This window comes from Procambarus clarkii, chromosome 29 (assembly GCF_040958095.1).
Source record: "Procambarus clarkii isolate CNS0578487 chromosome 29, FALCON_Pclarkii_2.0, whole genome shotgun sequence".
In the NCBI taxonomy this organism is placed as follows: domain Eukaryota; kingdom Metazoa; phylum Arthropoda; class Malacostraca; order Decapoda; family Cambaridae; genus Procambarus; species Procambarus clarkii.
In genome coordinates, this window is record NC_091178.1 from 41,751,219 (window position 1) to 41,804,911 (window position 53,693).

Below are 53,693 nucleotides of genomic sequence, written 5' to 3' on the forward strand. Positions count from 1 at the left end.
TTCGTTTGTTCAAAATCGCTAATCTTCGAAAATTATTCACCGATTGCCTTAAAATTTTGACAGAACGTTCCCATTGCATCAGAGCGGGTTTTTATTTACATACTATATAGATGTCAGGTCGGTGACGGGAAAAAACATATATTTTTTTAAAGATTTGTTTTTCGGGCGTTTTTCATGTTAGGGAAATCTTCGAAACCTCTTTACCGATTGCTGTGAAATTTTGACACAGAATTGCATTCGAAAAGGCAAGTGTTTTCATATACCTACTATATACATGCCTCACCTATAACAGAAAAAAACATGCTGTTTTTGAAAAACAGTGCCATCTGAAAGACGGCAGATCAACACATGCTGTAATATTCATAAGTTCTTCACTGATTGCTTTGATGAACACAACGTTCGATTCGAATACTTGTGTGTTTTTATATACCTACTATTTAGATGCCAAACCTGTGACAGGTAAAAATGTGCGTTTTTTTTTAAACAGCGCCATCTGTTGCACATAAGAGCAAGACACGATATACAAAATATGTTATGTTTCCATTTCAATGTTTCCGATTGCATTGATAAATTGAATTTTCATAAATTTTTATTTATTTTCATTTAGATTTAATTATTGTGTGTGACGTTGCGTTGGAATTGAGCTGTGTTGTCTACCATACCATTCATTTCGTGGGTATAGCTTATTTGTTTCTTTTTCATTGTTTTTATTTCGTTTTTTAACTGTTCTTATTTTTCAGTGCAATTGGTAGTGAAATTGAGGGGTGAACGATTGATCTGCGTTTGAATTGAAATATTTCGTTAGTATTTTTTGTTTGTTTTTTTAACAAGAAAATGGACAACACGTTTATTTCACAGCTGCAAATGTGCAACAAACAGCTATGAATCCACCGGCTACAACGTTAACCGTTTTCTTCACGTTATATCAAAATGACACGTTTGCGAAAACACTGCTGTACTCGGAAGTGCCTACGTATTACACATGGAATGCCAGTAGAAAATCATTTGATCGACGCAAACGAGGACAACGAGTCGACGGACATCCTGGCATATTCAAATAAACTACGATAGGCAGACTGTACACCGTGCATCCCAATCAAGAAAAATGCTTCTTTCTTCGTATGCTGTTGGTAAATGTGCCCGGTCCAACATCTTTCCAGCCATTAAGATACATGCCACTTTCGGTAGCGCAAGTCAAGCTCGGAATTTATTGGAGAACGACCGACACTGGAATGTAGGCATTAATGACGCTTCCAACAAGACACATCCAAATCAAATTCGTGCATTGTTTGCAATCATACTGACCACCGACTCTCCTTCATCCCCAACAGAGTTATGGGAGAAATATAAATCGCACATGGCTGAAGATATTATCCGTCGTTGAAAAGTGTGGGGTTTAAATTAAACCTCATTAAACAGTGATTGTTGCAAATTGTGCTGGTGCTCTTAGGGTCTTGTCTGTGTGATAGGATCAGCTCTGTGTATTGCAAATCCTAACTCCTAGATTTAACATCGATCATCTGATAGCTGGAGGTGGACGCTATCCATTAATATGGGTATAGTACTGGGTCTCCTCGCTCACATGTACAGCCTATCTGCCACGCTGACCATCATCTACAGCAGCTGCTGTGTGCATGAGCGTGTCAGGGTGTGAATCTGTATGCAAGTACAATTTCCGGGTATTGTTAAAAAAGTGTGAACTCATTAATTTGGTAATTAGTAATTACCCGATCTTGGATTATCATAGTATCTCACAACAAGTTTTCTGGGGGAGTGTCCAAAGGGATCGTGGAATGTGTTAATCTGTCTGCTTGACAGCTCTTAACCTTCCTTGGCCTGTCATTAGTGATTGTAATTGTCCGCGTGAGCCAGTAACCGGGTTCTGCGTAATGTGCCTTAGAGCCTCTTCTTCTATGATCCCACCTGCAAGTCAATGGTAAGTTCTCAAGAATTGGCGGTAGCAAGTAATAGTGCAAGGAATAAAGGGGAGTAAACAAGATGCAATTACACCTTCACCAATATATCATCTATGGAAGTATAACTACACCTATGTACACAGTGTTGCGTTCACCCAGGACACTCAATATATCTGCAGTGTTCCTCAAAACCCGGTGAGTCTACTATCTTCACGTATACGTCGTCCACGCTCAGTGTTATTCACCGTCGAGTTCACCTTCCTCAGCATGAGCCAGTCCACACACCGTATCGTCACAATGTCCCAATACCCCACATTTGATCTCCAGAAACACTGGCAGAGAGCTTCAGCAACACATTGAAAGAGGTCACAAATAATCACTTCCAGGGTCTTTAACACTCTGACAGAAGTCTCTAGCAACACACTAGCAGCACTTCTCAGCAGACGCCCACTACTGTCGACTGGTAACTCCTCTTGGCCAAATTCCGGGTACGTCGGTCCACACAAACATTGCCTAATTACAAGAGCCAACTGCGTGCTTAATACCGATGGCGGCCACTTGTCCTCACAGGAAACGTCAAGAGTTCTGGACTGCCCAAGGTAAACTGATTTCCAGAGTGCAATAACCTTCTACGTCACATCTGTGAACATAAAAGTCAATAGCAAGACGGAAGACAAGGAGAACATAAGATGGAAACCTTTCACTTGGGAACGGTGAAATGTTATTGGATGCAATTTAGATGGGGTTGATATCGTAACGTCACTCACCAAAGATCATCACCAACGATCTCACCTCCTAACTGAGATATGAAACAGGAGTCTTTCACAGACGTCACACCTCCGACAACAGATGACGTAGTCTTCGTTTCACTTGATGCCTTGGAGTTGGAGTACAGGTCCATAGATGGCGCTGATATCGTCACTCCTCACTCCAGCAATGGTGTTGATACCATAACAGTGATTGACAGGTGACGTATTGTGTGTGTGTGTGTGTGAATGATTTAGGATGCTAACATCTGGTACAGGTATTGGGAAGAGATACACTACTACGGTTGTCTCAGTGGCACAAAAGTAAATAGTGGTTGTCTGTGTGGCACACTAATATTGATATCAAGTCTAAATAATATTTATATTATATATAATATAATAATTTTTTATATAAAATTTTAAAATAATATTTTAGATTTAGTGTTAACTAACAGGGAAACACAAATTAAGGACATGGAAATAGGGAGTGAGCTAGGGAATAGTGATCATAAAGAAATCAGATTTATCATAGAATGCAATAGATCTGTAGGAGATAATTCTGTTAAAGTGCCTGATTTTCGAAAAGCTGATTTCAATAGCCTAAGAATTTTTTTGGGTCAAATAGACTGGAATGTCTTGGGGATGGGGTGTGGGCGAGATGTGAACCCAGTGACAGGTGACGGAAATGGGGATTTCGATGTGGATTCAAAATATAACCTATTTAAAAATATTCTAAGCAAAGCCCAGGAACGTAGTATACCATATAAATTGAATAGATCGAATACTAATGATCCAAAGTGGATAACAAAGGATCTGAAGAACCTTATAGGTAAAAAGAGAGCGTGGTACAAAAGGATTAAGAATGGGGAAGTTAGTTTAGAAAGGGAATTCGTTCAACTGGTTAGAAATGTTAAAAAAGAGATAAGGAAAGCAAAAAGAAACTACGAAGTTCGCATAGCAGGGCAAGCGAGACAAATAATAAAGGGTTTTATCAGTTATATCGAACTAAGACTAGGGAAAGAATAGGTCCATTAAAAACTGAGACAGGTCAAATAACGGATAATAACGAGGAGATGAGTAGTATTTTTAATAAATATTTTACATCTGTATTTACTAAAGAGGAGCTTAACAATATGCCTTCAGCCGAACAAGTATATGTGGGTGGGGACGAGAACAGGTTGACTAGTTTAGCAGTTACCAGGGAGGATGTAATTTAACAAATAGTAAAACTCAAACCAAACAAATCCCCAGGGCCGGATGAAGTGTTTGCCAGGGTGCTTAAAGAATGCAAAGAGGAGATTTCCGAGCCACTGTCTACCATATTTAATAAATCAATAGTTAGGTAGAGTGCCAGAGTCATGGAAGGTATAATATGGTACCAATTTTTAAGAAAGGAGATAGATCACTTGCGTCAAACTATCAGTCAATTAGCCTAACGTTTATTGTGGGAAAGTTACTTGAATCGATAATTGCAAATACAATTTGTCGTCATCTTGAAAAACATAAATTAATAAATGAGTCGCCACATGGTTTTACTAATGGCCATTCATGTTTAACAAATTTGCTATCTTTTATTCCAGCATAGTTGAGGCAGTTGATAGTGGTAAGGATTGTATGTTGTGTACCTTGACTTTAGCAAAGCTTTTGATACAGTGCCACATGAAAGACTGATTAAAAAAATAGAGACTCATGGTATTGGGGATGGTATATTAAGTTGGATTAGGGCATGGCTATTCCAAAGGAAACAGAGAGTTAGTACAAATGGGGTTAAGTCAGAGAGGGATAATGTTGTTAGTGGAGTACCTCAGGGCTCTGTCCTGGGACTTCTGTTGTTTATAATATATATAAATGATTTAGATTCAGGTTTGAGTAGCAACATCTGCAAATTTGCAGATGATACAAAAATCGGTAGGGAAATTAACACGGAAGAAGACTCACTATCACTTCAAGTTGATCTAAATAGGATTTTTGAAATGGTCAAAAGATTGGTAGATGCAGTTTAATGCTGATAAATGTAAAGTTCTGAGGCTAGGTAATGATGATAGAGTTACAAGATACGAGCTTGTTGGTGTTGAGATTGTGAAGTCGGATTGCGAAACGGACCTGGGAGTTATGATTAGTAAGAATTTAAAACAAAAGGATCAATGCCTGAGTGTTCGTAATAAGGCAAGTAGGACACTGGGATTTATTAATCGAAGACATATAATAGTAACAAGACACCTGATGTTGTTCTTCAGTTATATCTTGCTCTGGTTAGGCCCCATTTAGATTATGCATTTCAGTTTTGGTCGCCATACTATAGAATGGATATAAATTCACTTGAACGTGTCCAGCGTAGGATGACTAAGTTAATTCCCCAAATTAGAAATCTAATCTTTCATATGAAGAAAGATTAACAAAGCTTAATTTGCATTCACTGGAAAGGCGAAGAGTTATGGGTGACATGATAGAGGTTTACACGTGGATGAATGGACATAACAAAGGGGATATAAATAGGGTATTAAAAGTATTAACACAAGACAGAACACGAAAAAATGGGTATAAATTGGATAAGTTTAGATTTAGGAAAGACTTGGGTAAATACTGGTTCGGTAACAGAGTTGCTGATTTGTGGAACCAATTACTCCGTAATGTGGTGGAGGTTGGGTGCCTCCATTGTTTCAAGCGTGGGTTAGACATGTATATGAGTGGGATTGGGTGGTTATATATAGGAGCTGCCTCGTATTGGCCAATAGGCCTTCTGCAGTTGCCTTTGTTTTTATGTTGTTATGTTCTTAAATTGTGTTTGTAATTATTGTGTGGTGTTGGATTGTCCCAGTGATATCCTTGGTAGTGATTCATTAATGTAATTAGTAAAATTATTATTGTAATTAGTAAAATTATTATTGTAATTAGTAAAGTCATTATTTTATTTGATAGCTGTCGGTTGACAGTGTATTAAGCTGTTAATTGATTGTTTCGTCTAATTGATAAACAATATATTAATGTGATTAAGTGATTGTTAATTGGCGAGGTGACAGTGATAAACGTAATTGTCTTTGATTGGACACTTGTCTGGGTGAAAGTGACGTTGATGTAACTGTTGATTTGTTGACCATCTAAGTGACCGTAATTAATATAATTGTGGTTAATTAATTAATGGTAATTAATTTAAAAATTAAATGTTAATTGTATATGTTTTGGTTGATGTTCAAGTTACATGTGTTACGTAGGTGATTGAATGTCTTGGTGACATAAGAACATAAGAACATAAGAACAAAGGTAACTGCAGAAGGCCTATTGGCCCATACGAGGCAGCTCTTATTCTATAACCACCCAATCCCACTCATATACTTGTCCAACCCGTGCTTGAAACAATCGAGGGACCCCACCTCCACAATGTTACGCGGCAATTGGTTCCACAAATCAACAACCCTGTTACTGAACCAGTATTTACCCAAGTCTTTCCTAAATCTAAACTTATCCAATTTATACCCATTGTTTCGTGTTCTGTCCTGTGTTGATACTTTTAATACCCTATTAATATCCCCCCGGTTATGTCCATTCATCCACTTGTAAACCTCTATCATGTCACCCCTAACTCTTCGCCTTTCCAGTGAATGCAACTTAAGCTTTGTTAATCTTTCTTCATATGAAAGATTTCTAATTTGGGGAATTAACTTAGTCATCCTACGCTGGACACGTTCAAGTGAATTTATATCCATTCTATAATATGGCGACCAAAACTGAACTGCATAATCTAAATGGGGCCTAACTAGAGCAAGATATAGCTTGAGAACCACACCAGGTGTCTTGTTACTAACGCTGCGATTAATAAATCCAAGTGTCCGATTTGCCTTATTACGAACATTTATGCATTGATCCTTTTGTTTTAAATTCTTACTAATCATAACTCCCAGATCCCTTTCGCAATCCGACTTCGCAATCACAACACCATCTAGCTCGTATCTTGTAACTCTATCATCATTACCTAACCTCAGAACTTTACATTTATCAGCATTAAACTGCATCTGCCAATCCTTTGACCATTTCAAAACCCTATCTAGATCAACTTGAAGTGATAGTGAGTCCTCCTCCGAATTAATTTCCCTACCGATTTTCGTATCATCGGCAAATTTGCAAATGTTGCTACTCAAACCTGAATCTAAATCATTTATATATATTATAAACAACAGAGGTCCCAGGACAGAGCCTTGAGGCACTCCACTTACAACATTTTCCCACTCTGACTTGATTCCATTTATACTAACTCTCTGTTTCCTTTGGTATAGCCATGCCCTAATCCAGCTTAATATAGCACCCCCAATACCATGAGACTCTATCTTTTTAATCAGTCTTTCATGTGGCACTGTATCAAAAGCTTTGCTAAAGTCAAGGTATACAACATCGCAATCCTTACCACTATCAACTGCCTCAACAATGCTAGAATAAAAAGATAACAAATTTGTTAAACATGAACGGCCATTTATAAAACCATGTTGCGACTCAATTATTAATTTATGTTTTTCAAGATGAAGACGAATTTTATTTGCTATTATAGATTCGAGTAACTTTCCCACAATAGACGTTAGGCTAATTGGTCGATAGTTAGACGCAAGTGATCTATCTCCTTTCTTAAAAACTGGTATCACATTAGCAACTTTCCAAAACTCTGGCACTCTGCCTGACTCTATTGATTTATTAAATATGGTTGACAGTGGGTCACAAAGCTCCTCTTTGCATTCTTTAAGCACCCTGGCAAACACTTCATCCGGCCCTGGGGATTTGTTTGGTTTGAGTTTTACTATTTGTTTAAGAACATCCTCCCTGGTAACTGCTAAACTCGTCAACCTGTCCTCGTCCCCACCCACATAGACTTGTTCGGCTGAAGGCATATTGTTAAGTTCCTCTTTAGTAAATACAGATACAAAATATTTATTAAAAATACTACTCATCTCTTCATCACTATCTGTTATTTGACCTGTCTCAGTTTTTAATGGACCTGTCCTTTCCCTAGTCTTAGTACGATATAACTGAAAAAACCCTTTAGGATTTGTCTTTGCTTGCCCTGCTATGCGAACTTCATAGTTTCTTTTTGCTTTCCTTATCTCTTTTTTAACATTTCTAACCAGTTGTACGAATTCCTGTTCTAAAGTGACCTCCCCATTTTTAATCCTTTTGTACCAAGCTCTCTTTTTACCTATAAGGTTCTTCAAATTCTTTGTTATCCACTTTGGGTCATTAGTATTCGATCTATTCAATTTGTATGGTATACTACGTTCCTGTGCTTTGTTTAGAATATTCTTAAATAAGTTATATATTGAATCCACATCGAAATCCCCATTTAAGTCACCTATCGCTGGGTTCATGTCTCGCTCCAAGACCGGCCCACACCCCATACCCAAGACTTTCCAATCAATTTGACCCAAAAAATTTCTTAGGCTATTAAAATCAGCTTTTCGAAAATCTGGCACTTTAACACATTGATTGTTAAAGCAATTGTTGGTATTGTTGTGTGTCCTAATGACACTGTTATGTATGCATTTATATATGTTGATGTATTGTGGTAGTGAAGTATTTTGATATTTGCCAAGAATGTGCACGAAGTGTTTCAGGTTAGTAAACTGTTGCTGATGACCTGTCCGGTGGGTCGAGGCCTTATGACTCTATACACCTGTCAGGTGGTGGGTCAGGAAACCTACTGCAACAGTGGGTCGAGGCCTTATGACTCTATACACCTGTCAGGTGGTGGGTCAGGAGACCTACTGCAACAGTGGGTCGAGGCCTTATGACTCTTTACACCTGTCAGGTGGTGCGTCAGGAGACCTACTGCAACAGTGGGTCGAGGCCTTATGACTCTTTACACCTGTCAGGTGGTGGGTCAGGAGACCTACTGCAACAGTGGGTCGAGGCCTTATGACTCTATACACCTGTCAGGTGGTGGGTCAGGAGACCTACTGCAACAGTTGGTCGAGGCCTTATGACTCTTTACACCTGTCAGGTGGTGGGTCAGGAGACCTACTGCAACAGTGGGTCGAGGCCTTATGACTCTATACACCTGTCAGGTGGTGGGTCAGGAGACCTACTGCAACAGTGGGTCGAGGCCTTATGACTCTTTACACCTGTCAGGTGGTGCGTCAGGAGACCTACTGCAACAGTGGGTCGAGGCCTTATGACTCTATACACCTGTCAGGTGGTGGGTCAGGAGACCTACTGCAACAGTGGGTCGAGGCCTTATGACTCTATACACCTGTCAGGTGGTGGGTCAGGAGACCTACTGCAACAGTGGGTCGAGGCCTTTTGACTCTTTACACCTGTCAGGTGGTGGGTCAGGAGACCTACTGCAACAGTGGGTCGAGGCCTTATGACTCTTTACACCTGTCAGGTGGTGGGTCAGGAGACCTACTGCAACAGTGGGTCGAGGCCTTATGACTCTATACACCTGTCAGGTGGTGGGTCAGGAGACCTACTGCAACAGTGGGTCGAGGCCTTATGACTCTATACACCTGTCAGGTGGTGGGTCAGGAGACCTACTGCAACAGTGGGTCGAGGCCTTATGACTCTATACACCTGTCAGGTGGTGGGTCAGGAGACCTACTGCAACAGTGGGTCGAGGCCTTATGACTCTATACACCTGTCAGGTGGTGGGTCAGGAGACCTACTGCAACAGTGGGTCGAGGCCTTATGACTCTATACACCTGTCAGGTGGTGGGTCAGGAGACCTACTGCAACAGTGGGTCGACGCCTTATGACTCTATACACCTGTCAGGTGGTGGGTCAGGAGACCTACTGCAACAGTGGGTCGAGGCCTTATGACTCTATACACCTGTCAGGTGGTGGGTCAGGAGACCTACTGCAACAGTGGGTCGAGGCCTTATGACTCTTTACACCTGTCAGGTGGTGGGTCAGGAGACCTACTGCAACAGTGGGTCGAGGCCTTATGACTCTATACACCTGTCAGGTGGTGGGTCAGGAGACCTACTGCAACAGTGGGTCGAGGCCTTATGACTCTTTACACCTGTCAGGTGGTGGGTCAGGAGACCTACTGCAACAGTGGGTCGAGGCCTTATGACTCTTTACACCTGTCAGGTGGTGGGTCAGGAGACCTACTGCAACAGTGGGTCGAGGCCTTATGACTCTATACACCTGTCAGGTGGTGGGTCAGGAGACCTACTGCAACAGTGGGTCGAGGCCTTATGACTCTATACACCTGTCAGGTGGTGGGTCAGGAGACCTACTGCAACAGTGGGTCGAAGCCTTATGACTCTATACACCTGTCAGGAGGTGGGTCAGGAGACCTACTGCAACAGTGGGTCGAGGCCTTATGACTCTATACACCTGTCAGGTGGTGGGTCAGGAGACCTACTGCAACAGTGGGTCGAGGCCTTATGACTCTATACACCTGTCAGGTGGTGGGTCAGGAGACCTACTGCAACAGTGGGTCGAGGCCTTATGACTCTTTACACCTGTCAGGTGGTGGGTCAGGAGACCTACTGCAACAGTGGGTCGAGGCCTTATGACTCTATACACCTGTCAGGTGGTGGGTCAGGAGACCTACTGCATCAGTGGGTCGAGGCCTTATGACTCTATACACCTGTCAGGTGATGGGTCAGGAGACCTACTGCAACAACAATATTTGCTTGCATGCAAGTTGTAGAGAGAACGACCCAGGTGATGATGGCTCTGTATTGGCTTGTGGAGGTGAATACCGTCTTGGTCTTCATCTCTACCTGACATACGGAACCCTTGGCGCAGCGGAAGCAAAACGCTCACGCTGCTCACTTTCTGGATCAGCGATTCCAATTGCGGAATTTGGAAGCCAGATTTCACAACTGGCTTCCCAGCGTGGAGGCCTGTGGGTTTGTAGTGACTCCCGAAGAGAACAACGTACATCTGGCATTTCCTATGTAGGCAACGCCTGGTTATTGAATGTACGCTCTCACAGTGTGTCTGTCTCACTCTTTTTCTGTCTCTCTCTCTCTGTCTTATAAAAAATACAATTGTCTAATGTGTGGTTGGTTGGCAGCAAAAGCAGCTAAGTGGTGTGAAATACTAAAACAAGAATAGTTACCCTTACTCTGGTATATAAGTTGTTTGAGAAATTTTTAACGGTGTGGGAGAATTGTCTTTTTAATGCTAGTACGGGCAAATTATTCACATCAGGAATTTTCTGTTAATTTTCGTAACATTAGTGAATAATGGTGCAGATTACTTTTGTATATGAAACGTATATGACAATTTTTTGTATATGAAACGTTTGGCCTCCAGCTTTGAACAGACACACAGACAGACATTATCTCCTATGGTATAATTATAAAATATATATATTGCATTTTGTCAAATGATAAGTTTGGTGTGCTGTGTGACATAAGTGTTGTATAATGTTGGGATGCATAAGTGTGACTCTTACTATTATTATCTGAAGCGTTGATGTCTGCTCCAGCGTCGAGGAGGACCTTCACAGTGTTGTCATGACCAAGTACGGCTGCAATGTGAAGGGCTGTACTGCCTGTCAACAGATACCACAATTGTTATTATGCATAATCCATGACGATTCAAGTTGTTTCTGTAATATATTGAAATAAGCTGTTCGAGATGGACATTTCTTTTTACTTTTGTGAGTGTACGGACTCCAAATATTATGCAAAATTATTTTCCACCCTAAATTTAAGAGAGGAAGATGGTGTTAATATTGTTAACAATAGATCACCATTAAAATGTCCGACATCCCACCTGTACTTATATGAGCACTTATTACTTGCCTCGAGAGCGACAGTGATGATATTGTCATGCCCGAAACTGTGAGTATTATTGGCTTGCAGCATAGTATATACTTGCCCTAATAAGAAATAAAACATTCTTCTTGTTCTCACCTAATTTTATTCACCAAATTGTGCTTGCGAGGGTTGAGCTTTGGCTCTTAGGTCCCGCCTCTCAACCGCCAACCAACTGATGTACAGATTCCTGAGCATACTGGGTTCTATCATATCTACATATGAAACTGTGTATGAAGTCAGCCTCCACCATCTCACTTCCTACTGCATTCCGTTTAACAACTTCTCTGACCCTGAAAAAGTTCTCTCTAATGTCTGTGTGGATCATTTGGGAACTCAGCTTCCACCTGTCCCCTTGTTCATGTACCACCTGTGTTAAATAATCCATCCTTGTCTATCATGTGTTATGATCTCAGCCTACAGGAGAAACGAGTCTCCCTCCTTGAGAGTTATTCGTCAAGCCTGACCTGATTAGAAGGTCTAGCAAAATTTGAGGTGATAACCCATATGTAAAATAGTTGGTTGGATATGTGTAACAGTTTGAGATTATGGGCAATGCAGAAGAAAATAGATAAATGACGGGCTAGGAGATGTGGACATTTTGCTGGAGGCGTGAGGCTCGCTTCTGGAGGACCTTGACCTCACTTGAGTGCCAGACATCGCAGGGGGAAGCCGCGCTCTGTTTGAGCTCCCGCCAGAAGGGAACCCCTAGTGATATATCTCTAAGAGAAGAGAAGTGTGCAGACGTGCCAGCTTTGGAATTGAGCTGAGAACGTTGTGGTGTCAAGTCTTGGACGGCGAGGAGAGTTTAATAAGCTGTTCAGAGGCATTTTCGTGGGCTGTGTGGAGCGCCCTGACCAGACGCCGTCAGAGGGAAAGCGCCCTCGACCAATTAATCTGTGGTAAGCACGATATACGCCAGTTCATAGTGATCACTTGTAGTTGGTCGTGTGCCCAGCGACAGTAGCAATGTGTATTTATAAGTTAGACATGTTTTAATAAGGCAGAAAGCCTGAAATAAGAGAGTGGAGAGGGAGGAACACGGAGCGAAGTCCGCCCCCTATGAGCGCTGGCGGACGACTGAGGGAGCCTGGCTCCGGATGGAGGAAGACCCTCCCAGCGAGTGAGGACCGCCGCCAGGCGAGGTGGAGTATGGACCCGCCCAAAACGGGGGAGTCCACTCTCACTGTATGTAGAGAACAGATAGAGGTTTGAGGCAAGCATATTGTGTGGTTATTTTTGTTTATGTGTTAAAGGGGAACATTTTATTGGAGTGTCGATGGGTTGCAGGTTTGTCTTTTGGGGAAGAAGTTGCTGAGAACTTCGAAGCCAGCAGATGAAGTAGCTGATGAGACTCCAAGGTAGTGGAGCAGAGGACCTCGAGCTGTGAGGAGAAGCAGCAGTGAAGAGGAGTGTCACGTGCTTCTGTAGAGGTGGGGAAGCACCATAGTTGCTCGAGGAAACTTCATGGTGTAGCAGCCAAGAGAGCTGTGGAAGACCCTAGCAGAAGGGTGAAGCACCGTAGTTGCTCAAGGAAGCTTCATGATAGCAGCCTGGAGGAGCTGCAGAGGATCCTGGTAGTGAAGCCCGGAAGAACCTAAGGATATTAGGGTAGTGAACTTCCAGAGGTGGAAGGGGAAGTTCTGGTGGATTACTTATAGGGAGTCGATAGTGTTTGGTTGTCATTAGCGTGCAAGACGCAGTGAGAGGTGAGTGACTGTTGGCATTCTTATGTCAAGGAGTTTTTTATACTGAAGTTTAGAGTTACAGTCGTAGGCTAGATTACCTACGGATGTATGCGTTCCAGGACTGACAGTGATTGATGGATCATTGTTGTGTATCAATGAACATTTATACTGATATATGTGATTGCATTCAAATGCTGATTTTCTATATATATATTATCTTGCTGATGGTGCAACAGTGTATGTAGACTTGATCAACTTGAGGAGGTTAATAGTATCAGGTGGCGAACCAGGAGATAGGATACCACTTGATAAGCTGATAATAGAGTTCTGATGGTGTTGGAGTGCAACCTGATTGTGATATTATAGAGTATAGGATTCATTATTATTATATGTGTGTATGTATCGTGTATGTGCTTTGTCCAGTAAATGTGTCACAATTTGCTGGTGTTTGCCCTTGTCCTAGTGAGGCTTCCCAGGAGGTAGTAAAGAAGGAGAGAGAAAGAACCAAGAACCACTGCTGTGGACAGGGTAGGAGGTAATACTAGTAAGTCATAGGGGATTGAGGAGATCATATCTTATCTAAGGAGAGAGTGGGGAGTCACAGCGGCTCGAGTGGGTGTGTGCACGTGACAACGAGGCTAAGTGTTGGAGCCGCATCCCCTAAACGTGTGACGTTGAGCCCCTCTCCAAGAGCCAGAAGCGCCAAGGGTGATCTCCTAGTATAAGCACTCTACCGAGTTGTGGGTTGGGTTGTCCGTAGAGAAGGATCAACGACGACAACACCAACCAACCCACAGTCTATAATAAATTGGGGGCCTGTCCGGGAGAGTGAACTGACACACCCACACCCTGTCCAAGAGTGGATTTGTACACCCCTGCTGAAATAGATAAACTGTGTGAACGCAGGTGTATATTCTCTCTTGGGAAGACTCACAGGACAAAGATGGATAAGGTGCAAGCGTTTGTGGAGTCAGGCAAGCCTGAGGATTTAGAAGGTTGCACGAGGGATCAATTGAAACAAATAGCAGAAAAATGTGGCATCAGGTTGAAAGCATCTAAAGTAGCTGGGATGAAGGATGAGATCCTGAGGCAGTTGAGAGCCAGAAGTGAAGCGGCAGAACAAGGAGCCCAGGAAGGAGCTGAAAGTAGAAAGGAGGATGATGGGCAGGATGACGTGAGATCCCAGGGATCGAGTAGGAGCAGCAAGAGTAGCCGCAGTAGCAGGAGTAGCCGGAATAGGAGCTTGGAGAGATTCCAGTTAGAGCTCCAGATGCAGCGTGAGGACAAGGAGAGACAGTTCCAGCTGGAAAAGATGAAATTAGAACTCCAGATGAAAAATGAAGCCGAGAAGGAAAAAGAGAAAACCAGGCTGGAAGTAGAAAAAGAGAAAACCAGGTTGGAAGTAGAAAAAGAGAAAACCAGAGTAAGAGAACTGGAGTTGGAACAGGAGAAAGAAAAAGAGAAAGCAAGACTAGAGGTGGAGAAAGAAAAAGAGAAAACCAGAGTAAGGGAACTGGAGTTGGAACAAGAAAAAGAAAAAGCCCAGGTCGAAAAAGAAAAAGCCCAGGTCGAAAAAGAAAAAGAGAGAACAAAACAAATGCAGATAGAAGCGAATAGAACCTTGGCTGAGCAAAGGATTGAACATGGGTTGCCAGAGAGCACCACCCAGGTATCACACCCACCAGATGTTAGGGTTAGGGAGAAGGACATTCCCTTGTTTGTTCCCGAAGAGGCAGAGAGCTTTTTCGAGCACTTTGAAAAAGTAGCCAGCATCAAGGAGTGGCCACAGGAGGAATGGGCCCAGCTGGTCCAGTTAAGATTGACCGGTGCAGCCAGGGAGGCATACACCCAATTGTCACTGGAAGAGTGCCAGGATTACGCCACAGTAAAGAGCAGCATATTGCGCTCGTTTCAGTTAACCCCAGAAGCTTATAGGAAGCGCTTCAGAGAGATGGTGAAAGTTGGAGCATGTACGTTTGCTGAGACAGCAAGAGATCTGGAAAGACGATTCCAGAAGTGGATTGAGGCTGCTGGAGTTGGATCTTACGCTGACCTAAAGCAACTGATGGTCATGGAGAAGTTCTTGGAGATGATGCATCCCGAAACAAAGTTCAAGATCCAAGAAGCAGGGATAATGGAGGTGAAAGATGCCGCAGATAGGGCAGATATGATTACTGAAGCATACAAGAGCTTGAGGGAGAACAGAGTGAGAAGTGAGGCGAGACGCAGCAATGGCAGATCCAATGGAGTCCGGGGAGGAAGAAATTATGAGAGACCCAGAAGAGTCTGGGGTGAGAAAAATTTTGATAAATGGGCAGATAAAAGTAAGTACCCTAAAACTCAGAAGAGTAGGTCGCGCACTTCGTCTGAAAGTGAGGATGGAGGAGCCAAACGAGAAACTAATCGTTATCCGGGAAATCAAGAGTCCAGTAAAGCTCCACAGAGTACGAGTAGTACGTCTGGCCCGAGGAACTCTCATGTGAGTGGGCAGAGTCAGAGCTACTCTGGTACATATAGAAGAGACTTTTACCAGATGAGATGTTACAATTGTAACGGATTGGGTCACGTGATGCGAGATTGTCGGCAGGGCAAGAGAGTTGTGACCCTGGCCATGTGCGACCCCGGAAGTAAATATACTAATGTGTTCCGAGACAAACCACAGAGAGCGAACTTAGTGAACGAGAGGTATAGGCCGTTCATGAGCAAAGGTTGGATCAGTGTAGGAAGCCAACCTGAGGTAGAAGTTGGTATCTTAAGAGATACCGGAGCTAATCAGAGCTTGATTACGAGAAGCCTGATTGGGAATGATCGACGGTTAGCTGGCAGTGGGAAGATGAAAGTATATGGGTTATTGTCTGAGAGTGACATGCCCGTATGTACTGTCCAGCTAAGGTCGGAATATGTGTCGGCAGAGGTGATGTTGGGAGTGTGCCCCGACATACCTGTTCCAGGAGTCCAAGTGATCCTGGGGAATGACTTGTGCGGGACAAAGGTGTTGCCAAGAGTCATAGCGGAGACTGTGCCAGAGGAGTGCCCAGAAGGCCACTGCACGGGTGGGACACCTGAGAGTGTGAACCTGACTGACATCCGAGGAGATGAGTCAGGAGACCGCCAAGCCATTGAAAACCCTGTCTCGGTAGTCACGAAGGCAGAGGTGGCCGACGAGGAAGACACTGGAGAAGGTGAGACAGTGTCGATTCAGCCGGTGGAAGATATCGACGTAGACATAGCGTGGCTGTTTGATGAAGGTCCAGCCCAGGAAAATGAAGTCTCGGTGAAGGCAAAAGTGAAGATGGCCCAGCCGAAGAAGAATCGTGAGAAGAGAGCGGACCTGAGTAGAGCCCAGGCTGCTGAAATTAAAGGTCGGAAGGCGAATGCAGCTGTGCTGAGTAGGAACGAGGAAAGATGTGGACAGACTGAGGACGGGAGTAAAGCGTCAAGTGGTCCACGAGCTCAGAGGCATATGGATAGTGGAGTTAAGTTGTTTGAGATGTCAAGAGTTGACACGTTTCGCAGACAACGTGGAGGAGAGATAGTGAAGAAGAGTAATAGCCGAGAAAATGAAAGGAGAAGAGACAGTATGTGTGGAGAGATGCTTACGAGCACTTTGGGAGAGGCAAAGCGACATGTATGGTCGAGTGCTGTTGGATGTAGTGCAGTGCTCGAAGAAACTTTTAGGGAACGAAGAAGAGTTGAAGGAGAAGAAATGGAGATGTATAGAGGTGAGAAGTGTGGGAAGAGGATGATGATGCAAGCATGGAGGAATAGAAGAAAGCCGAGGACTCGATGGAGGTCAAACAGGATGAGCTCTCGGATAAACGAGGAGACGGAAGGGAGGATAGTCGGTGAAGACGAGGGAGTGAAGTATGATGACAGGAGACGAAAGTATAATGGCAGTAGATGGAAGTGTGAAGACGACAGAGGAGGTACAGACAGCAGATGTCTGACTCTGGACGGGAAGATAAGAAGACGAGGAAACGGAGGGTGGAGACAGTAAGTAGAGTGGACCGATGGAGTGCAGGCGTCCAAGGAGGACAGCCTAGCCAAAAGGTGTCAGAGAGGTCAAATCGTTTATGAGAAGATCATGTTTCTGGAGAGAGGTGTGCCAGATGTTGCAAGGTGCAACGAATTAATTGTAGACTCCTAAGAGAGTATATGGGGTGAAGAACGAGACAGTGTGGTGGCGGATGTATTATCCCGAGCTTTGCCACTAGAATAACTCTCAAAAATAAGGGGAGGGGAGTGTTATGATCTCAGCCTACAGGAGAAACGAGTCTCCCTCCTTGAGAGTTATTCGTCAAGCCTGACCTGATTAGAAGGTCTAGCAAAATTTGAGGTGATAACCCATATGTAAAATAGTTGGTTGGATATGTGTAACAGTTTGAGATTATGGGCAATGCAGAAGAAAATAGATAAATGACGGGCTAGGAGATGTGGACATTTTGCTGGAGGCGTGAGGCTCGCTTCTGGAGGACCTTGACCTCACTTGAGTGCCAGACATCGCAGGGGGAAGCCGCGCTCTGTTTGAGCTCCCGCCAGAAGGGAACCCCTAGTGATATATCTCTAAGAGAAGAGAAGTGTGCAGACGTGCCAGCTTTGGAATTGAGCTGAGAACGTTGTGGTGTCAAGTCTTGGACGGCGAGGAGAGTTTAATAAGCTGTTCAGAGGCATTTTCGTGGGCTGTGTGGAGCGCCCTGACCAGACGCCGTCAGAGGGAAAGCGCCCTCGACCAATTAATCTGTGGTAAGCACGATATACGCCAGTTCATAGTGATCACTTGTAGTTGGTCGTGTGCCCAGCGACAGTAGCAATGTGTATTTATAAGTTAGACATGTTTTAATAAGGCAGAAAGCCTGAAATAAGAGAGTGGAGAGGGAGGAACACGGAGCGACGTCCGCCCCCTCTGAGCGCTGGCGGACGACTGAGGGAGCCTGGCTCCGGATGGAGGAAGACCCTCCCAGCGAGTGAGGACCGCCGCCAGGCGAGGTGGAGTATGGACCCGCCCAAAACGGGGGAGTCCACTCTCACTGTATGTAGAGAACAGATAGAGGTTTGAGGCAAGCATATTGTGTGGTTATTTTTGTTTATGTGTTAAAGGGGAACATTTTATTGGAGTGTCGATGGGTTGCAGGTTTGTCTTTTGGGGAAGAAGTTGCTGAGAACTTCGAAGCCAGCAGATGAAGTAGCTGATGAGACTCCAAGGTAGTGGAGCAGAGGACCTCGAGCTGTGAGGAGAAGCAGCAGTGAAGAGGAGTGTCACGTGCTTCTGTAGAGGTGGAGAAGCACCATAGTTGCTCGAGGAAACTTCATGGTGTAGCAGCCAAGAGAGCTGTGGAAGACCCTAGCAGAAGGGTGAAGCACCGTAGTTGCTCAAGGAAGCTTCATGATAGCAGCCTGGAGGAGCTGCAGAGGATCCTGGTAGTGAAGCCCGGAAGAACCTAAGGATATTAGGGTAGTGAACTTCCAGAGGTGGAAGGGGAAGTTCTGGTGAATTACTTATAGGGAGTCGATAGTGTTTGGTTGTCATTAGCGTGCAAGACGCAGTGAGAGGTGAGTGACTGTTGGCATTCTTATGTCAAGGAGTTTTTTATACTGAAGTTTAGAGTTACAGTCGTAGGCTGGATTACCTACGGATGTATGCGTTCCAGGACTGACAGTGATTGATGGATCATTGTTGTGTATCAATGAACATTTATACTGATATATGTGATTGCATTCAAATGCTGATTTTCTATATATATATTATCTTGCTGATGGTGCAACAGTGTATGTAGACTTGATCAACTTGAGGAGGTTAATAGTATCAGGTGGCGAACCAGGAGATAGGATACCACTTGATAAGCTGATAATAGAGTTCTGATGGTGTTGGAGTGCAACCTGATTGTGATATTATAGAGTATAGGATTCATTATTATTATATGTGTGTATGTATCGTGTATGTGCTTTGTCCAGTAAATGTGTCACAATTTGCTGGTGTTTGCCCTTGTCCTAGTGAGGCTTCCCAGGAGGTAGTAAAGAAGGAGAGAGAAAGAACCAAGAACCACTGCTGTGGACAGGGTAGGAGGTAATACTAGTAAGTCATAGGGGATTGAGGAGATCATATCTTATCTAAGGAGAGAGTGGGGAGTCACAGCGGCTCGAGTGGGTGTGTGCACGTGACAACGAGGCTAAGTGTTGGAGCCGCATCCCCTAAACGTGTGACGTTGAGCCCCTCTCCAAGAGCCAGAAGCGCCAAGGGTGATCTCCTAGTATAAGCACTCTACCGAGTTGTGGGTTGGGTTGTCCGTAGAGAAGGATCAACGACGACAACACCAACCAACCCACAGTCTATAATAAATGTCAATTCCCCTGAGAATTTTGTATGTGGTGATCATGTCTCCACGAGCTCTTCTGTCTTCCAGCGACATGAGGTGCAGTTCCCGCAGCCGTTTCTCATAATTCATAACTTTTTCTCTTAGTTCCGGGACTAGCCTAGTGGCATACCTCTGAACTTTTTCCAGCTTCGTCTTGTGCTTGACTAGGTATGGGCTCCATGCTGGGGCTGCATACTCCAGGATTAGCCTTACATATGTTGTATACAAGGTTCTGAAGGATCCCTTACACAGGTTTCTGAAAGAAGTTCTGATGTTATCCTGCCTCACAAAGGCCACTGATGTTATTCTTTTTATGTGGGCTTCCGGAGACTTCTCCTTACACAGAAGTGAAAACCTCCTGGAATATCGTATTGAGTTCCTCACACACTTCCTTGTTGTTTGTGGTGAATCTTTCTGCCCATATCATCAGTTTCATTACTTGTTCCTTCACTATTGTTTTCCTCCTGATGTGGTTATGCAGCAGTTTGGGTTGAGTCTTTGCCTTGCTCGCTATGTCATTTTCATATTGCCTCTCTACCTCTTTTCTCACCCAGATGTATTCATTCCCGGCATTCTGGTATCTTTCTCAGCGCTCTAGTGTTCTGTTGTTTCTATAGTTTCTCCACAAGCCTTTACTTAGTGGATTTGCTAGCTTACATCCTTGATTAAACCACGGGTTTCTCATTTGCATTTCATTTCCGCTTGTATTGGGACGAACTTGTCTGCTGCCTCCTTGCACTTCTGTATGATGTAGGCCATCATGTCTTGAGCCGTCTTTCCTCTAATATTCAAGATAACAGTATGACCAGATACTCAAACAACAGTACACTGTGTGTGAGGGGATGGTTCACCAGCTCACTTACAATGGTGCTCTTATTCCTGTGGAGGCCAGTACACTTGTTTAGTGCACTTGTTAAGTGCGCGGACTTAAGTTTGGTAACCAACAACCGAAACATCTAGTGTTTAGGCTCATGTGAGTGCCCCCGTCATCAGCATTCCAGAAATTTTACCCTGGCCGGGGAAGCACGTCTGTGGACAGAGATATGCCTATAGCATCATTCTATTGTATGGCTTGAAGCGAGACTCAAGTTTGCGCGGAAACAGCTAGGCCGCATGGTGGGTGAGCTGTGGGCCGCCCGCGCCAGCCACTTTACTCATCGTCATGGAAGAGCCATGTTGTGAGGGGGGGTTGGGGGGTTCGAGTGCTCGCCAATTGCACGTAAGATACCACGTAAGGACCGCTCTAGCCATCTCCACCACTATGAGTCAGCCACCCATAGCAGGGTGCCTGATGTATGGGAATGGTGTGTGTGTAAGGCCGGCAGTATTAATGAGTAAGTACCTGTGTGTGTATTTCTGGAGATTTCTGGTTAGTCTCTAAAGCTTGAATTCGAAGTCAGGTGTTCCGTCGCATTGTCACTAAGCACCTGTAGAGGTGAAGTGAAGTGTGGACGAGGAGATAATCACCCTTGTTCTCATCTTGTCAGTCCAGAGGGACTTACGTCTTGTATACACAGCCGTACAGTGTGTGTGTCTGTGTGTGGGTAAACACGGGAACAGAGTATACATAGATTAGCCAAGGACTGAGAGGATGTCCATGTAATATTTATATTCAATTGTGGTAATTCATTCATTTTTGATCGTCCGCGAGACAGAGTGATATTATTCCATGTGTAATCTTGCAGGTGAAACGTCAGTGATTCCTGGCCATTGATTATTGTGGAGTGATATGGAGTGATACCAGAGTGTGGTGCTAATTTCTTGAATTGTTCCCAGGGCCATGACAAATGGGATATATATATATATATATATATATATATATATATATATATATATATATATATATATATATATATATATATATATATATATATATATTGTGACGATAATCTCCTTCAAGAGATTGAGCCTGCTCTTCCCTCCAAAAATACGTCGCTACAAATCTATAAAACTACTATGGAAGAAATATCCAACAACGACAACAACATCTCCAAGGTTTGCCAGAGAGCAAAACGTATGCAGCCAGGAACACCTGCTCCACCTCAAACCGCCAAACTACCTGTCATGTCGCCGGCTCCTCGCTGATTGGCTGCGAGTCTAGCTGTAACTGCACTCCACCCACCATACTACTTGATGTCTGGGGCCGCCACGACCTCAGTCTTCAAAATATTCAGTGCTTTCATACGGTTAACACGTCTTCTTGGTAGACTAAGCTGTGATAGCTTAAAGCCAATATTCCTGCACCTCTCATTTTATTGTATATTGCACAGCTTGTTATTGCTCACTTGTCTTAACGTAACTTTTCATTTTGTCATTTGATTATTCTTATTATTTTGATTGATTTTATTATACGAATTTGTATGTCCATTTTTATTCATGTTTTGCTTTCTTTAACGTAATTAAAATTCCATTGCTAAAATTTACTTGTGTTTTGTGTGTCTTCTCCTTACCTTACCACAGACGAAGTTCCAGATTTTCTATTTTTTTTTTATTCTATGTGACGAGGCCATACCCCTAGCTTTGAACAGCCGAACACCAACGCGTTACCGTCACATATTATATATATATATATATATATATATATGTGTGTATATCACGAAAATAAACACCTTTAAGTGATTAAAGATAAACACGTGATTAAGAATGTGACAATGTCAGACCACGGAGGAAAAATGAAACAGGAATTTCCTTAAGTACTTTCGTATATTAAATACATCTTCAGAAGGTCATTTTACAGATCGAGTGATGGGTATAAATAGGCAGGAGAGAGTGGTGAAGTAAGGTGAGGTGCAATACTTGGACAACGCAGAAGGCCCATTGGCCCATCAGATGCACCCAATTGGCCCATCCGATGTAGCCCAATGGCCCATCTGATACAGCGGACATACAAGCATAATACATAGGTAATTATAACATAAAGAGGTAAATATATACAATAAATTAGTGAGACAAATGTTTTTCAATGATCCTACTTAAATCGCCCTTTAGCTGATCTATTAGAAATGGATCTAAGTTATATAGACCACTGCTATTATTCAAATTACTTTCTTTGGTGATCTGTATCAAAGCAGATTCAATTATGTTTCTGATATAGGTGCTTTTACAATTTGTTATTGAAGAAGCACTCTCCCAATCAATTTGGTGAGCTTTTTCTGACAAATGCACAAACAAAGCATTAGACAATTGGCCATGTCTTACAGAGTATTTATGTTGCGATATTCTACATTTTAAATCTTTAGATGTTTGCCCGACATAGAACTTATTACATTCCTTACAAGGTATTTTATAAATGACGCAATTATCACTACGAGGGCTGTTCCTAACTAATAGCTTACCAACAGTGTTTCGTAGCTAAACATTACATCTATATTAAAAAGTTTCAAGGCCTTGACAATATTCTCAAACCCAGAGAAATATGGTAAACATAACACATTCTTTGGGGGAATCCTTTCACTGCATACATTATTATAATATGTACAACGTGCTTTGTTACGACAAACTTCCAAAAAATTCAGTGGGTAACAAAGCTTAAGACTAATCGAATCAATATTCTTAAATTCTTCGTCTAAGAATTCTGGACTCACAACTCGAAGAGCTCTTAGATACATTGAAGAAAAAATTGACTTTTTTACATTGTATCTATGCCCTGAAAAATAATGAACATAAGATAAATTGTTCGTAGGTTTTCTGTAAACACTAAACTTTAATGAAGAGTTTTCCCTATGAATAAGCACATCTAAGAATGGCAAACATTTATCAATTTCAGTCTCCATAGTAAATTTTATGGAGGTGACTTGGTCATTAAGTTTGGCTACAAATTCGTCTGTGTTTACATCTGAAGGCCAAATACACAAGATATCATCAACATATCTAAACCAAGGAATGATGCCAGGAGTTATTTTTGAAACAAATTTCTTTTCGAAGAATTCCATGTACAGGTTTGAGAACAATGGCGATAGAGGATTCCCCATTGCCATTCCAAAAGTCTGTAAATAATACTCATTATTAAAGGTAAATTTACAGTCTTTAATGCACAACTTAACAAGACTGACAATAATATCAGCAGAAAGAGGTAAGTCATGGCTCATTAGTTCACGAGCAAGATAATCGAGAATATCATCGACCGGTACCTTTGTGAACAAGGAACAAACGTCAAAACTGATTAACTTTACATCAGGAGTGACAGGAACACTATTCAATTTGTTAACTAAATCAAGAGAATTTGTCAAATGAGAAGAGGAAATAGTTCCTAACAAAGGGGACAAGATTTTGGTAAGCCATTTGGAGAGTTTGTAAGAAATGGATCCCACAGAATCTGTTGTTGGATATTTCCAACACCGAATACAGCATTGTTGTATTCTCATTACTTATTACTAATCATACTAAATATTGTAGTGAGTAAAATTAACAACTCGTAGAATTCTCATGTACTAATAATTCATCTGTGCATTAGGCTAGAATTCTCACGTCACCTGACGCCAGTATTGCGTCAGATTTCCTTACAGTAAACACATTATATCCAATTTGTGTGAGAATTAAATACGATTCTCCATAATTAAAGCATTCTGTATGACAACTGATTGCAGACGAATTGTTCTCTAACTAAAAGCCGAATAGAGCGTTAGAATCATAGCGTCTACCTCGCGATAGAGTTAACGTCATCAATGAATGCCATGGGGAGACATTAATTCCTCTCCCTTATATATTTACTATTCTTAAATTGGTAAATAATAATAATTTGTTCCTCTAAATAATAAACCCGTCCAGTCTTTAACGTTTCAAGCGCAAATGCGAGAAATATTAATGTTCGAGACAATAATTTGTTTTATGAACGTCGACTCGGCGTGGGTTGGAGGGACGCCATCCTCCTCAGTACGCGGACACGTGCAGAACCGAAAGGAAGCAGAGCCGCGCTTACCGTACTCATAAGAATACGCCATTGCCCAGCAAATAGGGCAGGTGTTATCCATCCATAGATGAAAGCCGCCACTGTGAGGCGTGAACAACCTTGCAGATAATATCTTCAACTAGTGCTGGTGTTAAATAAGGAGCCCTTTGACTTGGTTCCTGACGACACGTGATCAGCCAGCTGAAGCGCATCACTATCCAGGATAGGTTCACCGGAGCCTGAGATGCGAAATACGGCAATCTTAATACTTATACAGTGCCCACAGCTAAGTATTCTTTTATTTGATGCATCAGGTAGAAGTGTGATAATAGCAGGGTGATTGTTCGTTAAGCAGCGTGATAACACCTAATAACAGGTGATTAAATTGGTCATCTGTAAATTCTTAATATTCTTGAATATAAATTGAGTAGTTAAATCAATTGCTACTGGAAATTATTTATCTTGCAGCACGAGAGAAGAATTCCTCATGCTGCCTTCATCCATGTTAGCCCGTTCAACTCGTTAGTGTACCGAGTCTGGAGATTAAGAGGACTTCTATGGCTTACTAAAGGAATCTTCGTCAAGCTAAGATTTATTTCTCTTTTTTCCATTCCTTTGCAATTAATTTGTGCAGAGTGCTTTGAGATTAATGTATGATTTACTGTAACTCATTATTATGCTCATATTTATATTCCTTTTTATGTGAATGATATTAGTTTCAACATTACCTTATAGGATTAGATTATTATTAATTGAATTAGTGAACGAACCACACTAATTCCTGGACGTACTTACCTCCAGTAATAACCCCCCAATGTAGGTGTTTGAGGTTTGTTTCATTTAATAATACAGCCCATTAATTATTATTATGATCATGCTTTCTAGTTATATCCATAGTCACTGGTTTCCTCTAGAAATTATCCAATGATCAGAAATTCTCAGTTTCCCTCTTTACCTTAAAAGCGGGTGGTCCTTCGTAATTTAATTTACTACATTAATTATTAATTAATCAGAATCAAGCCCAAATATCCCACATCTGTCGTCCAAAACGATATGTGAAAATGTGGTTACTGCTTTGGGTTATGGTATGTCTTTTGCCATTTCAAATCAACCTTCTGCAGTTAAAATTGCTAGTTCATTGTTACAGCTTGAAAAACATAACTCTCTGTCTTCACAAAACCTAAACCTGGTTAAAGGTATTGTTTATGGTTCAATGTTGACGCCCCAAACTAACAATTTTCCCGAAAGATTCAGACGAAGCTTACAGGAGTTAAGAGCCGATCCTTCCATTCATATAACAAAGGCTGATAAATCCAGCACTATTGTTATTTTAAACAAGGAGGAATATATTTCGAAAATGAATGATCTCCTAGATTCTTCAACGTACACTAATCTTAGGAAAAATCTTCTTGAGGACATCATCAAGTTCTTCAATAGTAGCTTGAGGAAGTTGTTAAGTAAACATAAAGATCTTTTAATCAATTTACTACTTCATCACCTTCATTACCATATCTATATGGTCTTGTCAAGACGCATAAGCCTAACAATCCCATGAGACCTATCATCAGTTCTGTGGGTTCCATTTCTTACAAACTCTCCAAATGGCTTACCAAAATCTTGTCCCCTTTGTTAGGAACTATTTCCTCTTCTCATTTGACAAATTCTCTTGATTTAGTTAACAAATTGAATAGTGTTCCTGTCACTCCTGATGTAAAGTTAATCAGTTTTGACGTTTGTTCCTTGTTCACAACGGTACCGGTCGATGATATTCTCGATTATCTTGCTCGTGAACTAATGAGCCATGACTTACCTCTTTCTGCTGATACTATTGTCAGTCTTGTTAAGTTGTGCATTAAAGACTGTAAATTTACCTTTAATAATGAGTATTATTTACAGACTTTTGGAATGGCAATGAGGAATCCTCTATCGCCATTGTTCTCAAACCTGTACATGGAATTCTTCGAAAAGAAATTTGTTTCAAAAATAACTCCTGGAATCATTCCTTGGTTTAGATATGTTGATGATATCTTGTGTATTTGGCCTTCAGATGTAAACACAGACGAATTTGTAGCCAAACTTAATGACCAAGTCACCACCATAAAATTTACTATGGAGACTGAAATTGATAAATGTTTGCCATTCTTAGATGTGCTTATTCATAGGGAAAACTCTTCATTAAAGTTTAGTGTTTACAGAAAACCTACGAACAATTTATCTTATGTTCATTATTTTTCAGGGCATAGATACAATGTAAAAAAGTCAATTTTTTCTTCAATGTATCTAAGAGCTCTTCGAGTTGTGAGTCCAGAATTCTTAGACGAAGAATTTAAGAATATTGATTCAATTGGTCTTAAGCTTTGTTACCCACTGAATTTTTTGGAAGTTTGTCGTAACAAAGCACGTCGTACATATTATAATAATGTATGCAGTGAAAGGATTCGCCCAAAGAATGTGTTATGTTTACCATATTTCTCTGGGTTTGAGAATATTGTTAAGGCCTTGAAACTTTTTAATATAGATGTAATGTTTAGCTACGAAAACACTGTTGGTAAGCTATTAGTTAGGAACAGCCCTCGTAGTGATAATTGCGTCATTTATAAAATACCTTGTAAGGAATGTAATAAGTTCTATGTCGGGCAAACATCTAAAGATTTAAAATGTAGAATATCGCAACATAAATACTCTGTAAGACATGGCCAATTGTCTAATGCTTTGTTTGTGCATTTGTCAGAAAAAGCTCACCAAATTGATTGGGAGAGTGCTTCTTCAATAACAAATTGTAAAAGCACCTATAACAGAAACATAATTGAATCTGCTTTGATACAGATCACCAAAGAAAGTAATTTGAATAATAGCAGTGGTCTATATAACTTAGATCCATTTCTAATAGATCAGCTAAAGGGCGATTTAAGTAGGATCATTGAAAAACATTTGTCTCACTAATTTATTGTATATATTTACCTCTTTATGTTATAATTACCTATGTATTATGCTTGTATGTCCGCTGTATCAGATGGGCCATTGGGCTACATCGGATGGGCCAATTGGGTGCATCTGATGGGCCAATGGGCCGAATGCGTTGTCCAAGTATTGTACCTCACCTTACTTCACCACTCTCTCCTGCCTATTTATACCCATCACTCGATCTGTAAAATGACCTTCTGAAGATGTATTTAATATACGAAAGTACTTAAGGAAATTCCTGTTTCATTTTTCCTACGTGGTCTAACATTGTCATATATATATATATATATATATGTACATATATATATATATATATATATATATATATATATATATATATATATATATATATATATATATATATATATATATATATATATATATCATATATATCATATATATATATATATATATATATCCAAAGAATATATATATATATATATATATATATATATATATATATATATATATATATATATATATATATATCCCGCAGGCCGAAAAACACTCCCGAGAATTACGTTACTCGACAGAGCGACGGCTATCACTCACCAACAGCCTCGTCACTCATCAAATTCTACCAAAATTACGCTAATACTGCAACCACAATTATATATATATATATATATATATATATAAATATATATATATATATATATATATATATATATATATATATATATATATATATATATATATATATATATATATATATATGTCGTACCTAGTAGCCAGAATGCACTTCTCAGCCTACTATGCAAGGCCCGATTTGCCTAATAAGCCAAGTTTTCCTGAATAAATATATTTTCTCTAATTTTTTTCTTATGAAATGATAAAGCAACCCATTTCATTATGTATAGGGTCAATTTTTTTTTACTCGAATTAAAATTAACGTAGATATATGACCGAACCTAACCAACCCTACCTAACCTAACCTATCCTATCTTTATAGGTTAGGTTAGGTTAGGTAGCCTAAAAAGTTAGGTTAGGTTGGGTTAGGTAGGTTAGGTAGTCGAAAAACAATTAATTCATGAAAACTTGGCTTATTAGGCAAATCGGGCCTTGAATAGTAGGCTGAGAAGTGCGTTCTGGCTACTAAGTACGACATATATATATATATATATATATATATATATATATATATATATATATATATATATATATATATATATATATATATATATATATATATATATATATATATATATATATATATATATATATATATATATATATATATTTATATATATATATATATATATATATATATATATATATATATATATATATATATATATATATATATATATATATATATATATATGTCGTACCTAGTAGCCAGAATACACTTCTCGGCCTACTATTCAAGACCCGATTTGCCTAATAAGCTAAGTTTTCCTGAATTAATATATTTTCTCTAATTTTTTTCTTATGAAATGCATTTCATAAGAAAAAGAAAAGCTACGCATTTCATTATGTATGAGGTCACTTTTTTTATTGGAGTTAAAATTAACGTAGATATATGACCGAACCTAACCAACCCTACCTAACCTAACCTAACCTATCTCTATAGGTTAGGTTAGGTTAGGTAGCCGAAAATGTTAGGTTAGGTTAGGTTAGGTAGGTTAGGTAGTCGAAAAACAATTAATTCATGAAAACTTGGCTTATTAGGCAAATTGGGCCTTGCATAGTAGGCTGAGAAGTGCGTTCTGGCTACTAGGTACGACATATATATATATATATATATATATATATATATATATATATATATATATATATATATATATATATATATATATATATATATATATATATATATATATATATGTAGTACCTAGTAGCCAGAACGCACTTCTCACCCTACTATGCAAGGCCCGATTTGCCTAATAAGCCAAGTTTTCCTGAATTAATATTTTTTTTATAATTTTCTTCTTATGAAATGATAAAGCTACCCATTTCATTATGTATGAGGACATTTTTTTTTATTGGAGTTAAAATTAACATAGATATATGACCGAACCTAACCAACCCTACCTAACCTAACCTAACCTATCTTTATAGGTTAGGTTAGGTTAGGTAGCCGAAAAAGTTAGGTTAGGTTAGGTTAGGTAGGTTAGGTAGTCGAAAAATAAGTAATTCATGAAAACTTGGCTTATTAGGCAAATCGGGCCTTGCATAGTAGGCTGACAAGTGCGTTCTGGCTATTAGGTACGACATATATATATATATATATATATATATATATATATATATATATATATATATATATATATATATAGGTACGACATATATATATATATCTTGAAAAACACAACAATGGGAAACATTGATGAATGTCACAGACGGGTTCGATCATTGTTGCAAGTCAAACACTTCTTCGAATTCCTCTGAAGTTGGACTAGTGCCCAAGACGCAACAGGCATTTCCCCTCTGAATCGCAACACTGAGGTGCTGGAACAAGAAACTTTTTGCTCTCTGGTCTTTTGTAGCGCTGATCAATTTGTCCCCCAATTCCTTCAGGAACTTCAATGCACATTTTTCCCACGAACCGAGGGTCTCCGAGCCGATCGGAACAAAGCTGTAGCAGTGTGCTAGACCTCTGTATTTAATAATTTTCTGCGATTCCCTGAAAGAAGCAGCACCACCGCTTTCACGTGTGCTGTAGTGGAGGTAGGTACTGGCCAGTGTGGCAGCGCACGTGTAGTCCCATACCACTTGCTTACCATCCTTCCAAGGTAGCAAGGTGACCCCATCAGGGCGCTTCTGAGGGTCGTTAGGTCTGGATAAGTGTGGTTCTCTTTGTGCCGGGCAGCGGGCTGTGGCGAGGCTCCTCTTGATGATGTCGTTGACTTCTTCATGTCCTGCAATTTTACCCTGTGATTTACGACATACCAGACCATGACGACCATATTGGTCTGCCATCGCAGTTCCGCAGATGCACCTATGTTCGGTGAGGATGGGGGCGGCAAGGCGAAGGGCAACTCCAATGCGGAGAGCGTCATGACTGAGGCGAGTTCCCAGGGCTGCATTGGGCACAGCAAATAAAAAATCCCCGGCGTGGGGTGCTGTTACCGCTAGGAGGCGGGCTTTGTTTTCAGCATCAGCGTTGTCAATCATTGCTGTGACAGTCTTTTCCATTATGGGGCTATCCCAGTGGGCCTGATTGTGGTCTTTTGGGACTTGTGGTCGGGGTTGAGGGTGTGCAATGGTGTCCCATTGTCTGGCTGCTTCGATGAACGTTTGATCATGAGTTCCCGCTGTCTCTCTCATACGCTCTGGTAGGATCTGCCCTACCAATTCGTTGGCTGCTGTACATGAGGATAAGAGTGCTGGAAGTGCTACCTCAGTTGCCTTTCGTATGCCTATCCCTCCAAATCTCACTGGTAGTGTTGCTTGGTCCCACTGACTGTCATCTAAATCTAGGTTGAGCGCCTTCCTGAATATTGACCTGAGGAGCTCATCATATTGATTTAGAAGTGGGTTGCCAAAAGTTGGTGCACACCTTAAGAAGAAAGTTAGCCTGGGCAAGGTAAGGCACTTTGTGAGAACGTAGCGGGCATCGTGGGAGTCCAAGTCCCCAATTCTCTCTTCCATCCTCTTTAGGTCTCTAAACTTTTCGTCAAGGACTGCAGCAATGGCATTGTGGCCCAGAGGTGCTCCGAGTAGTGTGCTGTCGGTAGGTTTAACGACTGAGGCTTCTGGAAGAACTGATTTCACTGCTCTAATGATTACTTCACTGGATGCATTAATTTCGCACTTGGAGGGGTTAAGAACGAGACCCATGGACGCCCCCCGTGTCTTCACCAGCTGTAGGTCTTCTAGCAGGGAATCTTGTGTGCCTGCCAGAGTGCCATCATCCAGGAACCAGATGTTGAGCTCGCTGGACAGTCTGGTTGTAATTTCTCGAACCGCTATGCAAAAGAGGAACGGTGCAAGTGGGTCACCCTGTTGAATTCCCTCTGCTGAGGTGACTTCATGTTTGCCAAACAGGAGGGTTGAGTCTTTGCTGTAGCCTGCTGACACAAACGGGAGAATGCTTGGGCAATGTTCCTGGACTGCAGTGAGGATTGCTTCCCTTTTGACCGAGTTGAAAGCGTTTTTAAAATCTAATTTTACTACTGCCTGGTCTTCAGTAAGAGAGCTAATGTAGGCTCGTGCAGCATGAGCCGCTGCTTCACAGCCTTGGGGGACTCCAAACCCCAGCTGGTTGGGTTGCAGCATGGTGGCTGCTTCCATTCGGATACTTCTGACAGCAGCCCTTGCAACTAGGCGGCGAAGGGTATTACCAACGGCAATGGGTCTGATCCCTCCCCCCTTCTTTTTCAGGGCACATAGGGATGCACCAAAGAAGAATGGTTTGATTTCATCAGGAATTAACCCGGCGAGGCAGTTGTTGACAAACGTTGTGATTTCTGTCAGATGCGCTTCTGCAGCTGGGCCAAGAACAGGGTTCACCATTTCCTTCACATGTTGAGGTCTTACCCCTGTGTAGCCTCCTGAGGAGCCCGGGGGAAATGAAACGATAGCTTTATAAACCTCTGACTCCCGGAGGACGAGAGGTTCCTGGTTAGGGGCGAGCCTGACCTGTGGGGGAGGTCCACCTACGGCCCTGAGGGGGTGTTTTTCTCTCAGTGCTTGGGCTGTGGTTTCATCCCTGGGCAAAATTTTGTCCTCACTTGTGATCAACCTGAGTGCCCCGACTGAGGGGCACTCAGTCGTAATTTATATATATATAAATATATATATATATAAATATATATATATATAAATATATATATATATATATATATATATATATATATATATATATATATATATATATATATATATATATATATAACAGTTGTATATATATATATATGTAATATACATATATAACAGTTGTCATCCCTTCCCAGGGAGGACAACCAGGTGCGCCTTCCCACTCGCGCGAGAAACACCCAAGGCAGGAAGAGCAACAGTGGCATATCCGAGACATCAAAAATCAGAACATCAGTCACCAAGAAAATAGAAGAAGGAAACACTATTGGCGCAATAAGAGTCATCACCAGTGAGGACTCAATTGCCGACAGAGATGCCGCAACAGCTCAAGCCCTAAGGGAGAAACACCCACCCAGGGCTCCGCGTGAGGACGACATTGTACAAGTGGGGGCTACCGGAGCAGAACCTCTCTGGGTGGCTGAATCTGTGGTCCATAAAGCAGCCATGTCCTTCCCTACAGGATCAGCAGGTGGGTTCACAGGACTAAAACCCAACCACCTCAAGCAAATGCTCAACCCTGCAATGGGTGACATTGCAAAGAACCTCTTGGTGGAACTAACAAGATTCACCAACACATGTCTAGCTGGCAACATACCAGCGTCCATAAGACCTATCTTTTTTGGAGCATCTCTCTGTGCTCTAAAGAAAAAGGATGGAGGGATCAGGCCAATAGCTGTGGGCAATTCTCTCCGGCGTCTCGTCGCAAAGGCAGCTGCAAGAACAGTTACTGATGCAGCGGCCAACATGCTGAAGCTCGGGTTTGGCATTCCACAAGGGTGTGAGGCGGCAGCCCATGCAGCTCGAGCCTTCATCGCCAACATCACAGATATAAAGGCCCTTATGAAGCTAGATTTCAAAAATGTCTTCAATTTGGTGCGGAGGGATGCTGTACTCCGTGCGGTTCATAGTCATTTCCCTTCCCTCTACCCTTTTGTACATTCATGCTACAGTATGGATCTTAAGCTACTTTTTGGCGAACATGAAATTGACTCGCGAGAAGGCGTCCAACAGGGTGACCCCCTTGCTCCTCTCCTTTTCTGCTTAGTCATCAAACAAGTCACAGAGGTCCTGTCCAGCGAGCTTAACATCTGGTTCTTGGATGATGGTACCCTAGCTGGTTCCCAAGACTCCCTCCTGGAGGACATCAGAAAAATCCAGGAGCAAGGTGCAGTTTTAGGCCTCACCCTGAACCCTTCTAAATGTGAAATAATATGTTCCAACCAGGGCATCGTAGAGAGAATAGAGGGTCTTCTGCCAAATATCCATAAAACTAAACCTGAAGACAGCACACTCCTACGAGCTCCCCTGGGGTTGAAAGCCATCGATGAGGTCCTTGATAAGAAAATCGCCGACCTTAAGAGGATGGATGGGAGGATTGAGGATATTGATGCTCATGATGCACTCTACCTCATCACCAGATGTCTGTCCCTCCCCAGGTTAACCTACTTTCTGAGGTGTTCACCATCTTACAGTAGCCAAAAACTAAGTGAGTATGACCGGTTACTGAAATCAATGCTAGAAAAAGCTCTTAACCTCTCTCTCGATGACCTACAGTGAAAACAAGCCTCTCCTCCCATAAGACTTGGGGGCCTCGGAGTTCGAACAGCAACGCAAATCGCTGTTCCAGCCTTCCTGTCCTCCTAATCAGCATCCGACGACCTTGTGAAGGAAATTCTACCTGCCCACTTACATCAGCTGGCAGGTGTACATGATCCCAATTTTACACGCTGTGCCACAGAGTGGGCCTCTCGTGCAGGCCAATCACCTCAACCACCATCCCCAAAAGCCCACAAGCAATCCAGCTGGGATGGCCCCATTGTAGACCAAGTTGCTGCAGAGTGCCTGGGTGCTGCAACAACACAACACGACATTGTTCGCCTCACAGCAGTAGCAGCACCACATGCAGGGGATTTCCTGTTAGCAACCCCAATGTCGGCAACTGGCACGCGTCTCACACCACACGCCCTCCGAATTGCTGTGGCCCTCCGCCTTGCTGCCCCAATCCACACCAGATATAGGTGTATTTGCGGCGAGGTGGTGGCTGACAGGTACGGCCACCATGGCCTACTCTGCCAAAGCACAGGGGGATGGCACTCGAGGCACAATGAAGTTAACGACATCATCAAGAGGAGCCTCACCACAGCTGGATGCCCAGCTGAAAGAGAGCCCCGTTACCTAATGCCCCGTAACTCTGATGCTCTTATTGGTCGCCCGAATGGTATCACAGTGAACCCCTGAAAGAATGGCAAGCAGTTGGTATGGGACAACACGTGCGTATCAACCCTGGCTAACACCTACATTAACCTCAGTGTTGCACAACCAGGTGGCGCTGTCACCCACAGGGAAGCAGTCAAATCCCGTAAGTATAGAGAACTGGATCACCACTACAATTTTGTTCCCATTGCTTCTGAGACACTCGGCGCCTGGGGTAAAAGTGCTACCAGTTTTTTGAAGGAACTGGGTTCTAGGCTCATTGAAAAAACAAGGGACCCAAGAGCTGCAAGCTTTCTTTTCCAGTGCCTCAGTGTGGCGATACAGAGGGAAAATGCGCACTGCATCCAGGGTTCCTGCCCGCCATCTGAGGAGCTGGAGGAACTCGACAACCTATGATAACCATCTTTGTAACCCGTATGTAACTCCTTTTTTGTAACACAGTTCAAATAAAGTAAATGTATATGTGTACATACAAAAGAATGGGGGTGGTAGGAGAAGATAATATTAGTGTTCAGTGAGAAACCACAAGGTCTCCTCTGAATACTATTTATTTTCTTCTCCGAGGCTATGGGTCCCCACATTGGCACCAGAGGTGGTACCCTCACAAACTTTATAAAAAAAAAAAAAAAAAATATATATAAATATATATATATATATATATATATATATATATATATATATATATATATATATATATATATATATATATATATATATATATATATATATATATATATGCGAACAAGCCTGAATGGTCCCCAGGACAATATGCAACTGAAAACTCACACCCCAGAAGTGACTCGAACCCATACTCCCAGGAGCAACGCAACTGGTATGTACAAGATGCCTTAATCCACTTGACCATCACGACCGGACATAATGAGGTGATAGCCGAGGCTATTTGAACCACCCCACCGCCGGCACTCGGATAGTAATCTTGGGCATAGCATTTTACCAAATCACCTCATTCTTTGGGGCACACGTGAGGAACACAAATGCGAACAAGCCTGAATTGTCCCCAGGACAATATGCAACTGAAAACTCACACCCCAGAAGTGACTCGAACCCATACTCCCAGGAGCAACGCAACTGGTATGTACAAGACGCCTTAATCCACTTGACCATCACGACCGGACATAATGAGGTGATAGCCGAGGCTATTTGAACCACCCCACCGCCGGCACTCGGATAGTAATCTTGGGCATAGCATTTTACCAAATCACCTCATTCTTTGGGGCACACGTGAGGAACACAAATGCGAACAAGCCTGAATGGTCCCCAGGACAATATGCAACTGAAAACTCACACCCCAGAAGTGACTCGAACCCATACTCCCAGGAGCAACGCAACTGGTATGTACAAGACGCCTTAATCCACTTGACCATCACGACCAGACATAATGAGGTGATAGCCGAGGCTATTTGAACCACCCCACCGCCGGCACTCAGATAGTAATCTTGGGCATAGCATTTTACCAAATCACCTCATTCTTTGGGGCACACGTGAGGAACACAAATACGAACAAGCCTGAATGGTCCCCAGGACAATATGCAACTGAAAACTCACACCCCAGAAGTGACTCGAACCCATACTCCCAGGAGCAACGCAACTGGTATGTACAAGACGCCTTAATCCACTTGACCATCACGACCGGACATAATGAGGTGATAGCCGAGGCTATTTGAACCACCCCACCGCCAGCACTCGGATAGTAATCTTAGGCATAGCATTTTACCAAATCACCTCATTCTTTGGGGCACACGTGAGGAACACAAATGCGAACAAGCCTGAATGGTCCCCAGGACAATATGCAAACTGAAAACAAAGAATGAGGTGATTTGGTAAAATGCTATGCCCAAGATTACTATCCGAGTGCCGGCGGTGGGGTGGTTCAAATAGCCTCGGCTATCACCTCATTATGTCCGGTCGTGATGGTCAAGTGGATTAAGGCGTCTTGTACATACCAGTTGCGTTGCTCCTGGGAGTATGGGTTCGAGTCACTTCTGGGGTGTGAGTTTTCAGTTGCATATTGTCCTGGGGACCATTCAGGCTTGTTCGCATTTGTGTTCCTCACGTGTGCCCCAAAGAATGAGGTGATTTGGTAAAATGCTATGCCCAAGATTACTATCCGAGTGCCGGCGGTGGGGTGGTTCAAATAGCCTCGGCTATCACCTCATTATGTCCGGTCGTGATGGTCAAGTGGATTAAGGCGTCTTGTACATACCAGTTGCGTTGCTCCTGGGAGTATGGGTTCGAGTCACTTCTGGGGTGTGAGTTTTCAGTTATATATATATATATATATATATATATATATATATATATATATATATATATATATATATATATATATATATATATATATATATATATATAATTGTGGTTGCAGTATTAGCGTAATTTTGGTAGAATTTGATGAGTGACGAGGCTGTTGGTGAGTGATAGCCGTCGCTCTGTCGAGTAACGTAATTCTCGGGAGTGTTTTTCGGCCTGCGGGATCGATAAATCACTCACCCATGTGATTTAAGGAGTGCGAGATCTCCTTAGTGTTCCCAGTAACGTTTGAAATCTGTAGGCTACATGTGTCAGCAGTAATTATATATATATTATCGTAGTGTCACGGTGCCCAGTATTATTGTGTTATTTACTGTGGTGATTGCAATGTGTGGACCTGTGTTCTAAGGGGTTATTTAGAGCGCACTGTTGGCCATTTGCAACAGTAAGTAAGTGTTGGGCAGTATTCTACTACTTGGAATTTAGAGTACTTACCATGTGTGTTATTACAAAGGGGTTGTCAATTAAGGTGATTGTTGCAAGTGTTGAGCAATCACCGTATGTGATTGCAGTTCAGTAAAGTCATTGTGGGGCAGTGTTTTAGAGGGTTTATGTCCTGTATGTTATTTTACTAGGTTCTGCAGTATTGTCATTGCAACCGGATTGTAACGTAAATCACTGTGATTTGTCATTGTCGTGGGTGAACTCGGCTGTAGACGAGTACTTGGGTTTTTATATTTTCCTGTTTATCTGGTAGAACATCGAAGTCCAGTATTCAGTGAGGTGATTGCGAGGCAATTAATATAACGTAACCAAGGAAACGCTCTTTGCTTTAAGAGAATTTGTTCTTTGACAATTTGAGTAACGTAGAATACGTTTGGCTTAATTTACTTTCTTGCAAAGCAGCTACGGTAGTCTCAGGGAGCCTAGCCATCAGCCAGATAAGAATTAGAGTATTGTCTGTCGTAATTAACGGTCAGTTGGCTGGGTAATTGACGTGTTTCAGGAAGTCAAAGTAATTAGCCTCGATCCGTGTTTGATCGACTCACACGAAGGCTCCATTGTTCCATTAATGTAACGTCGTTATTTATCTGCCCGGAAGTACCGGCACTTGATTGACTCGTGGGAGGAGTAATGTCATTTTAGAATAACGTAAACGTGGTGCCTAATTACTGTTATTAGCTACTTGAAAAGGTCTGAGTATGGAAGGCTTAGACGGAATTCATACCTTAATGTAAATTGCTGAGCCAGTGTGAAAGGTTGCATATTTAATTGATTAATTATTGATCTTGATGATAGTAATTAATTACCGTAAAAGTAATCACGATTGATTACCGTTCTCTTAGCACGTTGGACATCGTAAATCAGAGTTTACCATCGCTTAGTGATTAGTAACCGATTAACGTAAATTAACATAACTAGTAAAGAGATTAATCAGTTGTCTGGTAGTACAGGGATTAATGGGATTTTCTCACTGAATGCTCGACGGGTAGAGTGTTGTGTAATTTCCGCGTTACTAGTGACAGTTGTAAGAGTTATTAAATTAACTTGAATGTTATTTTGTTATTAACGTAAATCAAATTGTTATTGATTGTTGATCGTCAGGGGGACGGAGTGTTAACATAAGGATTAATATGAGGAAGGGTGCTGGAGTTGCCAGTGAACCCATTAGTCATTGTTGTCATTGAAAGGCTACTGATTTTATTGCATTGCAACCGCTATTGCAGGTGTAGACTGCACAGAACGTAGAACAGTAGGAGGTTACTGGAGACGTGTTTCAGAATCCACTGTGTCATTTGTTGTAATTGTAATTATAGATCTGTTAGTTCTTGTATCTTGTTGATTCCTCTGTGTTCACGCTTATGTTCGAGTTAGTTCATTATGCAGTCCGAGGGGCTGGTGTCTAGCTGTCATTGATAGTGTCACAGGAAGGATTTCGAGTAACGTCATTGATATTTTTTTTTGTTTTGTTGTAGTAGTTAGTACTTTATTGAATAAACTAAGTTGTTATGGTTAACACTGTCTTTTCGTTACACGCCCACACATTATTATTTCCCTGTAAGTGTACTGTCACACTCGACTATAAAAATTGAGACTGATTCAGAGTTTTGGACCAAATATACGGAACCACACAACAATAAATTATTGTTGTGAGAGCCCAGGACCAACTCGTTAGATTCATTTCGCCGAATGGCGAAGGTCAGCGACCAAGTGGAGGGGATTTCAATTTTATTGGGTGTCTCAGCGTTTGCTCGCGCCTAGTCAATTGTTCATATATGGTCCTAGAGTGAGGAATGAGCAGCTTACTACACTTTGTGTGTTAGCTAAGCAAGTCCTTCCTCAGGCGACCTAATTGAATATCACGACACGAATAAAGGTTAAAGAATAAACAAAATTCTTAGACATTTTCCGAGCTCAATTCCTCAACCATTTCACTTATTCCACTAATCTCAAACTCTCACACTGTGATCACTCATTCCCACGGGAGATTCGAGACCGATTTCCCTTATGTCTGAATCGTTCAGAGTAAATACTAGGTCGAGTCTTGCTGGTTCATCGTTGCCTCTCATTCTCTTGGGACCCTTGACATACTGACTTAAAAAGTTTCTAGTCGCCAGGTCCAACAGTTTTGCTCTTCATGTTTCCTCACCTCCATATGGTTCCTTGTTTTCCCAGTCTATCCTTCGGTGATTAAAGTCCACAATTATGAGCAGATGGGAGCAATTTCTACAGGCAGCAGCGGTTGCTCTCTCAATTATAGTGCTAACTGCTATGTTGTTTCTGTCATACTCTTGCCTGGGTCTTCTTTCATTTGGTGGTGGGGTTATATATCACTGCTACTACTACTACTCTTGATCCTCCCATCGTCATGGTACCTGTTATAAAGTCTCTGAACCCTTCACATCCCAGAATAACCATCTCCTCGAAACTCAATTCCTTTCTTATCAGTAGAGCCACTCCGCCTCCTCCCCTTCCTTTCCTCTCTTTACCTATTACACTGTAGTCCTGGGAAAACACTGCATTCATTATGATTACTGAGAGTTTTGTTTCTGTGAGTCCAATTACATTTGGGTTTACTTCCTGTGCTCTTTCCCTAAGTTCAGTTGTCTTGCTTGTAACCCCATTTATGTCCGAGTGCATTACATTGAAGCTGACTCTCCTCTGTCTATTCTCAGTTTCTATTGATTCTCCTGGAGTTGGAGGGCAGGAGGTGTCATGGGGTGGGAGGGCCTAGCAAGGAGGACCTGGGAGGCTAAAAGGGTATTAGGTGGTGTGGCTGAAGGCGTCGGGGGTTGAGGGTTAATTAGGGCATGGGATGAGGAAGCAGGAGGGGCATGTGGTGGGAGATCACGGGTTGGGGTTTGCAGGGGAGACTGAGTTGGATTGACCGGGAGGCTGGGGGTTGGGGAGGGAAAGGGAGCCTGGGGAGGGGTGGGGTCAAGGAGGAAGGGGGGTTGGGGTAGGAAGGAGAGCTTGGGGTGGCGGAACTGGGAAGGGCATGGGCTGGAGAAACAAGGGAAGGTCAAGGGGTGAAGGAACAGGGAGGGCCTGTGGAAGGGGTTGTGGAAGAAGACGGGCATGAGGGGGGGGGGACATGGTGGGCCTGGGGTCAGGGAACAGGGAGGGGGCATGGTCTGAAGAGGAACTTCACTGTCTGGGGAGGTGCAGGTGATTGTTGAGGGATGGCTATGGAGATGGATGATGAGAGGCTTCTGTTATAATCCACCCTGGGGTTACTGGCTTGTTGGTGGGGGGATTCCCACTCCCCTCTGAGGTTCCTGGAGCTACTGATCTGAGTCTTGTGACTCCCATATTCTAAACCCTTTCTTTGCCTCTCCTCCTTGCTTCTGCAGCCTTCCTTCCTTCTCTCTTCCCTCGTTATGTACCTTTACAGAGAGACGTCATCACATCCCCCTAACCTCATAAATCTGCTCTTTCTGGAAAGGATTTTTTCTTTTATTACCTCGTTCATTAGAACAACCCTTATCAGTCGTTTCCTTTTCTTCTTTTTAGATGCCCAGTCTGAAAACCTTCTCTATGTTACAATTTGCCTCTTTCATATCCAATCTCTTCAAGATCTCTGTCATTGTTGCTCGGTCCCCCCTTCTCCACTCCTCCTGACTGGATCCTTCTGGTTCCTGTACTCCTACAATTATAACTGTTTTTTCCTTTCCAACATTTGTTCAGTACATTTTGCACCTTCCTGTGAGGTAACTGCTTTCATAGCTTCTGCCTCTAAAGCAGGCTTGGCACTTTGGATGTTTTGCAGTATTTCTGCAAACGAGAGTCGCCCCTGGAAGGCGCCCTCCATCAGCTTCGAACCCTGTCTCCAGGAGGTTGCATACCCTGTACTGGTTTGAATTCTGATTTTTCCCTCAGTCTCTTTATCTTCTCCTTGGCTTCCTCCAACTCACTTTTTTGGCTATGTATTAATGCTTGCATTTCCTGCAGGTCTCTGCTGAATCCCACTTTCATTTCCTGCAGGTCACTGCTGAATCCCACTTTCATTTCATGCAGGTCTCTGCTGAATCCCACTTTCATTTCCTGCAGGTCACTGCTGAATCCCCCTAATGTCTGGCTGATCCATTCACAGATAGTATGCACCATTCTTCCCTGTCCCTGTCTGTGGTGATGTCCCTCGATCATTTTCCCTGGCTGAGGGGGTATGGGGATTGTCATTTGTATCCAATTTAATATGTATGTACTTTTCCCCTAATAAATATTATTATTATTATTATTATTATTATTATTATTATTATTATTATTATTATTATTATTATTATTATTATTATTATTATTATTATTATTATTATTATTTTTATTATTATTTGCATTATTATTATTATTATTATTAACAGAAGAAGACCATTATGAAACAATAGCTGACTTTACTAGGGTGGACCGATAGTTCCAGTCCTGCCATCGTCAGTTAGCCAATATAACCTTTATAAGCATCGTACACCATAAACTTTTGCAATATAATGTTGGCAATATTAGCTCAATTAAAGAGTAACATTGTTGCCATCACCATTCAACCAATATAACTATAAATGGTATGTAACTGATGAAATTAGAGAATTAGCTGAAGGAACATCGTTGTCGCCATCAATTAACAATGACCTTCACAGGTGCTCTGAACACCACCATTAGTTATCTTACCATTTCAGCTTAAGGCATGAGCAACACGATGCTACGCCTGAATATATTATTATGATTTAAGATATCCTGCTTCACAGTAGTTGTTAGTAAAATGTATAATGACAAGTAAAATGACTTGAGAAGAGAGCAATATTGTGTTTTCATTGTCAAATAAAGAAGATGATGTCAAATAAAGATGAAATGTCCATGTAGTACGGGCTATGGTAAGCCCGTAAATGTGTTCAGTTATTGGCGATAACCTTGTTACTGTGATATTTGGGTCAAAGTTTTAAATGTTGGTATGGATTCCTCCGTTTTCCCTATTTCTTTTTCCCTTCTGTTTTTGTGCACTGGTTTTAGTCTTGTTTTAATAACATTATCTTGGTGGCGGATATAGATGCAGAATGCTCACTAATGAGTTCCATTCCTCTACGGCTTTTCTAATCAATGTAGTCGCTGTGGAATGTGCATCTAATGCAGCTGCTGTCGTTGGATTAATGTTGAGTTTGATCCGCAGGTCTTCAGTAGCTTCACATTCCAGTAAGTAGTGTAGCAGGGGCGCCTCTGCTTCTGTTCTACAGATATGACACTCTTTAACTATTGAGTTTATTACCTCCCAGCAGCACTTGTAACCAAGTCTGAGTCTGTGTATGGTTACTGCAATGTCTCTGGAAATATTTTTGCCAGGCTTGAATGAGTAGTAACCAGTGGCTTGTTGTGGCATATCGCAGTGGATCTTCCTTCAGCTACTTTGGCTCTATGAGACGAGGGAGGCCAGGGCATGAGTAATGCAAGAGAGATGAGGAGACGGAAATCTAAGAGGAAGAAAAGAGCAAGGGAAAAGGTACGGTTGGTAAGGTGTAATAAAGGGAGTAATAATAGGTATAATAATGGGAACGTGAGAGAAAAAAGAAAAAGAAAGAGAAAAGAGAAAAATGAAAGGTAGGCTTATGTTAGGTCACGTATGCTAGAAAGTTTAGAACATTTCAGTATATACCGTGGAAGGGAAGAGTCAACAGCAACAACAACAGCCAGGACTCAGGTTCATGTTGGGTAGGGTGTGTATCAGAACTGATTCTACAAGATGGCGTCTGTGTAGAGTAGAGGCAGGAAAGATTATTTTTGAGGAAGACCAATCAATATGATGATTAGAATCCCTAACATGGCAGAAGAGAGCGCTGTTTGTGTCTGTAGACTTAACACTTCTTTTGTGTTTTTAAGTCTGTCATTAAGTGTATGCCCAGTTTCACTAAAATATTGACGAGGACAAGACGAACAAGAAATAGAGTAGACACCAGCAGCATTAGAAGCAGGAGGACCAGTGTGAACTAGATATGAATGGAAGGCGGAGCACATTGCTGCTAGTGTTGGAAGCAGGTTTAGGATGAAAGAAATTTCTTTTAGTACAGAATAGACACAGTTCATAAATATTAAAAGGGTAACCAAGGGGAGAGAATGATTTGTAAATAAAGGAAATTTTAGAATTAACAAACTGAGGGTCGCAGATGTGTAGAGCGCAGTGGAAGAGAGAGACGAGGACACTTTTCTTAACAGAAGGAGGATGGTAGGAAAAGGAGTGAATGTACATGTCACTATGCATGGGTCTGCGGTAGACAGAGAAAATGAACCCGGGCACAGAGCTGTGAACGTGAACGTCAAGAAAAGGAAAGAGGGAATTAGATTCCCATTCAACTTTGAAATGTATTGAAGGTGCCAGATTGTTCAGAGAGGAGAGGAGAAGAAAAGCTGGAAAAGACTAAGGTCATGGGGCCATTAAGCAAAAATATCATGAACATAGCGAAGCCAGAGAGAGGGACGAGTATCAATAGAAGGATAAAGAACAGTTTCGAAGTATTCCACGTAGAGATTAGCATGAACAGGGGAAAGAGTGTAACCCATAGCGACACCGAAAATTTTAGAGAAGTATTTACTGTTGAAAGAGAATGAGTTAGAATCAACACAGAGTCTGATGAGTTCGAGGAAAACGTCACTGGGAAGCTAGAGAGGAAAAAGGCCCTCAGTCGCCTTCTGTCTAAGGAAAGAGAGAACGTCATCGAGGGGAAACAGTAGTGAACAGAGAGTCGACATCAAGACTAGGCATCTTATAGGAGGGCTGCAGGCGCAGTCTTTCTATGAGTGTCCTGAGAGTGAGGAAGGTGGGCAGGAGAAAAAGTACCAAGGTAAGGAATCAGAGTTTTAGCTAGCCAGGAGGCAAGAGGGTAGTCGACAGAGCCCCCTTGAAGAAATGATAGGAAGAAGAGGAGCACCAGGTTTATGAGTCTTAGGTTGATCATACAAATAAGGAAGAGAAGGGCAGATGACTCGAAAACGATTAATAAGATTGAAGTCAGGAGGGCAAAGACGAGGGAGCTGTCTTAGTTTGCGGTTGAAGAAAGTTTTATGGCAATCCAAAAAATTAGAAGTCAGGGAAGTAGAACATTTGCTTTCTGGAGGTAGCCCACACGCTCAAGGACAACCACCGAATTGCCTTTGTCGGAAGGAAGGATAAGAATAGAGTTGTTAGATTTCAGGGAGGCAAGGGCAAGCTGGAAGTAAAATTAAGGGGCAGGGAGCTCAAAAAATATTCGAATATAATGAAAATTAATTGAAAACGTTACACAAATCTCGAATTTTTCGCTACTCCACCATCCCCTCGCTCTCCCCTCAATCTCCTACTCCCCGTCCCCTCGACCTCTCTACCATTCTTCCCCTCCCCCATCTCCTCGTCCTCCCTACCATTTCCTCTCATCACCCGTCCCGTCATCCTCCCCACTATCCCCCACACTCCTCTCCCCTTGTCATCCCAACCATTCTCCATTCCCCTCGTCCACACCATCCCCAACTCCCCTGTCCCCTCGTCCTCCTCCACCATTACCCCCCTCCCCTGTCCCCTCGTCCTTCCCATCATTCCCCACTCCCTCGTCTGATGATCAAATGATCTGATGTTCCCATCAGAAAACTGGGAACATCAAATAATCTGGGGCTAGATTCACAAAGATGTTAGGCAAACACTTACGAACCTGTATTCTTCTCATTCTTTGGCAGCTTTGTTTACAATTATTAAACAGTTAATGAGCTGCGAAGCACAAGGAGGCTGTTTATAACAATAAAAATAGTTGATTGACAAGTTTTCATGCTTGTAAACTGTTTAATAAATGCAACTAAAGCCATCAAAGATTGAGGAACGATGTACACTTTCGTAAGTACTTGCATAACTGCTTCTTGAATCTGGCCCCAGATGTCCCCATCACTGAAATATAAGAAAAACAGTTCAAAAAACGAAATGAAAAATAACGAAAAAATAGAAAAATAAACCATACTCAAGAAATGAACGGTATGGTTAATAACACAGCTCAATTCCAACGCAATGTCACAAAAATAATTGAATCAAAATTAAAATAAATCGAAATTTATGAAAATTTCATTTTTCAATGAAATCAGAAACATTGAAATTGAATTGTAACATATTTAGCATAGCATGTGTTGATCTTATGTGCAACAGATGGTGCTGTTTATCAAAAACGCATGTTTTTACCTGTCACAGGGGTGGCATCTATATAGTAGGTATATGAAAAGACGCGCCTATTCAAATACAACATTGTGTCATAATTTCAAAGCAATCAGTGAAGAATTTTCGGAGATTACAGCGTATGTTGCTCTTACGACCAACAGATGGCACTGTTTTTCAAAATAAGCATGTTTTTTCTTGTCACAGGTGAGTTATGTATATGGCAGGTATATAAAAAGACGCCCATATTCGAATGCAACGTTGTGTCATAATTTCAACGCAATCGGTAAAGAGGTTTCGAAGATTTCCCTCACATGAAAAACACAGTTTTTCAGAAAAAAACTATATATCTATATATATATAGGCATCTATATAGTATGTATATAAAAACGTGCTGGGATGAGAATGGAATGTGGATTAAAAATTTCAAAGTAATCAGTGAAGAAATTCCGGAGATTAGCGATTATGAACAAACGAACATTTCCATTTTTATTTATATAGATTGCATAAAAACACTTGTATAATAGACATAACCCAAGATGTAAGATGATTACGAATTCTTGAAACAATCCACATAAAAATGGAAAAACCTACCATGAAAACCCAAATTATGGAACTATTCATCTACCCACCATGAGAGTAAGAACAAGACCGGAACATGAAGATGCAAACATAGAAGACATTGCTCAACATGCTATGAACAATTCACGTGAATCATGGGCCCAACGTGCTTTGGGTTCTATTTTCGCCTTTTTCTTCAAACTTTAACGCCCTACTTTTCTCCCCTTTATGCCTTATTCTTGTCCCATTTGTATTGGTCTATTTTGTCTACACCTGACACCGTCTCCCCTAATGGTATAAATCTAATATCCCCTGTACTTTAAAATCACTTGAGAATGAAGCATGTAGGTTCGAAACGTTGAGTAATTTTATAACACGTGTAATACAGTCTACATTTATTGATTTTTCTTCACCTCGAACGAATGTAGTGATCTGTACACCCCTCATAGCCCTCCCCTTCCTCTTCCCCTAGATATAGCCTGAGTCGCCCGCACAGTGTCACATGCCTGCCCTTGGCGTGTTTATGACCAATGTCGGCTCGAAGGAAGGGAAGGGGGAACAAGAGAAAGAAAGGCGAACGAGGGGAGGTAGTGGGAAGGTGTCAGGAGACATATTTTTCCTGCTCTCTCATACACTGAATGAAGTACGAAATTGCATAGTGCACCAGTGATGTGCACCGTGATTCAACTTTCTGAATATAACTTTTTCCACAGTCGTGTTGGGTGTCGTTAAACAGCCCGTGACATTTGCTAGCCATTGATGTCATTCTGATCGCTGTATCAGGTCTGTGAAGGAAATTACAGGAAGGAGTTGATTTCAGGGGAATTTTTTTGTACAAGTCAAGTGTAGAGAGGGAGGTATGGGGGGAAAACGGCTGTAGACCTCCCCCCCCCTATCACATGTCCACTTCGTGAGAGAGAGGGGGTAGCATCGTGAGGCAGGTGCGCCATTGGCCAAGGCTCCTGGGCCTCAGGAATGCTGAATCGTGATTGGTCAAGACGCTGAGGGGTGCCGCATGTTATCCCCGGGGCCGTCTTGGCTGGAAAAAATATTCTTACCATGAACGTTGCTATGGGAGGACGTACTTTCCCGTGCTAGGCAAGGCATCGGGAAATACCGCCTGCAACGTTAGTAAAGTCACGCCTATCATCTTGCTATCTTTCCGGGAGCCGTCCGTAAGAATCCGGTAGTTCGGAAAGGTGCACCGAATGTGCGAACTGAGACATCTAAGCCGTGTGTTTATGAGACGCCATCTCAGAGCAACTGGACTGAGTGAGGCTGTTAATTATCGGCCTAGGTTAGTGACATCCGCCGTCTATCGTATCTGTGCTTGAAGGTCCTGCAGTGAGACGTGCTAGAGAAGGTTTCAGTGTTATGATAGAAACCTTAAATTTCTAAGAGGAATTAGAAGAGAACAGTGTAGGACTCCGTCTCGTGTACCGTGTAACACCGTGTACCATCGTATCCTGCGGTACCGTGTCAAGTGGAAGGGCGTGGTACCGCATCCTAGCTGTGTAATCTGTTGTGCGCGCGCACCCTGGGCTGCCTAAGCCGTCGTGTTCGCGCCACCTGGTCGCTGTGTGTGGAGCTAACCCCGTGGTCTAGGACCCATGCTCCAACTGACCACGTGTAGGAAGTGAGGACGCCTACGTCATCATCCAGCAGCAGCAGTGGAAGTGAGGTTGACGTGTATGTATGTGAGTGTGTGTGGCGGGCCCGCGAGATTGATGTAAGTACACTGTTTCCGTTTTGGGTAATAAAGCTCTGAAGCTGGTTTCGCACCCAGTGTTCCGTCTGTCCTCTGTCCCAAGTCGACCACCTAGTGAGGTGAATGGGAATTGGAGACGTGTCAGTTTACCCTGGTTGCCGTCACCAAGTTGAGGTTGAGCCCAACTGTGAGGTTGACGTGTGTGAGGACACATACAGACACATTCAGTGGTGGAGTAAAGTGAGTTTTATTTGTTTCCATTTTCTCTATTCCCCTTTTCGAGCAGTGAAAGTGGTAACAGGGAGGTTTCCCTTGGTTATAAAAAAATTCCATTATTATATTGGCCAGCGCTTATTTTACTGTTGTGTTGTGGTAAAGTGTGAATTATTGGTGGATAATTTACTGGGGAAGTCATTTACAAATTTTGCCGTGAGTGGCAAGGATGTACTGTGTTGTACCGTGTGTACCGTGTGTAAACCGTAGACAAGTTTGTCCTTGGTAGAAGGCATTGTGTACTGTGAAGGATTCCATGAGAATTAAAGTCCTTTAACGTCACAGGGGGTCACGATTTACTTAACGAGGTCACTTGTTTCGTTGAACATTGTTGTCATTAACGTAGGGACGTGTAAAGGCAACAGTCACAGTGAAGTTCACGCAGTGGAGGAATTGTCAAGTGAAGACTAATGTAGTGTTAACGATTTAACGAGCTGTCGTTAATTTTTTTTTTATTTCTATTTTTACATGCAAAGCATGCAATTTAAATACAATTAAAACGAGAAAAAACACAGAAAACATAACAAAATAAAACAATAGACCACCGGCCAGAAGGGCCGACAGCTCAGTACAACAAAATACAAACACGATAAATGCAGTGAAAAACACAGACATCAGGACACAAAATAGAAAACAATTGTCAAACAAGCAAGCACAGTAACATCTCAAAACAAAACATCATAAAACAAAACAAACATCAAGATGCATAACAGAAAACATAAAAGGACAAGCACAATACACAACAGCAACAAAAAAACAAAATAATAAACAAGTACAACATGTAAAGTAATAATTAAAACACCAGTGCAAACGTACAGCACAGAAACAAGACATGAATAAAAACACCCACACCAAACCAACCGCTCTGCAACAAACCAATAATAAACAAGCAACCCATGCAAATCCGAAAATAAACATAGGTACATAAAGAACAACAAACACGCATCGGCCTGAAGGACCGAGAACAAAACACAACATAAAGAACATCATGAAACAAAACAAGAAAATCGCACAGCACATAACAAGCTAAGAATAAAAACACATGCGAGCAATGCAGAAGGATAACATACATGTCAAAGTAAAATCAGTTTACATAATTGCCCGGGAATGGAGATACCGCACATTAAACGCCTCCCAAATCAGCCACCTCCCCAAAAGGGTTGACCAACCACCGGGGGCGCCATGTGAATCGGAGCCCCGGCAACAAACACTCGCAGACAGGGAACCCATATGGTGTCCCTCCGGACGCGAGTAACCGCCACCCTATCCCATACACCAGGAACCCGCTCATCAGAAAAGTCCTCCTGCTTCTCAGAAAGCAGGAACTCGGCAACCCAGGCCTCCAGGTCCTCCACAGTAGGGGGGCCGGACAGAGGGCACCACCACAGGGGCACCAGCGGCCACGGGCACACCATCAGACAACTGCAGGGAACCATGGCGGCGTGCATCCTTTCTCAAAGTCACCACCAGGCCACGCCCAGCACCAGCATCCTCACCACCCCCGGCACCAGAAGCCACCACACACCACTGCGGAGAGCCCCCGGGTGAGGAAGGAACAGGAGGCACACCCGAGACACAGGCACCAGCCCCAGCAGGCACATGTTTCTGGTCCTCCATGCGGGTCTCTGTTCTCCCTATCTATCTTCCCATGGTTGAAGTCTCCCATTATTAGTAGTCCAGATCCATTCCTGCTAGCAACAGAAGCTGCTCTTTCTATTATGTTAATGGTGGCCATGTTGTTTCTATCATATTCCTGTGGAGGTCTTCTGTCATTTGGTGGTGGATTATATATGACTACGACCATAATTTTTTTCCCTCCAGCTGTTATGGTACCTGCTATGTAGTCACTGAAACCTTCGCAGCCCTCAATAACCATCTCCTCAAAATCCCAGCCTTTTCTTACCAGCAGAACTACACCACCCCCACCTCTTCCTTCCCTCTCTTTCCTGATAACATAATCGTCCTGTGGGAACACTGCGTTTGTTATCGTTTTCGAGAGCTTTGTTTCTGTGAGGGCTATTATGTCTGGGTTTTCCTCTAATACCCGTTCTCCAAGCTCATTTGCTTTATTTGTAATTCCATCTATGTTAGTGTACATTACTTTGAGGCTCACTTTCTTCTGTCCCTTCTCAAATCGCCTCCTTGGTGAGTGTTCAGCTGGTGGGGGAAGCTGTTTCATGGGAGTGAGGACCTGTGAGGTGGATAACAGGGTCTCAGAGGATACTGGGATGAAGGGCGGGGGATCCAGTGAAGGGGGAGGGACAGGGAGGGAATGGGGTGAAAGGGGAGGGAGGACAGGAAGGAAAGGGGAGGAGGGAGGACTCGGTGGGAGGAGGGGAGGGGTATAAGGGTGGGGATTGGGTGTGGGGTGAGGGAGATTTGGCTGAACATTTGAGTGGGGGCAGGGAGGGTTTGGGGTAGGGGGGTTTTCTATGCAGAGGAGGGTGGCGGGGTTGTCCTCCCCTCTGGTGTTACTGGGTAGCTGGTTGTGGGTTCCCCCCTCGCCTCTGGGGGTGTTGTGTTGGAAGCTGCGACTTCCTGGTTTTCCCCTCTCGCCCTGTGCCTCTTCCTTGCTTCTGCCGCCACGGCTCTCTCCTCCCTTGTCATGTTTCTTTGGAGGAATACATTTTTTAATTTTCCCACGTTTTTCAGGGAGCTTTTCCTTGATAGAATCTTCTCCTTTGTGCTCTCGTTTGCAAACACTATCTTTATCACTCGGTCTCGGTCTTTGTTGTACCAACCTAGCCTGAAAACCTTCTCAATGCTATGCTCAGCCCCTTCCATGTCTAGTGACGTTAGTACTTCATTCACTGCTGCTTTGTCCTTGTCATTCCACTCTGTCCTATTCGACCCTTCCTGCTCTTTAATACCCACAACAACCACTGATCTGTTCCTTTCTAGCAGTTGGTTAGTGGAGCGTGGCGCATCCTATGAGGTGGCTGCTTTCATGGTCACCTCCATCACTGCAGTCATTACTTCAGAGTTATTTTTTTTTAGAATTTCTGCAAATGTTGCTTTTATTGTGGCATTGTCATCCAAAAAACTATTACCACCTTCTCTCTGGATGATTTTCTGAGTCTCAGCCTCGATACGATTCTCTTTAAGGGCTCTAATCTCCTCCTTTGCTGCTGTCAGCTCTCCTTTCAGGTTTCTTATTTTGTTCTTCATTTCCTGCATCATTTCTTGCATCTCACTCTTGATGTCCTCCAGAAACTGGGCAAACATATCCTTCATTTCGTCACCTTGACTCTTCCCAGTTCCCCTGGTACCTCTGGCTGTCATGCTTGCCCCTGTTCCTATAGTTGTGCTGTGATAGGATTTGTCAGGAGGGCAGAGCGGGATGGGGGAGGGAGGGAGGGAGAGAGAGAGAGAGATGGAGAGGGAGAGAGCGGGTGAGGGAGACACAGGGTGAGGGGGAGAGAGAGGGGGGGAAGGTGTGTGTGTGTGTGTGTACTCACCTATTTGTGCTTGCGGGGGTTGAGTTTTGGCTCTTTGGTCCCGCCTCTCAACTGTCAATCAACTGGTGTACAGATTCCTGAGCCTGCTGGGCTCTATCATATCTACATTTGAAACTGTGTATGGAGTCAGCCTCCACCACATCACTGCCTAATGCATTCCATCCGGTAACTACTCTGACACTGAAAAAGTTCCTTCAAACGTCAAAAATTATGTCAAAAATAATGAAATGGATACCTTTATCATTTCATGAGAAAAAAAGAAATATATTGAAAGTCGGGAAACTTGGCTTATTAGGAAAACCGGGCCTTGCATAGTAGGCCAAGAACTGCATTCTGGCTACTAGGTACAATATATATATATATATATATATATATATATATATATATATATATATATATATATATATATATATATATATATATATATATATATATATATATATATATTTTGGTAGCAGTCTTTCCTGTAGACATATATTATTAAATATGACCGAAAAAGTAAGATTAATAATTCTAACACGAATTTTCTCAATCTTCTTTTCTGACTCCTCTTGACATGCCAGAAAGTATTCTGAGGAAACTACTCCAAGCTTGTACTAAAGAGGCACCCTTCTTGAGCCCGGATGGGCACATGTATAAGCAAGTAGATGGGGTCGCCATGGGTTCTCCCCTAGGTGTCCTGTTTGCAAACTTCTACATGGGTACCATCGAGCAAAAAGTCTTAGTCGACATGAACTTGAAACCGGCCATATACTGCAGGTATGTTGACGACATTTTTACACAGGTACCTGATGTCAGACATCTGCAGGAGCTGAAGGAGGCATTTGAGCAGAGTTCCGTGCTGCGTTTCACTTACGAGACGGAAAAGGATGGGAAGCTGCCTTTTCTAGATGTAACAGTCATGGAAAAGGGCGGAGGTTTCCACACTGCAGTCTACACTAAGGAAACAAACATAGGAATGTGCCTAAATGCCAACAGCGACTGCCCTGACAAGTACAAGAGGAGTGTTGTTAACGCATACGTCGACCGTGCTCTCAGCCACAGCTCAGAATGGAAGCAAGTCGACGAAGAACTCTGTAGGGTAAGGCAGGTCCTAGTCAATAACGGCTTCTCCAATGGTTTCATCGAAGACATCATAAGAAGGAAAGTGAAAAGCCATGCAACCTCTGAAGAGACAACTAACACAACACCTATACCCCCTATTAGACTATTTTACAGGAACTTCTTTTCCACAGCTCATAAAACGGAGGAAAGGGTCCTGAAAGATATTGTTAATAGAAACGTTATCCCTACAGACAAAAATCAGAGGATACAACTGACGATTTACTATAAAACCAGAAAAACGGCCAGCCTACTCATGAGAAACTCTCCAGACACAAAACAGAACGCTTTAAAAGAGACTAACGTCGTCTATGCCTTCAAATGCCCACTTGGGGACTGTAAGCTCCAAAAAACCCAGTATATAGGCAAGACAACAACATCTCTTTCTAGGCGTTTAACGATGCATAAGCAACAGGGCTCCATTAAGGAACATATAATCTCTTCCCATAACCAAACCATCGCCAGAGAAATCCTAGTAAACAACACAGAAATCATCGATAGATACAGCGATAGCTGGCGGCTTGACGTTTGCGAGGCACTACACATCAAGAAGTCAACACCAGCAATCAACAGCCAATTATTGCACAACTATATTCTACCCACCTCAAGACTCCGCTCCAATATAGAACCATCAAGAAATATGGACCAATAGGCTTTCTACAAACACTTCTATTCAATACCCATTGTTTCTGTTCTGTCTTGTGTTGATACTTTTAATACCCTATTAATATCCCCTCTTGTTCTGTCTTGTGTTAATGCCACATCACCCCTCCCACCTCACTCAAATGTAGATATAAAATCAGAGATACGTAAGTTCTAATCAGTTGTGTATTTGTGAAGTCTTTGAAAATGTAATAAGTTTTACGAAACGCGCCCGTGTCGCGTCAGACTAGAAATAAAAATGAATTTTGGAGAAGTGATTTTTGATTTACCTCCAACAGTGAAGCGTAATGTACGAAAGATTGAGAAAATTCGTGTTAGAATTATTAATCTTACTTTTTCGGTCATATTTAATAATATATATATATATATATATATATATATATATATATATATATATATATATATATATATATATATATATATATATATATATATATATATATATATATATATATATATATATATAACTAATATATATATATATATATATATGATGTAATGATGTATGCTCGTGCCCATGCAGCACGAGCATACATCACCAACATTTCTGATGAAAAGGCCCTGCTCAAACTGGACTTTAAGAATGCCTTCAACATGGTAAGAAGAGATGCAGTACTTTGTGCCGTACATCGTCATTTCCGGCCCCTCTACCCGTTCATACTATCGTGCTACAGTGGTGAGTCAAAACTGCTCTTTGGTTAACATGAAATCAGATCATGTGAAGGTGT

At 42.2% G+C, this 53,693-nt stretch overlaps 1 protein-coding gene across 1 annotated transcript; it reads right to left on the minus strand.

Moving 5' to 3' along the window:
* Positions 1-1,591: 1,591 nt before the first annotated feature.
* On the minus strand, positions 1,592-41,162 carry LOC138369728 (uncharacterized). Its single transcript, XM_069333167.1, has 3 exons — positions 40,901-41,162; positions 11,052-11,150; positions 1,592-1,656 (listed from the first exon to the last, which is right to left on the minus strand). The coding sequence occupies exons 1-3, from the start codon at positions 41,160-41,162 to the stop codon at positions 1,592-1,594; spliced, it is 426 nt and encodes a 141-aa protein (XP_069189268.1).
* Positions 41,163-53,693: the final 12,531 nt, after the last annotated feature.

Bases quoted from the DNA above. Each gene is read 5' to 3' on its own strand.
- LOC138369728 (XM_069333167.1), bottom strand. From the start codon at position 41,162: ATGGTGCATACTATCTGTGAATGGATCAGCCAGACATTAGGGGGATTC. The intron at 11,151-40,900 runs GTATGCAACCTC...ATCTGTTGACAG, and splicing joins AGAATTCAAACCAGTACAGG to GCAGTACAGCCCTTCACATT. The intron at 1,657-11,051 runs GTAAGAGTCACA...ACTTGCATACAG, and splicing joins CAACGCTTCAGATAATAATA to ATTCACACCCTGACACGCTC.